Below are 72,089 nucleotides of genomic sequence, written 5' to 3'. Positions count from 1 at the left end.
AATTGCCCATAGTGTTCAGCGATGTGAAGATTAGATGGGTTGTAGGGGATGGGTCTGGGTGGGATGCTCTGAGGGCCCATGTGGTCTGTTCTGCTGATGGGCCTGTTTCCACACCATAGGGATTCTGTGAATTAAGCAACAAAATAATTTGTCGTATTCCTCGGATGAACTGGATTTTTAAATCTTTACTTTGGCACGTACAAGCCCTGCTCTAACACAAATGCAAATACTATTGATTCTAGAGATCTGAAATAAAAGCAAAAATGCTGTATGTTTCTAACATTTTCTGTTTCCTTCAGTTTTGACCTTGCATTGATTGACATGTCACGTACAGCAGCCAAGTCACAGAGTGTAGCAACTTGCAAATACAACCAAAACAGTTTTCTAAATACCACCAGCTGAGAGAGCCGGTAAGAATGTCTCTGGTGACAATTTATTAAGGAAGTAAAGTGGCAGGCTTTTTAAATTTGGAGCTGGTAGTGATGAGCCTACAGGAACCTAGTAGTATGAAGGAAAAGATTTGGCCAGCAGTACAGTGGGAAGGAAATGTCTGGCAGATATGTAGTTGGGTCTGGAGAAATATTTCTAGATAGTAATGTCTTGAGGCCTATTGAAGTTTTGGGTTGTAACAGGCCTTAGAATGCAATAGGCCTCATATAAACAGGCAAATTATTAGGTGTGGGGTCACCCCCACCCCAACTCCTGTCCTCTCCAGGAAAGCTGGTTATATGTAACAGGTTGTCTATGTATTTTAATTTATCAAAGGAATAATGATTGCAGAAAAATGAGTTAGCTATAGTTTCTAATGTTGAGATTTGAATGGGTCATGCAGTTGTATTGCTAGCAGACAGAAAACTAAGGAAATGTTTGAGGCGAAGTGCAAGATTGCCACCTAGTGAATGTATATTACAGGGGATATATTGTAACATTAAGAATACTGACAAATGCTGACAACTTATAAATTTTGATCTAAAAAAAAACTCAAAAGTAGCGGATGTATACTGGACCATACCATGTGCACACAATAGCCCAGAACAATGTGTCAGAAGCACCAAAGGCTGAATTACACATTTCTTTCATCATGCCCAAATTGTGTTGAGTGTTATTAAAGGTTTTTAACCAGTTATCTCACAGTATTTTATCAAACATGCCGCATTACTTACACAGAACACCCCGTGGCATCTGGCACTTCCAATTCTAGCTCCATCTTACCACATACATTCTTAGATTGACTTGCCACTCAGTGGTCATTCACGCAAAGACTGGCATCCCTTGTGGTCTTGTGCCACCTTTGAGTGAATTTTGAAGACACCTAGACCAGTCCAAATTGCAAAACCGCACCTTCAACAGCACTACAGTGAGTGCTACGACAGCACTGGAAGAGGCATGGATAGCATTTAAATCAGAGGATTGCGTCATATTGTCATGATCATAGTTGGTGTTCCTTGTATCTCAGTAACCAGCTTTGAGGCTTCAAGACCCTCAAATGCATCAAGGGCATGAGAGTGGTCGAGAACATATGAGTCGTAGGAGCTGTCAGGTTAGCAGAAACAATCTTCCAGGAACGAGTAACATTCATAACAGATGATTTGAAAATTAATTGAATTGAACTCCTTTGTGTTGATGAATTCCAAAGCGTTATGATACAGGTCCCTCAATGCTATGTTGATGGCATCCTGCAACTTAACTATTATCATTGTGCAGTAGTGTGCACTACTAGTTGAAATAACTTGCAAAATAAAATAAGTTACAAAATAAAAAAGAAACACTGTCCAGCCGGGTACTTCTGGCCCTTTCTTCGCCGTAAACACCAAATGATGTACATTCTTAAATGCCAACATTCATAAATAAAGCAATATTTAAAATGAAATATAATTTAAAACATAGTACTACGAATTAATTAAAGTTACTACAAATAAATATTACAAGCAAAATCATCCCCTGGTCTTATTACCAATTATCATCTAATGGCAGAAGCTATTCAGTTCCAACTGAAATACTTGCATGAACCAAAGTCTGCAATTAGGTTGAATCCATAACTTTAGTCCAAATTCAGAAAGGCAGGCACCAGTAAAAGCCAGAGCTTTGAATGTAAGAACTTTAAACTTTAAGACTTTAAAGGTGGAACTGAGGAACTGGGAGCAGAAGCATGAGGAAAAGTTCTTGAGAGCAGACAAAACATACAGGAAGTCTGAAGGATACAACATTAAGGCCAAATTAAACTTTAAACAAATATACTGTCCCTATTTCTGATTGTATTTAAAATTAAACAACTTTTATTGGATAAGCATATGAACGTACATGGAATAGTGTAGGTTAGATGGGCTTGAGATCAGTATGGCAGGTCGGCACAACATCGAGGGCCGAAGGGCCTGTACTGTGCTGTAACATTCTATGTTCTATGTTCTATAAACAAGGCTGCCCTGTAACTGGCACTTAATGACCTTACCTGCGGAGGGGTAGATGGACTACCTTAGATCTTACTTTGTCAAAATGCTTGCAAATCAGGGATAGGCAAGAAGGTTCTACAAGAAACGTAACTGGCCAATTACCTGAAAATCAGTTTTCCTGGAACACTAAAAATGTGCCCAGTATTGCTGGGTTTTTTTTAAAACAAAGCTGCTTCTTATAAATTAGACATATTGTGATATCAACAAGTGATTCTCATTCTTTGGCAGACCAAAATATGTCAAAGCTCTATTGCAAAAATTAATATCCAGAAAAACTTTGCTCCTTTAGTAACAGTCTTGCCTCTTCTTGAGTTAGAAAGCTAAGGTCCGAGCAGCACACAAATATCTGATGCAAGCTGATATTTCAATTCAGTACTGAGGGAGCACTGCATTTGCCACAGTTGTGGTAGCCTATCAAATTGGATAATAGACTAGTTGAAAGATCCTGTGAAAGCCTTATTACTCTACTCAAAAAGTCAGGAGCGTGTAACAAGCATTTCTCTTTGAAGCAACACAATCAAAAATAGATTATTGAGAAATGTGTCCTATTTTAATAAACAAGAAAATAAAATAAAGAGAAAATACAAAATCCACAATCAATGAATTAGATTGCTTCCTTGCAGTCCAGCCACATCCCATTGTTAATGTTGGTGGGCAACTAAGTAACTAACTGGAGGAAGCTCCACAAACAATCCAATCCTCAATTATGAGGGAGCCCAGAACATCAGTGTAAAAGATAAGGCTGAACTATTTGCAACCATCTTCAAACAGAAGTATCCAGTGGATAATTCATCTCAGCCTCCTTTTGAGATATCCAGCAACACAGATTCTATTAATTTTACATGAGATCGAAAAAAAATGGCTGCCGTCCCTGGATATTGCAAAAGCTACAGGCACTGATAACATTCTAAAATGGCATCAGAGACTTGTAATCCAGAACTTGAAACACCCCTAGTCAAGCTATTCCAGTACAGCTACAACACTAATAATGTGGAAATTGCCCTCTGCAGGAAAATCAGAATAAAGCAAACTTGGAAATTACTATCCTACCAATCTACTCTCAGTCATTAATAAAGTAACAAAAGGAATTTTTAATTGAGCTATCAAGCAGCTCTTGCTCAGCAATAAGATAAGTTTGGGTTCCAGTGGGTTACCCAGCTCCTGACCTTGTTACAGAGTTGGTCCAGACATGGTTAAAATAGAAGAACTCTAGAGTGATTGAAGCGTGACTGTCCTTATGTGAAAATTGCATTTGACTGAGTATGAATTCAAGAAACCCTGGAAAATACAGACTGAATGGGGATTGGGGGTGTGGCAAACTCTCTGCTAATTGGAGCTATACCTGTCTGAAAGGAAAATGTCATTTATCTTAGTTCCACAACATCACTGCAGGTGTTCCTCAAGATAGTTTTTCAGACTTGACTATCTTCATGACCTCAGAAGGGGGGATTTTTGCTAATGATTGCACAATGCTCCACACTATTCCCGACTTCTCAGATACTGACACAATCCATGTTAATAGGCAGCAAGAGCTAGACATGATCAAGGCTTGGGCTGACAAGTGACAAGAAACATTTATGGCCAATCACTGACCATCTCCAACAAAATAATCCACCCATCACCTTTTGACATTCCAAGGGATTTCTGTTGCTCAATTCCACACTATCAACATCCCGGGAGTTACTTTTGTCCAGGAGCTGAACTAGATCAGCCGTTTTAAAATAATGTTCCATGAAAAGGTCAGGGACTGGAATTTTTGCAGCAACTCAACTCCTGAGTATGTCTGTGATCCTCAAAGCACAAAGTCAGGAGTGTGACAGATTACTCACCACTTACCTAAATGGGTTAGACAGGTGTAGCTTTAACAACATGCAAGAAACTTGATGCTATCAAGGACAAAGCAGTCAGCTTGATTGGTAACCAATTCACCACCTTCAACATTCAGTCTCTTCACTACCAACACAAGAGTGGCAGCAATGTGTATTGTGTGCAAATTGCACTGCAGCAACTCATCAAGACTCTTTTGTTAGTACTTTTAAAGCCTTTACCACCTAGAAAGATGGGGTAGATGATGCATTGGAACATCCCAAGCAAGTTCCCCTCTAAGTCTCATACTATTCTTACTTGAAACTATATCCTTCACTGTTGCTGGTATAAAATGCTAAAATTCACTACACTAACCCTAACCCTAACCCTACTGGCACCTTAGATTTACCTGCAGAAAGTGACTCACCACCAACCTCTCAAGTATGATTATGGATTGGCAACAAATATTTCCCTTGCCAGCAACACCCGCACACTGTGAATGCAGAAACATAGGAAGCAGAAAGGAAAGTAAAAAAGAAAAATGCCTAAACAAGTATTACATGATCAGGTGACATGTGATCAGAAAATAACTGGATGAAACTCTCCTGGAATGCCTTAGTACACAGTTGACATTCTTAGTAGGTGGCATGAACTTGTAGCATCTGACCTATTAGCTGAGTTATTTGTGAGACAGCCTAATATGTTCCAAATCAGCAATTAAATAGAGATTAAGAGATGTAGAAAAACAGCACATACTAGAAATAACACATGGTTGCATCTGTGGGAACAGAAACTGCTGAGGATTTCAGTCCAACATGACTCTTCTTCAAAACTGAAGCCAATAGATATGCGATGGGTTTTATGCTATTGAAAGGGCAAAGAGGAAGAATGACAAGAAGAATGATCCATTATAAGGGTGAGAGAGATTACTTGACAAATAGGTCATAGAACAAAGCACAGATCGAGTGGTTAAGGAAGTAAGACAACTGGCTGGGACGTTTGGTCAACATGCTGAATACATTGACATTGTCCATGAAACATTTGCCAATCTGCTGATACTACCCATTTCTTCTGGGATATTCTGATCTCTGCGGAAGCTGAAATGTGCAGCGCATGTTGTAGAGTTGGGAGAAGGAGAGGGCATGCCCAACTTTTATGGCAGGAACCGTATTGCTCAGGTACATTTTAATAAATGAGCATAATAAATGTTAAGAAGGCATATAGTGTTTTAGCTTTTATTAATAGACGGATCGAGTTCCGGAACCAAGAGGTTATGCTGCAGCTGTACAAAACTCTGGTGCGGCCGCACTTGGAGTATTGCGTACAGTTCTGGTCACCGCATTATAAGAAGGATGTGGAAGCTTTGGAAAGGGTGCAGAGGAGATTTACTAGGATGTTACCTGGTATGGAGGGAAGGTCTTATGAGGAAAGGCTGAGGGACTTGAGGCTGTTTTCATTAGAGAGAAGAAGGTTGAGAGGTGACTTAATTGAGACATATAAAATAATCAGAGGGTTAGATAGGGTGGATAGGGAGAGCCTTTTTCCTAGGATGGTGACGGCGAGCACGAGGGGGCATAGCTTTAAATTGAGGGGTGAAAGATATAGGATAGATGTCAGAGGTGGTTTCTTTACTCAGAGAGTAGTAAGGGAATGGAACGCTTTGCATGCAACGGTAGTAGATTCGCCAACTTTAGGTACATTTAAGTTGTCATTGGATAAGCAGATGGACGTACATGGAATAGTGTAGGTTAGATGGGCTTCAGATTGGTATGACAGGTTGGCACTACATCGAGGGCCGAAGGGCCTGTACTGTGCTGTAATGTTCTATGTTCTATGTGTTAATGAGGGGCTGAGTGAATTGGTGAGTGGGTATGGTGAGTAGATGGGTCAAGTGGGTCAGTACAGGATGAATAGGTGGGTGAGTGGACGGGATGATCAGGTGGGTTAAGGTAATTGTGTGCCAAATGTATATTGGATTTGTTTGTTGGAGAGGGTCTAGTTGTTTTTCAGGGTGGTAGGTGGGTGGGGGATTGTCTAATCTAGGGAATGGAGTCAGTCATGTTGTTAGGTCAGGGTTCAATAGGATGGGTTAGGAGGCTACAAAAACAGAAGGTGCTGGAAAAGCTCAACAGGTCTGGCAGCATCTTTGAAGAAAAATATTAGCGTTAACGTTTTGGGTCTGGTGACCCTTTTCCAAAAGACCCTTCTATATTTTTATTTTAATTACCTAATTGAAAGATAAAGTGCTGTTCCTTAATTTTGCTTTGGGCTTCATTGGAAAATTGCAACAAACATTAGATGAAATGCAAGCTTGATGGCAAGATGATGAATTGAAATGGCAAACAACTGGAAGCTTGGAATCGTGCTTGTGAACTGCATCGAGATGTTCTGCAAATGGGCACCCAGTGTGCATTGTGTATAGGAGACTACATTGTGTGCAGCCAATACAATAGAGCAGATTTATTTTAAACAAAGTAAATTGCTGTTTCACCGATAAGATATGTTTGGAGTCTTGGATGCTGAAGAAAACATAATAAACTGTTCATACATGGGAAAACATCAAAGGTCTAGCTTTGGGATCTATATTCCCAACCTACGTGTGGAACTAATCATGCACTGGAGATGAGACATAGTGAGAGTATGGACTCCATTGGTGCAGAGAGGTGCAGTGTTAAGATCTTCACTGCTATCACAACTCTGAGGCCCTAGCACCACTGTAGTTCTACTTCTGAGGATTCCAGAGGGAGAGTTGGTGAACTGCAGGGTTAGCAAGAGGGATATTCAAGAAGAAGAAGAAGCATGAAAAGGGTGAGTCTGGAAGAAGTTATGAGATGGAAGATTAGTGGCAAGAGAGTAGATTAGAGAACACAAGATGGTCAAAACTGGAGTATCAGCAAGAGGAAGGGCCTACAGTGACTAAGATTTTCAGAGAAAATGTGGTAATGAGCAGGTTCAATAGGCAAAATTACTGGTGGGCAGGATCAGCATAAAATTGATTGTAAGTAGGAAGTTACCACGTATTTTACCACATATTTTCAAATTTTAGTTGGAAAAGCTTTTCATTTACCAAACTGGCATGGATAGAGAATTGGATCATAGGCAGGAAATAATGCGTGGAGATAAGGGTTTTTTTTCAGGTTAGTAACCCATGGCCAGTGGGATTCCATAGGGATCGATGATGGGACTGCACTATTTACTATGTATTGATGGCTGGAGGAAGGAAATGAATGAACCGCAGCCAAATTTGTGGATGACACAAAAATAGCTGGAAAGGCTGGTTGTGAGAGGGATACAAACAGTTTACAGAGAAATATTGGTAGGTTAAGTAAATAGGCAAAAATTTGGCATATAGAGTATAATGTGGGAAAATGTGAAGTTCACTTTGGAAGGGAGAACAAAAGAACAAAACATTATTTAAATTGAGAAAAACTGCAGAAAGCTACAACACAAAGGGTCCTGAAGGTACATGAAACACAGAAAGCTAGCACACAGGTGCAACAGGCAATCAGGAAGAATAATGGAATCAACAACAGAAATTGCTAGATAATTTGTGCAGGTCTTGCAGCAACTGTGGAGAGAAAGCAGAGTTAATGTTTTGGGTCTGGTGACACTTCTTCAGGATAATGGAATGTTGGCCCGGATTTCAAGGGCATTGGAGTCTAAATGTAGGGAAATCTTACTGCAACTGTATAAGGTACTGGTGAGACTACATCCTAGAGTACTGTGAACAGTTTAGTGTCCTTATTTCAGGAAAGATATCATTTCATTGGAGGCTGTTCATAGAATGTTCCCTAGGATGATCTCTGGTATGGTGAGGTGGTCTTATGAACAAAGGCTAAACGATTGGAGACTCTACTCACTGGGGTTTAGAAGAAAAACAAGAGATCTCATTAAAACATATCGAACTCTTAAGAGGCTTAACAGGGTAAATGCTGAGAGGATATTCTCCTCAGGGAAGAGTCTAGGACCAGATAGCATAATTTCAAGATAAAGAGACACCATTTTAAGGTTGAGATAAGGAGGGATTTCTTCTATCAGAGGTTTAAGCGTCTTTGGAATTCCTTGCTACAGAGAGTTGTGGTGACAGAGTCCTTGTGAATATTGAAGGTTGAGATAGAACAATGAATGAAGAGCAGTACAGCACAGGAACAGGACCTTCTGCCTGCCAAGACTGAACTGACACATGATGTCTTTCTAAACTAGAAATCTTTTACTTCTATTTTGTTCATATCTCTCTATTCTGTGCCTATTCATATATCTGTCAAGAAGCCTCTCAAAAGCGGCTATTTTATTAGCCTCTACCACCTCTTCTTGCAGCACATTCCAGACATTTGCATTCCTCTCCTTTAATCTTTCCTCCTTTTAACTTTTCCCTTAGTAATTGACATTTCTACCTTGAGAAAAACACCTCAAATATCCATTGTATCAATGCAGCTCATAATTTTGTAAGCTTCTATTACATTGCCCCTCAACCATTTACGTTGAACTGAAAACAACCCACCTTTGTCAAAGATAACAACGTATAGAGCTGGATGAACACAACGGGTGAGACAGCATCAGAGGAGCAGGAAAACTGATGTTTCAGATCTGGACCCTTCTGAAGAAGAGTCAGTTGAAACGTTAGCTTTCCTACTCCTCTGATGCTGCCTGGCCTGCTGTGTTCATCCAGGTCTACACATTGTTATCCCAGATTCTCCAGGTTCAGCAGTTCTTACTACCTCTGAGCCACCTTTGTCAAAGCTCTCCAAACTAAGAACCAACCTGATAAACCATTTCTGTATCCTCCCCAAAGCTTCAACATCCTTTTGTAATGTGGCAACCAGACTGTACACAATTTTCCAAATGTGGCTGAATTAAAATTATAAACCATAAGACACAGGAGCAGAAATTAGGGAATTCAGCCCATTGCGTCTGCTCTGCCATTTAATTATGCTGATAAGTTCCTCAACCCCATTCTCCCACTTTCTCCCCGTAACCCTTGATCCCCTTGGCAATCAAGAACCTATCTATCTCTGTCTTAAATGTACTCAATGACCTGGCTTCCACAGCCCTCTGTGGCAATGAATTGCATAGATTTACTACTCTCTTGCTCAAAATGTTTCTCCTTATCTCCATTTTAAAACATCTTCCCTTTACTCAAAGGTTGTGGCCTTGGGTCCTCTTCTCACCTGCCAATGGAAACATCTTCCCAACATTCACTCTGTCCAGGCTGTTCTGTGTTCTATAAGTTTCAATTAGATGCCTGCTCATTCTTTAAAATTCCTCCGAGTATAGTCCCAGAGTCCTCAAACGTTGCTCATATGTTAAGCTTTTCATTCCTGGGAACATTCTCATCGACATCCTCTGAACCCGCTCCAGGGCCAGTACATCTTTCTTGAGATTTGGGGCCCAAAACTGCTCACAATACTCTAAACATGGCCTGACCAGAGCCGAATAGAGCCTCAGAAGTACATCACTGCTTTTATATTCATTTCCTCTCAAAATAAATGCCAACGTTGCATTTGCCGGCATAACTGTTGACTCAACCTGCAAATTTATCTTGAGAGAATCCGGGACTAGAACTCCCAAGTCTCCTTGCACTTCAGACTTCTGAATTTTCTCCCCATTTAGAAAGTAGTCAATGCTTTTACTCTTCTTACTAAAGTTCATGACCTCACACTTTCTCACATTGTACTCCATCTGCCACTTCTTTGTCCACTCACCTAACCTGCCCAAATCCTTCTGCAGCCTCCCCACATCCTCTATACTACCTGTCCCTCCACCTATCTTTGTATCATCTGCAAATTTAGCCAGAACGCCCTCAGTTCCTTCATCTAGATCAATAATGTATGAAGTGTAAAGTTGTGGTCCCAATACTGACAATTGCAGAACACCACTTGTCACCAGTGACATCCTGAGAAAGATCTTTTGAACCTCACTCTCTACTAGACAGCTAATCTACTATCCATGCTCGTATCTTGCCTCTTATTCAGCAGTCTCCTATGCGGCACTGTGTCAAAGGCCTTTTTGAAATCCAGGTAGATAACATCCATTGGCTCTCCTTGGTCTAATCTGCTCATTTCTTCCTCAAAAAATTCTAACAGATTTGTCAGGTATGACCAATTCTTGATGAAGTCATGCTGACTTTTCCCTATTTTACCATGCAATCCCAAGTATTCAGAAATCCTTCACAATGGACTCTAAAATCTTACCCAGTTCTATCCAACTACAACATGATTTGCCAACATTTATATTCTACGCCCTGACTGATTAAGGCAAGCATGCCACATGCCTTTTTGAACACTTTATCCATTTTGTGTTGCCATTTTCAGGAAACTGCCTTGATCCAGCTGTATCTTTTGTTACTCAGGTTTCTGCCAAATATTTCCCTCCTGCGTTAGATCTTCCAAAATACATGACTTCACATTTGTGTGGATTAAACTCCATCTACAATTTATTTGCCCAAGTCTCTACTCTGTTCATATCTTGCTGTATCCTCATGCAATTCTCCTCACTATCTGCAGCTTCTCCAATCTTTGTGTTGTCCACAGACTTACTATTCAGGCCATCTACATTCTTCTCCAATCATTTATTACTAACAACAAGGGTCCCAGCACTGACCTCTGCAGAACACCACTGGTCACACATCTCCTGGCAGAAAAACACCCTTCTACCACTTGTCTCTGTTTTCTATAACTAACGGGCAGCATGGTGGCTCAGTGGTTAGCACTGCTGCCTCACAGCACCAGAGGCCCGCATTTGATTCTACCCTGTGCGACTGTCTGTGTGGAGTTTGTGCATTCTCCCTGTGTCTGTATTGGTTTCCTCCCACAGTCCAAAGATGTGCAGGTTAGGTGGATTGGCCATGCTCAATTGCCCATAGTGTTCAGGGATGAGTAGATCAGGTGGGTTATGGGGGATGGTACTAGGTGGGATGTTCTGAGAGTCAATGTGGACTTGTTGGGCTGAAGGGCTTGTTTCTGCACTGTAGGGATTCTAAAGAACTCCAGATATATGACATCTACAGGACCTCTATTACCCAAATTAATTGTACGGAGTGGCATGGTGGCTCAATGGTTAGCACATTTCCTTCCCTAAAGGATTTTAGTGAAGCAAACAAACAGTCACTTATAGTAACTCATACATGATCACCATGAAATTAATTCAGGCTTTCTTGAGCTTTCTCAGGGGACACGGTGGCTCAGTGTTTAGCACTGCTGCGTCACAGTGCCAGGGATTGGGTTCAATTTCATCCTCGAGTGACTGTCTGTCTGGAATTTGCACATTCTCCCTGTGTCTGCGTGGGTTTCCTCCAGGTGCTCTGGTTTTCTCACACAGTCCAAAGATGTGCAGGGTAGGTGGATTGGCCGTGCTAAATTGCCCACAGTGCCCAGGGATGTTTGGGTTAGACATGGGAAATGTAGGCATCGGGGAATGGGTCTGATTGGAATACTCTTCGGAGGCATAGTGTAGACTTGTTGGGCCGAATGGCCTGTTTCCACACCGTAGGGATTCTATGGATCTAAGTCAGTCTGTATCCAACTTACCAATTCACCATGGATTCCACGTGGCTTCATCTTTTGTTTCAGCCTATCATGAGTGATCTTGTCAAAGGAAAGAACACTGTTGTTCTGCCAAAACCCGGGAATGATCCAGGATCCTATAGATAGATTGATTCTCGAACAGTAGGGAAGCCAAGGGTTTGTGGGAAAATGCAGGAAAGTGGATGTGAACAATGTCAGATCAGCTATGATATAAATGAATGACAGAACAGGTTTGACGGACCAGGCGGCCTACTCATGTTCCTATTTCTTATGATCGTATGGTTTTAATATAGGAATTCAGCTATGTAAAACATTTCAACTTGCTGAATAAAATGTTCAAATTTTTTTCTGATGAAGTCCTTCAGAACCTTCCTATACATTTTCTTAATGGGTGAACGTGATACACCAAATGTTTTTCCATTTAAAGCCATGATTTTCAGCAATGCAAACACAATCTTAAGCAAGGATGTATTGTAGATATATTGTACATATATTGAAAGAAGAGTGTGTCATCAACTATTTGAGACAAAATGTGTTAACACACTAACGTGCATTCTAGCTTACCATAATCATGTAAACCTCCACCCTGTGGTTCTGAAAGGGGCATCCATCTTGAAGCCAGTTTTAATTAAGCTACATTTTAGGCCTGACATTTGCTTTAGGAGCTCTTAGGATGGTTTCTGGAGTGGAGCTCAGATATGGTGTTGGAAAGCTGTTAAAAAAGACTGCAGCTATTGACAGAGGGACTCTAAAATGTTCAAAAATATGAAAGCCACTGCGAAAAACTGAAAAAGTGTAAACAAGCAAATGACAGTTGAAACTAGTAATACCCAATGGCTGCAATTTTTCCCATCTCAGCACTAGTCAATACCAATGGTGATATCAAAATGCACTGTCAACTTTTCCAGAAGCAATGGCAAAAATTCAAAATACTGAGAGATCTACTTAATAAGCACAAGCAACTAAGACAAGCTACTCTTTTATCACTGCTGTTTCAAAGTGCATTAAACGATAAATCTCTCTGAAGAACTGAAAAAAAGCAGAAATTATTTGAAAATTTGAGGCCATGCTTTGAGGCACAAATGAGCATAACTTATGAATAGTATACATTCAGTACTATGGTCCCAAGTGAAAAAAGAGTCTATTGATCAATATGTGATGGCATTAACAAAGTTTTCAGTGTCCTGAGACTTTTCTATCCTGAAACTAAAAGATGACCTAAATAAATACTATCAGGATTGAGAGAGGTCCCACAGCAAGCAGGTCAGAGTTACCAAGGTTTACAGCACAGAAAAAGCACCTTCAGCCCATTGAGACTACACTGGACAAAAACAAGCATCTAACCACCCCATTTTTCATCACTTCACCTACAGCCTGTGTGCGCTTGGTATCCACAAACCTCTTAAATGTTACAAGAGTTTCTGTCTTTATCACTATTAAAGGCAGTGAGTTCCAGATTCCCATCACTTTATCCACCTGTGCTTATTGCTTACAGGACCAGTGTTCATTCACAAGATCCCTCTAATTGTCAGTGCTTCCCAGTGTCCTGATACTATTTATCATGTATTCCCCTGTCTTGCCTGAGTGCATTGCCTCACCTCTATCCAAACTGAATTCCATTTGCCACTGATCAGACCATCTGACGAGCATACCTGTATCTTCCTGTTGTGTAAGGCTATCACCCTGACTGCTTACCACCTTACCAATTTTGTATGATCTGCAAATTTCTTAAACAACCATATGACATGCAAGTCTAAATCATTTATAGAAACAACAAACAGCAAACCCCACTGGACACAGGTTTCCAGTCATAAAGGCACCACTTTTTGTTTCCTATCATTCAGGTAACTGTGGATCCAATTTGTCAAATTTCCTTGAATTTTATGGGCTGTTACCTTTGCCAGTGGTCTCCCATGTGGGACCTTATCAAAAATCTTTCTGAAATCAGAGTCAAATAACATGTCAAAACCATTGCCCTCAACGGCACACTTGGTTACCTCTTTGAAAAATTTAACCGAGTTGGTCAGATATGCCCTTACCTTAACTAAATCATGCTGACTATTCCTGACTAATCCTGCCACTTCAAGTGCAGATTAATTCTGTCCCTCAGAATTTCTTCCAATAGTTTCCCCACCACTGAGGTTTGACTGACTGGACAAAGAGGAATTGAAAATTATTGCCAGTCCCCATGCTATTTCTTCCTTTGTTTCACTCAGCAGCGTGGGATACATAATTTAGGATTTTTCATAATTTTACTCCATTATCTTTTCACTCTCCCTCTTCTCTGTCCTTTGCCGTTTTACACTCTCTGCTCTTCCAGGGTTTCAGTTGCTTTTAGCCTTCAGTATCTGGCATAAGTCTCCCTTTATCTCTCAGTTACGTTTTCTATAACCCTCGATATCCAAGGTTTGCTGGTCTAAGTATGGCAGGGAAAACTTAATAGTCTAACAGAGAGAAGCTTTTTTTCTTAAGCAGGATGTAGTTAATTACATGCTAGCAACTATGTACAAGTTATTTTAATATGAAAAATCATTGATGCACAGACCTTGAGGAACTCCCAAAAAGTAGGCCTTACTCATTAAAATCCTCAGCTGTTCCTCCTCCACTTGTGTATGACATCATAAAACTGAGTATGCTTAATGCTTTCCTCAGCAGTAACCCTTTCATATCTTTACACCCCCATACAACAGGTGTATTGTTGAAGTACTCATTCATTAAATGGAGAATATTAGCATGCATACGCCTTGCAGACAGGTCTACTCTTTGTGAGAGGGCATCCTGCTGATGTTCTTTCTTCTTCACATCACATTAAATAAATCACATTAAAGTGACAAGAATAGAACTCATTATAAAATGTGCATGTGATGACAGGGTGTCAGCAGGATAGATACAGCAAAAAGCAATCTTTAAGGCAAAAACAAATCAAAAACCAATATCCTCCGTATGAACAATACAAGACACACTGACTCTTAAAACCAATCTTGGTAAATTTCATTATTACGCACGTTCACCATTAGATGGGGGTAACAACGTGTGGAGCTGGTTGAACACAGCAGGCCAAGCAGCATCTTAGGAGCAGAGATAATGGGAACTGCAGATGCTGGAGATTCCAAGATAATAAAATGTGAGGCTGGATGAACACAGCAGGCCAAGCAGCATCTCAGGAGCACAAAAGCTGACGTTTCGGGCCTAGACCCTTCATCAGAGAGGGGGATGGGGGGAGGGAACTGGAATAAATAGGGAGAGAGGGGGAGGCGGACCGAAGATGGAGAGCAAAGAAGATAGGTGGAGAGGGTGTAGGTGGGGAGGTAGGGAGGGGATAGGTCAGTCCAGGGAAGACGGACAGGTCAAGGAGGTGGGATGAGGTTAGTAGGTAGCTGGGGGTGCGGCTGGGGGTGGGAGGAAGGGATGGGTGAGAGGAAGAACCGGTTAGGGAGGCAGAGACAGGTTGGACTGGTTTTGGGATGCAGTGGGTGGGGGGGAAGAGCTGGGCTGGTTGTGTGGTGCAGTGGGGGGAGGGGATGAACTGGGCTGGTTTAGGGATGCAGTGGGGGAAGGGGAGATTTAGAAACTGGTGAAGTCCACATTGATACCATATGGCTGCAGGGTTCCCAGGCGGAATATGAGTTGCTGTTCCTGCAACCTTCGGGTGGCATCATTGTGGCAGTGCAGGAGGCCCATGATGGACATGTCATCAAGAGAATGGGAGGGGGAGTGGAAATGGTTTGCGACTGGGAGGTGCAGTTGTTTGTTGCGAACTGAGCGGAGGTGTTCTGCAAAGCGGTCCCCAAGCCTCCGCTTGGTTTCCCCAATGTAGAGAAAGCCGCACCGGGTACAGTGGATGCAGTATACCACATTGGCAGATGTGCAGGTGAACCTCCAAGATAATAAAATGTGAGGCTGGATGAACACAGCAGGCCAAGCAGCATCTTAGGAGCACAAAGGCTGACGTTTCAGGCCTAGACCCTTCATCAGAAAAGGGGGATGGGGAGAGGATTCTGAAATAAATAGGGAGAGAGGGGAAGGCGGACCGAAGATGGATAGAGGAGAAGATAGGTGGAGAGGAGAGTATAGGTGGGGAAGTAGAGAGCGAATAGGTCAATCCAGGGAGGACGGACATGTCAAAGGGGGCGGGTTGAAGTTAGTAGGTAAGAAATGGAGGTGCGGCTTGAGGTGGGAGGAGGGGATAGGTGAGAGGAAGAATTCCTCCACCTCCAAAATCCCCACCATGACCCTGCACCTCCTCCACAATCTACCCGTCGCCATTGGCCATGATGCCACTGCCGGTGAACCCACCAATGACATCACATCCACCACCACTGGGCACACCACTTTTGGGATCACAAACACGACCGCTGCCATGGCCACCGCCTCCACCTCTACTACTAACACCAGAAACATCACCGTCACCGCTGCTGCCCACCCCACTCCACCCACCGCCGACGCCAATGCAACTCTGCTCACCACTGATGGAACTCCGCCCACCTTCAACAGAACCCCACCCACAACCAATGTCGATGGAACCCCGCCCACATCCAACACAACCCCGCCCACCGCCAACACTGACATCGCTCCGCCCACAGCCTCCACAGCCAGCAACCCCAGACAACCACACTGAGCCCTGCCAAATTTTCACCATTCCCCCCAGACTTGCCCCTGACGGAAGACAAACGGTCAGTCTTCAGCAAGGGGCTCACCTTTGTCCCCCTCCACCACACATCAACAAATACCCGTCACGTCTGGACATCGAGCAGTTTTTCCGCCGACTCTGCCTCCACTTACTTCTCCAAATGTGAGCCTAACCCTCCCTCCACTGACCCCTTCACCCACCTCCAACACAAGTCCTCCTCCTGGACACCACCCCCAGGCCCTCTACCCTCCCTTGACCTCTTTATCTACAACTACCGTCGAGATATCAATTGCCTCAACTTCTCCACCCCTCTCACCCACTCCAACCTCTCCCCTGCAGAACGTGCAGCCCTCCACTCCCTCCGCTCCAATCCCAACCTCACCATCAAACCCACAGACAAGGGAGGCACAGTTGTAGTATGGCGCACTGACCTTTACATTGCTGAGGCCAGGCACCAACTCTCCGACACCTCCTCCTACCACCCCCTGGATCATGATCTCACCCCCGAGCACCAAACCATCACCTCCCAAAACATTCACAACCTCATGACCTCAGGTGACCTCCCATCCTCAGCCTCCAACCTCATTGTTCCCCAACACCACACCGCCCGCTTCTATCTCTTTCCCAAAATCCACAAACATGCCTGCTCTGGTCGACCCATTGTCTCCGACTGCTCCTGCCCCACCAAACTCATCTACACCCATTTGGACTCTATTTTCTCCCCCTTGGTCCAGGAACTCCCTACCTACGTCTGCTACACCACCCACACCCTCCACCTCCTCCAGACGTCCAAATCCTTGGTCCCCAACACCTCATTTTCACCATGGATGTCCAGTCTCTATACACCTGCATTCCCCATGCAGATGGCCTAAAGGACTTGTGCTTCTTCCTATCCCGCAGACCCAACCAGTCCCCCTCCACCGACAACCTCATCTGCCTAGCCGAACTCGTCGTCACCCTTAACAACTTCTCTTCGGATTCCTCCCACTTCCTACAGACAAAGGAGGTGGCCATGGGTACCCACATGGGCCCAAGCTATGCCTGCCTCTTTGTAGGTTACGTGGAACAGTCCCGTTTCCGCACCTACAGTGGCCCTAACGCCACCTCTTCCTCCGTTACATTGATGACTGTATCGGCGCTGCCTCATGCTCCCAAGAGGGGCTTGAACAGTTCATCCATTTCACCAACAACTTCCACTCCAACCTTAAGTTCACCTGGACCATCTCCGACACATCCCTCACCTTCCTGGACCTCTCTGTCTCCATCTCAGGCAACCATCTAGAGATCGATGTCCATTTCAAGCCCACAGCTACCTAGAATATACCACCTCCCACCCACCTTCCTGCACAAATTCCATCCCCTTTTCCCAATTCCCTCGCCTTCGCTGCATCTGCTCCCAGGATGATGCATTCACCTCCTGTACATCCCAGAAGTCCTCATTTTTCAGAACCGCAACATCCCTGCACCCCCCCCCGCAGTGGTCAAGAACGCCCTCAACCGTGTCTCCCGCATTTCCCGCAACTCATCCATCACACCCTGCCCCTGAAATAACCGCCAAAAGAGAATCCCCCTAGTCCTCACATACCACCCCACCAACCTCCGAATACAACACATCATCCTCCGACACTTCTGCCATCTACAATCCAACTCCACCACTGAAGACATTTTTCCATCCCCACCCTTGCCTGCCTTCCAGAGAGACCACTCTCTCCGCAACTCCCTTGTCCGTTCCACACTCCCCTCCAACCCCACCACAGTGAAGGGATGATCTATTCTCTGATTAAATGAGGCAGAGAGATAATTACAAAATATTAAAAATAAGGTGGTACCAGAGACAAACTAAATGACTAGAGTTAAATAACAGGTCTAAGATTTGCATGCCAAAGCTCTCCATTCACAACATTAGTATGACCTTTTGATGTCTCCGCACCTTGATCTCTCTGGCTACAAATTCTGTGCCTGTGTGCTTCTCTCTCACTTTACCTGACAAAGGAGCAATGCTCTGAAAGCTTGTGATTTCAAATAAACCTGTTGGACTATAGCCTGGTGTCGTCTGACTGACAAAAATTATCCAAATGAAATCATAGAGATTCCTGAAAGATTCCCTTCTATCCCTTCCTCATTGTGGCTGAAAACCTAGCAGGGTCTGTTTTTAACAGGAAAAAGCCCAATTTAAACAGAAAGACCTGTCTAGAAAGGTGTAACTTTAACATTAATTGAAAAAAATGATCCAGAAAAAATTAGATTCCTGCAGTCCAGAATGGATCATGTTCATATTCAACGTCTACAAATTATTTATTGGTAAAGAAAGCAGTTAGAGACTGTGAGAGAAACTGTCAGCAAGCCATGCAAATATGAAAGGGTTCTTCAGCCTAAGCCTAGACGATCAGGTGTTAATCTTGTGAAAACACAGGTTGGCTTGAAGCTAAACATAGGAACAGGCTTGAACAACTCAGAACTCAATAAGAATTGGCACAATACAACTATATCAGTAAGATCGTTGAACTAGAAGTCCAGCTTTTAGCCATTGAACGGTGCGTTCAACATGAAGGCTTAAAATAAGATGTTTGTTGAAGATTTGTAAAACTCTTGTATTTAGACAACCAAATATTACACTAGTGACACATCAGTAAGGTATTCAGATGGACAAAAATGGTCCTTTGTAATGGAAATGTTTAGAACTCCAAGACTGCAGTGAATGAATAGCTGTAGAAAATTCTGTTATAGTTAATGAATGATGTTGAGTCATTTAAAAAATAATACTGGAGAGGGAGAACAAGAATCTTTGGTTGCATATTAATTGAAGAGATTATCTGCAGGTGGCTGTCCTTTCGTATACCTCTGCAGATCAGAGTGCCAAATAAAAGCTTCTTTTTAGTCCTGCTTTGTCAATTTATTCTACTCTCTGTGATGGTAGAGTTTGTGTTTCTCGTTGAATTCCCAAGATGTTCTTGTTTGCTTCAGTGATCTCATGCTGCAGTAAGTGCAAAGTAATAACACAACCTAGAGAAAGAGAAATTCCTGCCCTGCTGGTGGACAAGTTTTCATCTCCCTTTGTACAGCCTAAACTTCAGAACACCCTTTATTATCACTGATTTTAACTGCTAGTACATTCAAGTTGTTGTGCCCATACACCAACCACAATCAAAAGCTGTAATTTCACTCCATCTATGATTGGTTCCTAAAGCACAAGCAACCTGTGAGGTATGGTGGGGAATTGAGTGTGGGATAAGTGAAATAAAAATGTTGCCTGTCCATGGTGCAATGTTGTTAGTAGAAAGGAGAATCAGGAAAGGAGATCTTTGGGGAAGATATATAAATGGAATTGTAACTATACTGTGAGTTGAGCTACTGCACATGTGCAAAAGGAGTTGAGTCACAGTGATGTCAGATCATGTGGGACTGGACACTGGGTCTGTCGGGCTCCAAGTGAGGTGTCATCTCTTACCATCTGTTGCACAAAGTTCAATGAACCACTGTCGCTGTTCAGTTACAAGCATATAGATCTCACATTATTACATAGCATACAAAGGGCAATTGCTAATTCCTGAAAACACTGACACTCAGCAAGGCAGCCATTTTGCAGCAAACAACAGAATATATCTTTTCATTTGAGCAAGAGAGAGTCATAAATGGGTGTTAATTTTATCCATGCCTGGTCCTAATCACTCCAACATCTCCCCAGTTCATGAGAAATTATTTTAGGTTGTATGTGGAAATTTTACTTTTAAGATCCAAAAGACCTCATTTGAAGAATGTATTTCAGCCCAAAGCAACAGTTTGTCTTGCTTTTCAGCATCTTTTAAAATCTATCTTGAAGGGATCTTTACAAAAAAATCAGGACCATTAAAATTCAATAAGAGACAACAAAAGGTGAATACTGAACTTGAATTTCTTCTTCAATATTTAATTCCATTCTTATTATAGAATCTCTACAATGTGGAAACAGGCCCTTTGGCTCAACAAATCCACACTGACCCTTGGCTATCCCACCCAGGCCCATTCCTTTATAACCCACCTGATCTACAGTTGCCTGAGGGTAGAATGGAACCTGGGCTCCTGGTGCTTTGAGGCAGCAGTGCTACCCACTGAACCGGCATGCTGCCAAAATTATTATGCATTTTTAAAATTTCTCATTACTTACATTCTACAATTTCTACAGGCCATAAGCATGAAAAAGATGAAAACTGATCTTTCACTTTTGAGGTGGACCAGTGACCCAATTTTAAATCAGTTATTTTGATAATTGAAAACACCACATTAAATGCTTGATTTTGAACTTTATAAATGCGTGCATTGTTAACCATAGATTGTGAATAACCCCTGATTGCCATGTCTAATAGACATCAAACAGGTGTGATATTGGAATTTAATAGGCAGGAGATTTGAATCTAATGCCTGGGATGGGAGATTACAGTGAATTTGAATTTAATAGGCAGGTTATTTAAATACAATAGGCATGATATTGAGTTTAATGGCCATGAGTAAGACATAAGAATAGAAGTATGTCATTCAGCCCATTGGGTCTCCCCTGCCATTCACTGGATTCATGACTGATCTGATAACCCTCAATTCCACATTCCTGCGCTTCCCCCTATAATACCCTTGATTCCCTTACTGATTAAAAATCTGTCTATCCCAGCCTTGAATATACTTGACTACTTAGCTCAACAACCGTTTAAGATAAAAGATTCCAGAGGTTCACTACCCTCTGAGAAAAGAAAGTCCTCCTCACCTCATTTAAATGTGTGATCCCTTATTTTGACAATGTGTTCTCGGACACTAGGCTCCGTCAACTATCTCTTATTCTTCTATATTTCTATGAGGACAAACCCAATCTACTCAACCTGTGCCCATAAGATGGTCCCTCCGTACCTGTTGTCAGCCCAGTGAAATTTCTCTGGACTGCTTCCCAATACTAGTATATTTTCCTTAGATATGCAGTTCAAAATTATTCACAATATTCTAGCTGAGGTCTGGCTAATGCCTTGTACGTTTTAGCAAAACTTTACTACTTTCATATTTCATTCCCTTTGAAACAATGACTTTCCCTGTATCTGCTGACCCGTCTTTTGTGATTCACGGACAAAGATGCCCAAATCCCTTCGCTCCGTTGCTTTCTGCAGTCTTTCTCTATTTTATTAATACACTATTATGCACCAGATATTTTTAACTTTAGAGGTGAGATATTTAAACCTAACATACATAATATTTCTGAAGAAGGGTCTAGGTCTGAAACGTCAGCCTTCCTGCTCCTCTGATGTCGCTTGGTTTGCTGTATTCATCCGGCTCTCCACCTTGTTATCTCAATATTTCAGCCTGTTAGCTGGGATATTTGTATCTGAGAGATGGAATAATTGAGTGTAGCGGATGAGATAGTGGCATTAAATAGGTGGGATGTTAGAATCTAATGGGTGAGAGATTTAAAGCTAATGTTCCAGAATTTGAATCCTAGCAGTGGGACATATAAATCGAATGGCTGGAATTTGAATCTAACGGATGGGGTATTTCGATCTAATATGCGGGACTTTTGTACTTAAGAGATAGGACATTTAAACCTAAGGGCTAGAATATTTAAATTCAACGCAGGATACTTAAACCCAACAAATGGATTATTTGAATCGAACGCGTGAGACGTTTGAATAAAAATAGGATATTCAAATCTAATAACTCGGGATATTTGATTCTAATGGGTGGAACATGAAATCTAACACACAGATATTTGGATCTAATGGGTGGGACATTTGAACGTAACGGACGGGATATTGATATTTAACGGGACGGTCAGCTGAATGTAACGAACTGCTATTTTAACCTCTTTGATGAAGGGTCTAGGCCCGAAACGTCAGCTTTTGTGCTCCTGAGATGCTGCTTGGCCTGCTGTGTTCATCCAGCCTCACATTTTATTATCTTGGAATTCTCCAGCATCTGCAGTTCCCATTATCTCTGATGCTATTTTAACCTAACGGTTTTTCGTTTCATTAGGGAGTTCCTGCCATTCAATTTCCACGCATGCACCTCCGGAGTGGGTGGTGCGCAGGCGTGGCTTCGACCAATTTGTTAGTACTGTGTCTCAGGCGGAGTTGGTGTCGTTGCGTGATGGGTAATCTTTAATAGTATTCGTTGTCGGTGGAGGTAAACGAAATATGAAAAGTACTTTCAAATGTCTGAAAATAAAGCTGCTGCGGCGGGTACGCGGGGAAACGTTAGTGGAGAGAAAATAGGCAGCCGAATGGCTGTGATCGGAGAGAGGAGGATGAGAGCCGCTGCGGAAACCCCCTCCCCCATCTCCGATCAGCTCCAAGGGTGCGGGAAAACCTCTCCCTTTCTTACGGCTTCACTTCAAATGCGTGACCAGGGATATTAGTCCCCGATACAAACAATATCCTTCCGTCTGTAGTTCAACTCTTTGTGTAATCAGTCCCACTGCTTTATTTATCCTTCCACCAGAAGTGTTTGAAAAGTGCTACTCACTTACCCCCGCCCCCACCAAGATCACACCATCTCCACCCGTAACCACTCTCCCCATATATGTACCATAACAGCCAAAATGTCTGGGAATGATCATTCTTCGGGTGTTGGGCCGGCTCCTATCTAGCATTTTCAGGTACGTTTTCTGTCCCTAATCTAACAAGCGAGAAGTAAAGGGATAACTGACTATTGGGAAATGGGGAGAGTTGATTTTAAAAAGTGGTTGTTTTGATGTAGTATTTATTGCTCTCTTTTGAGCACATTTCAACCTAGTGTTGGAAAGTGGGACTAGAGTACATTTTACCACCATACAAGACACAGTGGTCTGAAGGGCCTCATGTATGTTGTATGAGTGTAGGTTTGAAACATTATCTAAATATTTGTCTTAGTTGCAGTTATATGAATGAGAGTTACAGAACATTTAAATTTAAATTGTTAACTAGGCTTGTGAAATTGAAGGATTTCTGATACAAACAAAATGACTTGTACCATATGACATTAGGAAGACTCAGCAGGTCAGGCAACATCTGAAGGAGAAAACAGAATTAACATTTCAGGTCTGGTGACCCTTTCTCAGAACTGATGGTGGCTGGGAAAATGTCAGTTTATATGCAGAAAATAGGGAGGTGGGTGGGGTAGGGAGTAAATGTTAGGATACAGCCCAAAGAGAGAGAGAGAGAGAGAGAGAGAGAAACATTTGGACAGACAAAGGAGTTGTTATTGATCAGGCCGGGAGGGTGAATAGTTGTTGTTAGCCTGCCACTACACACCCCTTGTTATTCACTGTGGCAACAAGGCCTGGTGTGTAGGGTGGGAGTGGTGGGACATGAGTGTTTAGGCCCTAAAATTATTTAACTCAATATTGAGTCTGGTGGCCTATAGGGTCCCCAATGGAAAAGGAGGTGCTGTTCCTCCAGGTTGCGTTGGGCTTCACTGGAACACTGTAGCAAGTCGGAGACAGATGTTGGCCAGGGGGCAAGGTGGTGCATTGAAATGGCTCCCTGGCCAACATCTGTCTCCGGCTCGCTACAGTGTTCCAGTGAAGCCCAATGCAACCTGGAGGAACAACACCTCATTTCCTGCTTGGGGATCTTACAGCCCTCTGGACTCCCTATTGAGTTCAATACTTCTGGGGCCTAAACTCTCCTCCTGTCCCAGCTTCCCACGCCACACGCCAGGCCTTGTCACTGCATAGCCTGCCACTATACACCCGCTGTGTTAGTCACTAACAGTCCCCATTTAAAAACTACTCCCCCCTCCCAGCCAGATTGTTAGCAACTCCTTTGTCCAAGTGTCCTTCTCTGTTTGGGCTCTATCCTATCGTTTATTCCCTACCCCACTCACTTCCCTTTTTTATCTGCATATAAACAGATGTTTTCCCAGCCACGATCAGCCCAGAGGAAGGGTCACCAGACTCAATGTTAACTCTTTCTTTTCCATCACAGATGCTGCTAGACCTGCTGAGGTTTTCCAGCAACTCTGTTTTTGTTCTTGATTTACAGCATCTGCAGTTCTTTTGGTTTTTATGTTGGGAAGACTGTTGTTTTCTGTTTCTGTATGAAATTCCATAGTTACTAACTTCATCCCTCTCCCTGGAAACTGAGATAAACCAGGCAGTTTCCAATCTGGGTGTCCTTTTCTGGTGTAGGATGTGCCTGGCATATTTCCCCCACTGAACCGTAACCATCGAGCCAGGGGATTTGCCCTGATTCAATGGAGAGTGAGGGAGGGCATGCCAGGAGCAGCTGCAGGCATAATCTGAAAATGATGTATCAACCTGGTGAAGCCACCAAACAGGACTACTTGCTGCTTTCGCTGTTTGGCATACAAGTGATAGGTAGAGCTAAATGATCCCGCAGTGGATCAGATCCAAGCTGTGCAGCCCTGCCACATCCAGTCGTGAATGGTGGATGGGAACTAAATAACTCACTAGAAGTGGAAGCTCCACAAATATCCTCATCCTCAATGATGGAAGAGCCCAGCATGTCAGTGCAAAAGATAATGTTGAAGCATTTGCAGCAATCTTCAGCCATAAGTGTTGAGTGGATGATCCATCTTGGCCTCCTCCACTGGTCCCCAGTATTACAGATACCAGTCTTCAACCAATTGGATTCATTCCTCCATATCAAGAAATGGTTGGAGACACTGTCTACTGCAAAGGCTACAGGCCCTGACTACTTTCTGGCAATAGGACTGAAGGCTTGTGCTCCAGAACTTGCTGCTCCCCAAGCCAAGATGTTCCAGTACAGTTACAACATTGATATCTACTCGACAGTGTGAAAAATTTTGCCCAAGTATATGCTATATACAAAAAGCAGGACAGATCCAACCCGGGCCAATTACTGCCCCAACAACCTGCAATCATCAGTAAAATGATGGAAGCTGTCATCAACAGCCCTATTAAGCTGCTCCTGCTCAACAATAACCTGCTCGGTGATGCCCAATTTGGGTTCCGCTAGAGCCACTTGACCCCTGACCTCATTACAGCTTTGGTGCAAACATGGATAAAAGAGCAGAATTCCAGAAGTGAGATTGACAGCCCTTGATAACAGGGCTGCATTCAACAGTGTGTGGAATCAAAGAGCCCTAGCAAACCTGGAATCAGTGGGTATGGGGGGCAAACTTTTTGGTAGTTGGAGTCATACCTGACGACAAAAAGGACGATGGTCGTGGTTGTGGGGGGGTCAATCGTCTCAGCTCCAGAACGTTTCTGCAGGAGTTCCTCAGGGTCATGTCCTAGGCCCAACCATCTTCAGCTACTTCATCATTGACCTTCCCTCCACCATAAGGTCAGAAGTAGTGATGTGCAATCATGATCAGAGAAACATGGTCAACACCATTCGTGACTCCTCGTACTGAAGGAGTCAATGCTCAAATGCAGTGAGATCTGGATAATATCCAGGCTTGGCCTGACAAGTAGAAAGTGACATTGGTACCACCAAAATGCCAGGCTATGATTCTCCAGTATGAGACAATCTAACCAACATCCCTTGACATTCAGTGGTATTACCATCGTTGAATCTCAGACTATCAACATATGATCAAAAGACATAGAGAAATTAGGCCATTCAGCCCATTGAGTCTATTCCATCGCTCAACATGGCTAATAGGCTTCTCAGCCCATTCACCTGATTTTATTTATTGATTGACACATTCATGCATTAATTCATTCTTTCCATAATCCTCTCCCTTTTGAGAAACAAGAACCTATCTATCTCTGTCTTAAATATACTCAATGGTCTCACCTCAGTAACCTTCTATGGCTGTGAATTCCATAGATTCACCACTCGGTTGAAGAAGTTTCTCCTCATCGCCGTTCACCCTAAAAGGTCATCCCTTTAGTAGAAGGCTGTGCCCTCTGGGTCCTAATCTCCTACCAATGGAAACCTTTTCCCAATATCCACTCTGTCCAGGCTGTTCTGTGTTCTATAAGTTTCAATTAGATCTCTTTTTTTTCCCCTCAACCCACCCACCACCCATCCTCTTAAATTCCATCGAGTAGAGGTCTGCAGACCTCAAACATTAATCGTATGTTAAGCTTTTCATTCTGAACCCAGTTCAGGGCGAGTACATCTTTGGTCAGGCCATATTCAGTATTTTCTGCATTTCTGGGCCCTATATCTTAACAGAGTCTTATAGAGCCTCAGACATACATCCCTGCTTTTATATTCTTGATCTTACAAAAGTAAATGCCAGCATTGCAATTTGCCTTCCTGACTATTTACTCAACCTGCAAGTTTACCTTGAGAGAATCCTGGACTAGAATTCCCAAGGCTCTGCACTTCAGACTTCTGAATTTTCTCCCCACTTAGAAAATAGTCCATGCTTTTATTCTTCTTAGCAAAGTGCATGACCTCACACTTTCTCACATTGTAATCCATCTGCCACTTCTTTGCCCACTGCCCTAACTTGACTAAATCCATCTGCAGCCTTCTCGCATCCTCCAAACTACCCTGTCCCTCCACCTGTCTTTGTATCATTTGCAAATGTAGCCAGAATGCCCACAGCTCCTTCATCTCGATCTTTTATATATAAAAGTGTAAAGTTGTAGTCCCAGCACTGACCCTTGCGGAACACGACTTGTCACTGACTGCCATCCAGAGTAGGATCCTTTTATCCCCACTCTCTGCTTTCTGCCAGGTAGCTAAGCTTCTATCCATGCTAGTACTTTGCTTCGAGCACCATGGACCCCTGTGTTGCTTAGAGGCCTCCTGTGCGGCACCTTGTCAAGATACTCACCGTCCTGGCTTGGAAATATATTGCTGTTCCTTCACTGTTGCCGTGTCAAAATCCTGAAATTCCGTCCCTACTAGTATTCTCGGTCAACTTACAGCTGATGGACTGCAGCAGTTCCAAAAGGCCGCTCACCGCCACCTTCTCAAGGGCAGATAGGGATGAGCAAGAGATGTTGGCCAGCTAGTGACGTTCACATCCCACAGATGAAAAGGAGAAAAAACATGCTTCTGAGGTCTTTTCCACACCCTTATTAAGACCACCCATTTACACATTCATAGCAGCATCTAATCTAGCACGCTATATAAGCTGCTGTCAGTGTTGAAGTATAGAAAATCGGAAGTGGAAGTTAAGTCCATATGAGCATGCACTGCACTGCTATTCGGTGTGGTAATGGATGATTGTCCAACTTGAGGCCCTGTTCCCATTTTCTCTCCATACCCTTTGATTCTTTTAACCTTAAGAACTATGTTTATATCTAATGAACTGCTCAATGTATATTTGTTTCTCTAGGCATACTCCTGGCTTGCCCTTCACCTTCAGCCCTTTGAAAACCTGGTCACCCTTAAGTCTGTTTTCTATCTCTTGACTGACCCCAAACACTCCTGTGCTCACTGACCTATGTTGGGTCTCAGTGAAATAATGTATTGATGTTAAAATTCACATCTTTGTTTTTTTTCTAACAAAAGCAAAATTCATACCTTTCGTCACCTCTGGATCCTAATTCTGGAATATTTGACTTCAGAATATTCCTGATTTTAATGGCTTCAGCAATGGTGACTATGCATCCACTCACCTTGATGTGAAGCTCTGGGATTTCATCCATAAACCCATTCTCCTCCTGTCAGACCTCTACACCTAGTGCTTTAACAGGGCTTTTGTCTTATCTCATTGCACCTGATGTGACTTGCTGTCTGTTTTTCTTTTACTGTGCTTGTGAAACACCTCCAGCTATTTAATTACTTTAAAGATGCTATACAAGTAACTGTCAGGATATCGTGAATTGCCCTCAAAGTGCAATCACTTGTGGTTTTGGGTTCAATTAATTGAAAAATTCTGTCCATCATGGACTCTTCACTTTCTCTGAATTTAACATTTTGGATTAAAATCAAACTTGGTTTAAAATTAATTTTTAAAAAAACCTCCTCCTTACTTATCATCCTACCTTCTGGACCTAGATTTTTTTAAAGAATTTATTGAATGGAAACAAGTTATTTGATTGAACTGTTCCATGTAAACCTCTTCCTACCTTCCCCTGCTCAAACCACTGTATGTAACAATACCCTTTCACAGATGGATGCCAGCTTCAAAAACAAAACCTTGACTAAAATATAATCCTCCAAGGTTGTAATCTGATGATTGGTTGACTTGATCAGTCTGTCAGATGATTTCAAGCTTGACTGTGGAAGAAACTATCCCCATTAGATGTGGAGTCTAGGATGAGGGGTTTAGTTAGAATGCTAGAGCAAGCATTATCTTAGTTGAAATTGTGAAACGTTTCATGTGAAGTGTTAAAGTTTTCAATTTATTTATAAAATGGCAATAAAACCCTAGACCACTTGTTACTTTTAAGAACTAGCTGAAGATAATAAGGTATGTTTGGGGCAAAAATGGATTTGTGAAGTTAGCCATATAGCAGTCACATTCTCATTGAATAGAAGTAAAGTATCGAGGGGTTAAATAACTTCTATGTGCCATTGTGCACTGAGGGAAAAGAATAGCATCTTAAACTTCTAGGAGGGTGGAAATGTTCTGAAGTTTTCCATTTTCCTGTAATCCTAACGAACAGGGTGGAGGGTTGGTTGGCTCATCAAGCTGGTTTGTACACAGATGTTTTTGTTACCATGCTGGGTAGCATCAGTGCAGCCTCCGATGAAGCATCGGTGTGTTTTTCCATTTGGTTTTTAAACTCTAGAGTCCATTGAGCTGAATTCTTCTCTTCTGGTTTTCCTTCGGAATGGAAGGTAGTAGCAAAAGCAGGTCATCGATCAAATAGTATTTAGGTAATGAATGTGTATACACAATATTAATGGAGTAAAGTTCTAAGTGGGGGTGGGGAGGGGGGGGAAAGACGGAGAAGCGTTAAGAACCAAATAGTAAAGTTATTTGACTTCACAGCAAAACCACCTCCCCTTATTCTTTCAAATGTCAGCTGATGACTCAAATGGAGCAGTTCAGTGGTCTGCGTAGACTTGGAAGTGTAACATCTTATTGCGCACTCGATAGTGTCAGTCATTGGCTTCTGTATTTAGTAAAATTTTAAATTTTTGGATGATTTTTCTCAGGATGCATAAACACCAAGTTGTAACAACTAAGTGCTTTTCACAATATATTTTTAAAATTTTCCATCTAAAGCAAGATTTCTGAACTGAGGCTGGGCCATTTCGATTTTTGTGGTTTGTGAAAAGGATTCTGTGAACATTACGTAACCTTCCATGTTTATCCTTCTAAAAGATTTATGTTCTTGCTGATGTATACACTGTTATTTCAGAGTTTGTCTGTCTTTCATGAAAAGGTTAATGATGGAATGAATCTGTACAGGTAGATAGGCTAGATTAGTCAGTGAGTGAAAGATATATTACTTCAGAACTGAGAAGAAAATGGTTTAAAGAAATCATAGTGTTGTTCCCTATTCAAAAGTATTCTGTACAGGTATCACATTTCTGCCGTGAAAGTTTGGGTCATTAACTTCACAATTCTATCTGTGCAACGTCGGGGCAAGTAAGTGGTTAAATTAACGGGGAAGATCAATACAAAAGAGCTAGCAATTATGAATCATACATGAATATAAGATGTGGGTGCTGTTCACCATTGTAACATTTGTATAATTTGTACAGAGCATCGCTGGTGAGACATCACGCACTCACAGGCCAATATTCTTGCAGGTGGTTTTTACTTGCACTGTTGGGTTGACTTTAATTTAGTTTGGCAGGGTAGGAAGCCTAAGGGGAGGCTGAAACCTATGGCAGCTAGAATGGCTGAAGGCTTGAGGAAAAAGAGAACCAAGTAGTGCTACACTGCTCGGCTACTTGTTGCTTCTTATTGACTAAGATGAGTGGAATCCAGGTATTGACAAAAATAATGTTTTTAAATGAAGGTTCTTCTGGTTGAGGTATTAGGGTTCAAAAAGGTATAAAAACTAGCATAACACCGCCTTACCTGAATGTTCATGGCATTTCAAACAAAGCAAATGAGTTAATGGTACAAATGATTGCGAATGGATATGACTTAGTGGTCATTATAGGGTCGAGGTTGTAGGGTGATTATGACTTGGAGTTAAACATTTAACTCCATCAGACTAGTTGTAAGGACAGACAGATAGGAAAGGGAGGTGGTGTGGCTCTGATATTTAAGGATGACTTCAGGGCAGGAGTGAAATGATGTTGGTTCTATGGAGAAAAAGGTTGATTCAGTGTGGATAGAAATTAGGGAAAATGTCACTGGGTGTAGTCTATATGCTACTAAATAATAACATTGGTGGGGTGGGCAATAAATAAAAAAAAAACTACGTGTCAAAATGGTACAGCAATTAACATGTAGGATTTTGATGTACATTTTGGTCAAGCCATGTTGGCCATGGCAGCCTTTTTGGAGGAGTTCATAGCTTGTATTTGTGATGCTGTTCGAGAACACTAAGTAATGGAACCTGCAAGGGTGCAAGCTATCCTATCTGGTCCTGTGTAATGAGACAAGAATAATTATGATCTCCTAGTTGGGGATCTTCTCAGAAGCGATCATAGTATGGTTGAAAAGGTAAAACTGTCTTGTACTTAAAAAAAAAACTGTAATGGGACGTGGAAGGATTTGGAGCAAACACTATATAATGAGACAGTTAAGGAACAGTGGAGGGCTGATTTACCATGATCTGCCTGTACCGCTTGTAAATACCATACTTTGTTGTGTACTAATCAATTAGGGACAGTCAACTTGGTTTTGTGTGTGGGGAAACCATCTGTCTTGATTGAGGTTTATGTTTGAAGAAGTAACAAAGAACATTGAAGACAGAGCGGTAGATATGGTTTATTGGGGGGTGGGCGCGGGGAGCAGAACAACTGCGGATGCTGCAAATCGGTAACAAAAACAGAAGTTTCTGGAAGCTCAGCTGGTCTGGCAGCATCGGTGAAAAAAACAAATCAGTTATTGTTTCGGGCCCAGTGATTCTTCCTCAGAACTCTGACCCTTCTAAGGAAGGGTCACCGGACCTGAAACATTAACTCTGATTTTTTTTTCCCTTCACCAATGCTGCCAGACCTGCTGAGCTTCCAGAAACTTCTATGATGTATATGGACTTCAGTAAGGCATTTGAAAAGATTCCTCATGGTAGGATGGTTAGATCACATAGAATACAGGGGAGAACTAGCCATTGGATGCAGAATTGGCGTGAAGGGAGACAGGTTGCTTTTCAGACTGGAAGCCTGTGACTAGAGTTGTGCCGCAAGGTTCAGTGCTATGTCTACTGCTTTAAGTCACTTCTTATATAAATGATTTGGATGTGAACGTAAGTCGTATGGTGAGTAAGTTTGTAGATGACACCAAAATTGGTGTAGTGGACAGCCAAGGAAGTTACCTCAGTAAGGAGACTTTAATCAGATGGGCCAGTGGCCTGTGGAGCGGCAGGTGGAGTTTAATTTAGATAAATGTGAGGTGCTGCAAATCATGGCAGGACTTGTACACTTTAATGGTAAGGACCTGGGGAATACTGCTGAATAGAGACCTTGAAGTGCATGTTCACAGTTTGTTGAAAGTAGAGTCACAGGTAGACTGGACCGTGAAGATGATGTTTGGTATACTTGTCTTTATTGGTCAGTATATTGAGAATGGAGGTTGGGGATTTGTGTTGTGGCTGTACAAATGTTAGTTAGACGACTTTTGGAATACTGCATTCAATTCTGAACCCCCTGCTATGGAAAGGATGTTGTGAAACCTAAAAGGGTTCAGAAAAAGTTTACAAGGATGGTGCCAGGGCTGGAGGGTTTGAGCTAATAGGGAGAGGCTAAATAGGCTGGGGCTGTTTATCCCCACAGCAAAGGAGGCGAACTGTGGATGTTTTTAAAATCATGACGAGCATGGATAGGATGAATAGCCAAAGTCTTTTCCTTAGGGTGGGGGCTCGAAAGCTATAAGGCATACCTCTAAGTTAAGAGGGGAAAAATTTAAAAGGGACTTGGTCAATGTTTTTCATGCAGAGGGTGCTGCATATATGGAATAAGTTGTCAAAAGAAGTGGTGGAGACAGATGCAGATACAACATGTAAAAGACATTTGGGCAAATGAATAGAAGGGTTTAGTGAGGTATCGGGCAAATGCTGGCACATAGGATGAGATTTATTTAGGTTATCTAGTCTGGATGGATGAGTTAACTTAACAATTTGTTTCCATACTGTATAGCTTTGTGACATTCAAAGTGATTTCCAGTGTTCAGCAAATGTGGAAAAGGGATAATCAGCCAAGGATAACTAAGGAAATAAAGGAGGGTGTCAAATTGAAAACTAATACTTACAAAATGGCAAAGATTCGAGGGGAAACTAGAGATTTGGGAAATAGTTAAAGGATTAACGAAAAGCCACGGGGATAAAAGCTATAAAGAAAGTTTTAAAATAGATTGAATAAAGTAACGCAGAATATAAAAACAGCAAACATTTCTGCAAATTAAACAGAGTGGCTAACATGAACATTGGTCCTTAGGATGAGGAGAAGGGGGCTTCAACGATGGGAAATGAAGAAATGGCTGGGGCATTGAAGGTATTTTGTTGATCTTCTCATTGGCATTTTGTTTGTGTCTTCCATTAATTGACAAGGAAGCTATGGCAGGTGATGACCTAGAGACAACCATTATCACTGAAGAGGTAGTATTGGGCAAGCTAATGGGGCTGAAGATAGGTAAGTCCCTTGGTCCTGATGGAATGTATTCCAGGGTACTAAGAGATGACTGGGAAATACCAAATGCGCTTGTGGTAATTTACCAAAAGTTGCTGGAGTCTGGGGCAGTTCTGGTAGATTGGAAAACGTCAAACGTGATTTTAATGCTTTAAAAAAGGATAGACAAAAGGTGGGTGACTATAATTCATCCAACAATGCAACAATTTATAATTTACCATACTGAGTCAATCTCTGATGCTGCAGTGTCAGCTTTGATTTTTGTGCTGAAGTCCGGAAGTGGGTATTGAACCTGGGACCTTCTGTTTAGGAGGTGACACTGCCTTGTTATTTTAATCATCCCTAACTTAATTGTTTGATATTGTCCACCTGATCAGTCTCCTTGGTAAATACTGAAACATTGTAATTAACATTATCCATTTTTGGTATCACCCTGTGATTTTTATCCAGTCTGTTTCCTGAATCACACTATTTCCGTTCTGCCTTTTCTCAGGGTCTGTAGAATATTTTGCAGCTTTTAGTTTTACAAAACCTTCCCTTCTTAATTGTTTATTTGACCTTTCTCCTAATCTGCTGTCATGCTTTTCCTTGCTGTCCATGTGGTATTGTATGGCATTTCTTTTTTTTTCTTATAGCCAATATTTTTGTCTTCAATTCATCCATGGGTTGTTTATTCAGCAGATTATTTCTTTTATGAACTTTGAACACTCAGTTGTTTCAAAACCTGTTTTAAACTGTTGTTACCATTTATCCATTGTCTTTTCAAAAGTTCTATTCCCAGCCTATCGAAGTCTACTTCTGGTTTTTACAACACCAGTACTTAATATGCTTCTTTTCTTTCTCCATTATCTTAAAGCATGTGTATATTATGCCTTCTTGTTTCCCAGCTTTTTCTTCTGTTTTCTGCTCTGGACCTTGTATGAGGAATGAGCCATTAGAAGAAATTCCCTTTTCTGGCTGTTTAAATACAGGGTTAGAAAGAATTCTTCACTAAATTGTTGCTGCTGTTTCCTTTTTCTTTTGATGTTGACACTATTATGGTGCAGTTAACTCTTCCTTTCATAGGAGCTGCTGTTAGTTAATTTTAACCATGCTTTTAAATTTATAATATAACAATATTTATTGCCTGATCGTTCACATCTATTCTTGTTTTGTTTATACCTGGCCCTGTTTCATTTCTAGTGGGCTCAGTGGTTAGCATTGCTGTCTCACAGCGCCAGGGACTTGGATTCAGTTCCACCCTCTGATGACTGTCCGTGGAGTGTGCACGTTCTCCCTGTGTCTGCGTGGGTTTTCTCCAGGTACTCCGGTTCCCTCCTGCAGTCCAAAGATGTGCAGGTTAGGTAGGTTGGCCATGCTAAATTGCCCATAGTGTTCAGGGATGTGTAGCTTAGGTGGGTTATAGGGGGATGGGTCTGGGTGGGATGTTCTAAGGGTCGGTGTGGACTTGGAGGGCTGAAGGGCCTGTTTCCACACTGTAAGGATACTGTGTTAATAATCTATGATCTGGTTACGCCTTAAATCTGTAGTACTTGACTTTCTCGCAGAAACTATTGCTGCATGTGTTCAATCTTCTGGAATCTTATTCTGTTCTGCATGAAACAATGACCAAAAAATAGTTCTGCTCCTTTATTTGAGTGTTTCTAGTGAGAGTAGCCCAAGTGAAAATGGAGATGGGAGGAACTGGAGGATCGACGTGTAGCTTAGGGAGTGGTGCAGGTGGTAAGGCTTCAGATCTTTGGAACTCTGGACCCAGTTCCAGGCAGGAAGCACCTATTTAAGAGAAGCAGGCTCTATCCAACAGAACTGCAACCAGTGCCTTTATTAGGAAATGGTTTTTTGGTTGCTGACAATTCAAAATGTTTAACATCAGTATGTAGAGAAAAGAATAGAGTTGTTGAGATTTGTAGCACAGAAGAAGGCTCTTCAGTCCATTTTCTCTTCACCAGTTTGAAAGCAACCACCGAAATCTAGCAATTGACCCAAATACTTTGGCATTGCAAGTACACATTTATAAAAACAAAGGGTTCATTCTTCTTACTACCCTTTAGACAGTGAGTTCCAAATTCTCACCACCCTGAGTGGAAAGGTTTTCTTCATATCTTCTCTAAAGCTTCTGCCCTTACTGTAAATGCATGCCTCTTGGTTATTACACCCTCATAATTTTATGCCTCTTAATCATATCCTCTCTTGATCACTTCTCTTAAAAACAACCTCAGTTTATCTAATTTCATGTCATAACTGCAACTATCCAGTCTAAGCAACATCCTGGTAAATCACCTTCATACCATCTCCAGTGCGCTCTCATTCCTTCTGAAATGTGGATTCCAGAACTATGCACAGTACTGTAGCTGTGATCTAACCTACACTTCCAGCATAACCTCCCTGCTTTTAAATTCTCTGCTATCTTAACTACTTTATTCACCTGCCCTGATCCCGAAAGGAATGGCGACACATGCCAAGGTCCCTCTGCTTCCCAAAGTTCTACCATTCACCTTTGCCTTGCTTGTCCTGTCCAAGTGCATCACTTGATATTTACCTCTATTGAATTCCATTTGCTACTATTCAACTCATCTGACACCTCCAATTTTTTGATACTTTATGTTGGAGTAGAGCGGAAAGGAATTTCTGAAGTATACTCAGGATTTAGAGTAATGGAGTCAGATGTACATCATAAAAACAGACCCTTCAGTCAAAGTCATTCATGCCAACCAGATACCCTAAATAAATCTAGTCCCATGTGCGAGCATTTGGCCCACATCCCTCTTAAACCGTTCCTATTCTTATACCCATCCAGACGCCTTTTAAATGTTGAAATTGTACCAGCCGCCTCCACTTCCTCTGGTAGCTTATTCCCCACACACCACCCTCTGTGTGAAAAGAGTTGTCCTTTAGGTCCCTTTTTAAATCTTTACCCCTTAACTTAAACCTATACTCTCCTAAATTTGGACATTTAATAATAGAGTAGGGCAAAGAATAGTTTAAACTAGGAGGGGCTAGTTTTGGTCGGTTGAGGGATCCAGTTAGGATTAAGTGAAACCAAAGACTAACTGGAAAAATGATAATAGGTCCCTGTGTTCTTACAACAGGTAAAGTTAGGATAAACAAAGTCAGGTCTCCTTTGAAAATTGAAGATGGATGTGTTCACTTGAATTTATAGTGAAAATATTTTATTTGCCATCCTGGGGAAATGTCTGAATTTTTGCCCTCCTTCTATGGTTGTGTCTTCTGGGGGTGAGGAGACCAAAATTGCAGCACTCCAGGTGCAGCCTAGACAAACTTCTCCATAAGTGCAGCAAGACTTCACTGTGACTGTACCCCCAGCCTTGTGACAAATGCTAATAGCTTGCTACAGCTGAATGTTGGCCGTCAGTGACCTATTAATGTTCACTAAACCTGCTGAGATTCTGAAACTGCTTTATATGTTCCTGCTTGGCTTTGTTCCTCTGTAAATTTGGAAAAATTATGTCTAGTCCTCCCATTCAAATCACTGGTATATGCTGTGAACAGCTGGACATCAAGTACTGATCCCTCTGGTACTTCACAAGTCACAGACTCCCAATGTGAGAATGAGCTGTTCATTTCTACTCTCAGCAAGGGTCTGAATACCACTCTTGCAACAGACTTTGACTCAAACCTTTCTACAGCCTGAAAAATAGCTACCGTTATGGTTTCCTGATCATCAACCTATTTTCTTTCTACACTGAATAAGACAGGGACTGTTGCGATTGGGGGTTGCTGTCTGGCTGGTAGCTATGAATCCCTAGTTGCCCTCAAAGATGGACGAATTGTTGTCTCAAACCGCTGCAGTCTCTTTGCTGCAGGTAGACCCGTAATGTAGTTAAGGAGGGACTTACAGGATTTTGACCCAGCAACAGTGAAGGGATGGGAATATATTTCCAAGTCAGGATAGTGAATGGCCTGGAGGGCCACTTGGGCCGTGGTGTTCCCCTGTATGTGCTGCCACCTTCCTTCTAGACAGAAGTGGTTGTGGGTTTGGAAGGTACTGCTTTATAGAAAGCACACATTGTTTAAGCTTGGATGGAGGATGTAGATGTGCTAACCGAGCAGGCTGCTTTGTCCTCAATGGTGTCAAGTTCTTGAGTGTTGAAGCTGCACCCATCCAGGCAAGTGGGGAGTATTTGATCCCATGCCTGACTTGTGCCTTGTAGATAGAGGACTGGGTTTGGCGAGTCAGGAGAATTACTTGCTATGGTATTCTTAGCCTCTGAACTGATTTTGTAACCACTGTATTTATACGGAAAGCCCATTTGGGTCTCTGGTCAACGATAACATAGAACATAGAACATAGAACAGTACAGCACAGAACAGGCCCTTCAGCCCACAATGTTGTGCCGACCATTGATCCTCATGTATGCACCCTCAAATTTCTGTGACCATATACATGTCCAGCAGTCTCTTAAATGACCCCAATGACCTTGCTTCCACAACTGCTGCTGGCAACGCATTCCATGCTCTCACTACTCTCTGCGTAAAGAACCTGCCTCTGACATCCCCTCTATACTTTCCACCAACCAGCTTAAAACTATGACCCCTCGTGCTAGCCATTTCTGCCCTGGGAAATAGTCTCTGGCTATCAACTCTATCTATGCCTCTCATTATCTTGTATACCTCAATTAGGTCCCCTCTCCTCCTCCTCCTTTTCTCCAATGAAAAGAGACCGAGCTCAGTCAACCTCTCTTCATAAGATAAGCCCTCCAGTCCAGGCAGCATCCTGGTAAACCACCTCTGAACCCTCTCCAAAGCATCCACATCTTTCCTATAATAGGGCGCCCAGAACTGGACGCAGTATTCCAAGTGCGGTCTAACCAAAGTTTTATAGAGCTGCAACAAGATCTCACGACTCTTAAACTCAATCCCCCTGTTAATGAAAGCCAAAACACCATATGCTTTCTTAACAACCCTGTCCACTTGGGTGGCCATTTTAAGGGATCTATGTATCTGCACACCAAGATCCCTCTGTTCCTCCACGCTGCCAAGAATCCTATCCTTAATCCTGTACTCAGCTTTCAAATTCGACCTTCCAAAATGCATCACCTCGCATTTATCCAGGTTGAACTCCATCTGCCACCTCTCAGCCCATCTCTGCATCCTGTCAATGTCCCGCTGCAGCCTACAACAGCCCTCTACACTGTCAGCGACACCTCCGACCTTTGTGTCGTCTGCAAACTTGCTGACCCATCCTTCAATTCCCTCGTCCAAGTCATTAATAAAAATTACAAACAGTAGAGGCCCAAGGACAGAGCCCTGTGGAACTCCACTCACCACTGACTTCCAGGCAGAATATTTTCCTTCTACTACCACTCGCTGTCTTCTGTTGGCCAGCCAATTCTGTATCCAAGCAGCTAAGTTCCCCTGTATCCCATTCCTCCTGACCTTCTGAATGAGCCTACCATGGGGAACCTTATCAAATGCCTTACTGAAGTCCATATACACCACATCCACAGCTCGACCCTCATCAACTTTTCTAGTCACATCCTCAAAAAACTCGATAAGGTTTGTAAGGCATGACCTACCCCTCACAAAGCCGTGTTGACTGTATTTGATCAAGCCATGCTCTTCCAGATGGTCATAAATCTTATCCCTCAGAATCCTTTCTAACACGTTGCAGACGACAGACGTGAGACTTACTGGTCTATAATTGCCGGGGATTTCCCTATTTCCTTTCTTGAAGAGAGGAATTACATTTGCCTCTCTCCAGTCCTCAGGTACGACTCCAGTGGAGAGCGAGGATGCAAAGATCTTCGCAAGTGGCGAAGCAATTGCATTTCTCGCTTCCCAAAGCAGCCGAGGACAAATCTGGTCCGGGCCTGGCGACTTGTCAATCTTAATGTTTGACAAAATTTTCAGCACATAAACCTCCAGAATGTTGATATTGAGGCATTCAGTGATGTGACACCATTGAATGCCAAAGAGCAGTGTCCAGATTCTGTTAGTCATGCAACATGGAAACAGACCGTTTGTCCCAGCCAGTCCATGTTGAATGTAATTCCAAAGTAAACTAGTCCCTCCTGCTATCTGCTGGCCCCTATCCCTCAACTTTTCCTATTCGTGTACTCATCTAAGTATTTTGTAAATGTGACTGCCCACTTCTTCTTCAGGAGGTTCATTCCACTTGCAACCCACCGTCTGTTTTTAAAAAAAACACAACAAAAGTTACCCTGTGTGTTTTTTTAGAAGTCTCTCCTCTCACTTTTAAAAATATGCTGCTAGTCTTGAAATCCCCCATCTTATGGAAACGATGCCTTCCACTAACCCTAGCTGTACCCTTCGTGATTTTATAGACCACTATAAGGCCACCTAGCAACCTGCTACGCTCCAGTGGAAAAAGTGTCAGCCTATCCAGCCTTTCTTTATAACTCAAACTTCCCATGCCCAACAACATCTCGGTAAATCTCTTCTAAACCCTAAACTCTTCTAAGCCTAATAATATCTTCCTTATAACTGGACGATCCTAACTAGACACATACTCCCAGAAGAAGCCTCACCAATGTGCCACAAAACTTCAACATGACTTCCTAACTTCGAGGACTGAGGAATGAAGGCAAGTGTACTAAATACCTAGCAAACGTGACGTAAACTTCAAAGAATTATGTTCCTGAACTCGCGTCCCTCTGTTCTAAAACACTACTGAAGGCCCAACAATTACTTGTATAAGTCCTGTTTAGATTAGATTAGATTGCCTACAGTGTGGAAACAGGCCCTTCGGCCCAACAAGTGTACATTGCCCTTTGCAGCATCCCACCTAGACCCATCCCCCTATAACCCACACACCCCTGAACACAGGCAATTTTGCATGGCTGATCCACCTAGCGTGCACATCTTTGGATTGTGGGAGGAAACTGGAGCACCCGGAAGAAACCCATGCAGACATGGGGAGGACGTGCAAACTCCGCGTGCAGTCGCCTGAGGGTGGACTCGAACCTGGGTCCCTGGCCCTGTGAGGCTGCAGTGCTAACCACTGAGCCACCGTGCCGCCTGTTTGTTGTACCAAAATGCATACCTTGCAATTATCCAAATTAACACCATATGCTATTTTTCAGCCCATTGATCTCCTTGACCCCGTTTGTACACTGATCTTAAGCCTCTGACTTGTCTTTTTTTTACCTGCGAAGAGTATTCCAGTCAATGTTTGAAAGTTCTTGTCTCATACCATTTAAAAATTGCCTTATCCAGCTTAAAAACGTTCACAGAAGGCTTATTCTTTTCCAAAGCCATTTTGAAACTATTAGAAATAGTATTAGAAATAATATTAGAAATAGAAATATGATCGCTAGATGCAGTGCATTCCCCTTCTTTTACTTCAGTCACCTATCCAGAGTCTTGTTGCCCAGACACACTAAAGAGGCTCAAGCAGATTGTTTTGCTGATTTGTCCAGACTACCTAAGAATGAAACTTGAAGGAACTAACAACCTCCGATTTTACGGCGTCCTGAAGGTACACCACCCGGAAGGACCCCACAGACCCATAGTCTACTTTCCAGGCACGCTTTTTAGCCAAGGAGCTACAAAGGACACTAAAGCACCTTGTCAGCAAATCACCCCATTCAATCGACTCAGCCCAAGAGTTCCTCCGTTCCATCAAGGACGTAGGAATAGAAGACAATGAGACAGTGGTATCGTTTGAGGTTACGACTCTATTTGCATCGATAGACATACCACTAGCGAGAGAAACACTGGCAACACTGCCGAAACAAGAACAATATCCTGCTGATGCCATTTCCAGCAACTGGGCCTGTGCCTGTTAACAGTGAAGTGGGCGGTGAGGTAAATATATGAACAGGTCCCGTCGGATTACCTATCTCCGGACTAATGCGGTAATGCAGACGCTTGAAAGTTATGGCCCTTCTGCTAATCCAACCAAGACTATGGATATACTACATGGATGACACCTTTTGTCATTATTAAGGTGACCAAACTAGAGGAGACACACAAGCTAATAAACAAGAACCTTACCGGGATCAGATTCACCAGGGAAGAGAAGAACAAACAGCTCCCATTCCTGGATATCGTTGTAAAATGCAGGACCAGTGGGGAATTGCTAACATAAGTACACAGGAAAACCACACATACTGACCAAGTACTGAATTTCAACTGCAACAGCCCTAATGCACACAAACAAAATTGTATGAGTACATTATTTAAACAGGTAACAACACACTGCAGTAGCACGACTATGCCAAAAAGAAGAGTACCTTTTTCAAGTATTCAAAGAAAAGGGATACCCAAAAAACTAGGTTAGATGCCTATTACACAAACAACACTGGAGTGATGGTGGCTCAGTGGTTAGCACTGCTGCCTCACAGCGCCAGGGACCTGGGTTCAATTCCACCCTCAGGCGACTATGCTAACTCCACGCAGGCACTGATCCCGTATCTGCATGGGTTTCCTCCGGATGTTCAGGTTTCCTCCCACAGTCCAAAGATGTGCAAGTCAGGTGGATTGGCTATGGTAAATTGCCCAATGTGTTCAGGGATGTGTGGGTTATAGGGAGATGTCAGGGTGGGATGCTTTGAGATTCGGTGTGGACTTGTTGGGCCGAAGGGCCTGTTTCCACACTGTAGGGCTCTGTGGTTCTCTGGTACACGCCCCAACACACTCATTGTACTGCCTTACATCAAGAACACATTTGAGCTGCCCACAAGATTCCTACAACCACGAAGTCAGAGTAGCACACAAACCCATTTCAACCCGACAGCAACTGCTCACCTGAACTAAAGACCCATTAACACTTTGGACAGGACCAAGGTTTCCTGCAGAGACCGTGACAAACATTACGTTGGACAAACAGGAATTAAGTTAACCTCAAGTGTACACTAACATTAACTAGTAATAAAAAGACATGACCAGTACTCCTCTCCAGTACTCCTGGATATGGAAAACCACCAATTCGACGGGAACAACACCACGATCCTGGGACAGTCAAAGCAGAGACCAGCGTGGGAATTCCTAGAAGCCTGGTTCTCTACTAAGAAAGCTATCAATAAACAGCTGGATCCCATAGATATACTTTTTATTGCTAAGGGAAACCGGAAGTGAGGTAATCCGGCTTAATGGACTCCATAGTTTTAAATAACAGGCAGGAAAACACCACAGTGCTTCAATGGAGGCTGGACTGATGATACTATCCAGCTGGTTAACCAGCTAAACCAGTTCAGCGAGCCAACCGACTATAACACCCATATCCCGAGCTACAAATCTACTCTTAACCTTAGACGTAACATGCTGGTAAATGCAGCATATTGGAATAAGATTGTACACATGACTGAACGTTATCTGGTGCTATGAGAGAACAAGAACATTGTAGAAGGCATCGACGGCACTACTTCAGGCTAATTTGAAGTTGCCAAAAAGTACTGAGCACACTTGAAGCAGCAGTGGAAAGAACGCAAGTTTGTACATTGTGTATTAGCCACTGTTGATTTTACATTTTGGGCTTTGCAAGTGTTTGCAATGTCCCTTTACTGTTTTGAAAAAAAAATTGCACTTGAAAATTTGTCAATTCTGTATGGTTTTATTTCCTAATTTTATAGCAGCAGCAGCAGCAGCAGCAGCAGCAAACGTAATGTTTGGTGCCATGAATGTTTGCAGTCCAGGATTATGACCCCAGGACCTTGCACTTCTATAATGTGGCATTATACTGACGTGCTTTCATATACTAGAATCTATGTTTAGTCTTAAAAAATACAGTGGGGAGGCAAAATAAATGTTTACCATTAAAAAAGCTAAGCATGTTTTTAGTGTGAAGTAAGTGGAATGTTTGTCTAACACATAATGATCCCATGGATGCAGTTAGATGCAGGAAGAAGAGTGAAACTGACAATCGTAAGTAGCTTCCATACAAACATCTTCATATATTTTATTTCGAATAATAGTGTGTTTCTGATCTTGCATACACAAAGCATGCAATGATGTATCTGAGGAAAAATTGAATATTGCTTACGTCCCTGGTGAATGTTTTAGATGCAGCATGCTTAATTTCTCATAACTTTTGCTAGCGTAATCTACTGACTCATGGTGCTTTCTTCAATTTTATAATTAGATTGTAATACAACTAAGTACTAGATGATAACATTCTGAAAATATTAAATTGGGCAACTGTAACAAGTTAATTTTGTAGATTCAGGGAGATTTGTAGAATATCTCTTATGGTAGATACATTGTGAAGCACTTTTTGTTTCAAACCAATTGCGAAGTTTGCCTGTGCCTTCTCCTCCCTTTGGCCCTTTAGCACCAGCACTGACATATTGTGCATTTTAGATTCCTTCATCTTTTGTTAAGTATTAACTCTAATGATACCTCAATGCCTTTTAATTGAGGATCAGCTCTTTTAAGCACAGCTTAGCTTCCTGTAGCGGTTAGATGTTTCCAATTTGTTTTAGAAATTGATAGACTGTGTTTATTAATGGCATACACAGCCTGGTGGATCACTCTGAAAGCCTCTGATCAGTAACTGCTTTCTCTTTTTATAATGTAGACTGATTTTGGCTCTTTTTTCGAAATGAGCCTGAGTATTAACCAAATATAATCTTCTCTCTTGCTAAGTTTGACTTTTCTGTTTAATTTTAGTCTGAATGTCCTCCTAGCAGATAATTCATAAGCAGGATTTCAGTATAATGTTAAGTAATCTGTAGTGCAATACCTTGTGTTAAGTTTGGTGAAAAGATGATTTATTTGTCAATTATTGTTTATCCATTAATGAAACACTTTAAAATAGCTTAAAATTATCTGGACAACTGAGTTTAAATCATTACAGTTGGGTTGCTTAAATTTTGTTTACTGATACAACTGGTATTTGGCCCTTTCTTTCTGTTTGCATGCCCGTATACTTTAATAAGTTTAAATTCTTTTCGATTTGGTTGGTTTGCAAAATTTTCCTCTGTCCACAAACAGTGGAAGTTTCCCTTACCAAAAACATAGTTATATGCAAAGACAGATCTCGAGGGTGATTAGATTACTTTACCTCAGATTATGTAACCCTTTGAATTTATTCAAAATTACCAAAAAATGGCCTCTGTTTACTGGTCAGGAAGTGTTTCCTTTCAGAAATTAACAGCGAAGCTGATTAAGCCAACTAAATTAGCTGTGTAAATCCACCAATTCAAAAGCAGTATTTACCAGTAAAGAATAAAAACTATTTAGAGCCACAGCAACAGTTCCTCATTAGCCTTTACCATTTTAATGAATCATGTCATTTTAAAGCCTGGTGCTTTTAATTCAAGGTGCAAATAGATGCAGCCTACAAGTCAGGGAAATATTAAATGATTCCTCTTTATACTATAAATATATCTGGAAAACAGCAGTATTACTGCAGCAAGAATAACAGTGAGGTCAGCAATACTCCCTTTTTTTATGTATGTCAGACAGCAACTTTAAGTTTGGACATATGAATTTTGACCTGCTCTTTGTCGAGTCTTTTATACCTTTTCTTTTTAAAAAGAAAGTGTTCAGAGATTTTACGTGACAAGTACAAGTATAGGTATGGTGTCACACCAATTCAATTGAAAATGCCTAAGCATGGCAGCAATGGTCAGCTTTTGAAGTTGGAGATGAAGAATTTCTTCATTCGCGGTGTATCATTGGAATTTGTACCACAGTGAGCTGTGGAGGCTCAGTCAATGAGTATATTCAAGCCTGAAATTGGTAGATGTCTACATAGTAAAAGCATTGTGGGGCAGTGAAGTGAAATTATATTGACGTAAGTGTTATGATCTCATTGGTTGATAGGTAAGTCTCAAAGGGACGAAGGATCTGTCCCTGCTCCTAATTCTTATAGTTTTACAGAAGTGAGACAGTTGTATTTTTTTAATTTTGAATTGTGTAATGTTGATCATTACTAAATAAACTCTCTGGCTGTAAAAGCTTTTAGTTTAATAAACATGGAGTTTTATTCCTTCAGAACTTAATTACCTTTGGAGATTCTTTTGCTATTTTTTCATTTTCAGACTCTTTTTGTTTTATTTTAATCCCTTTTTTTATATATAAAATCTCTAATTCATTTCAAAACTAAATCATACTTCCATAGCTACTGTATTACAACGAGTTCTGGTCATTACACTTTATTAAGGATGTGGATGGAGGTCCTCAAATGGTTTACCAGAATGTTCCAAATATGTTACCAGGATGCATTGGAGAAACTGGTGATGTTCGCTGTGGGGCAGAGTAGTTTTAGGGAAGAGATAGCAGGAACTGCTGATGCTGGAAAATCTGAGATAACATGGTGTGAAGCTGGATGAACACAGCAGGCCAAGTGGCATCAGGAGGAGCAGGAAAGCTTGATGTTTCGGGTCGGGACTCTTCAGAAATTTTAGGGAAGTCCTGATTCGAGGTGTACAAGTTTATTGCAGGCTTAGGTAAAAGAGACAAAGAAAAGCTGTTCACATTAACTGATGGTGCATGGACTAGGGAATACCAATGTAAGGTTTTTTTTGGCAAAAGTTATGGGGGAATTGTAGAAGTAATGTTTTAATGCAGAAAGCAGTTAATGACCTGTGACAAGCAGCCTATAGAGCAGGCAATGAATTAGTTCAAAGGAAATTGAATGAACCCTGAAAATATAACTTGAGGAACTGTGGAAATAGAGCTGGGGAATGGAATTGACTGCATTGCTGTACAAAACATCACGACTTAATTGTCTTCCCCTGCACTCTATTAAATTTGAATCTGTAATGACATGTTTAACACTTTTTTGATTTTGCATTACTAATCATAATGGCCCTTATTTCCACAGTAAATTTTTTAGGTACAAATTCCATTTGTGCATGAACATAGAACAGCACAGCACAGGCCCTTCGACCCACGATGTTGTGCTGTGGAATAATCCTAATCCAAAAATAAAATAACCTAACCTACATTCCCCTCAATTCACTGCTGTCCATGTGCATGTCCAGCAGTCGCTTAAATGTCACTAATGACTCGGCTTCCATGACTACCACTGGCAAAGTATTCCATGCGATCACAACTCTCTGGGTGAAGAACATCCCTCTGATGTCTCCTCTATACCTTCCTCCTAACACCTTAAAACTATGACCCCTCGTGGCAGTCAGTCCTGCCCTGGGGAAAAGTCTCTGGCTATCATCTCGTAGGCATGCCTCTCTCATTACCTTGTACACCTCGATCAGGTCACCTCTCTTCCTCCTTCTCTCCAGAGAGAAAAGTCTGAGCTCAGTCAACCTCTCCTCCTCTCCTCGTCAGACAACCCCTCCAGTCCAGGCAACATCCTGGTAAACCTGCTTTGCACCCTCTCCAAAGCCTCCACATCTATGTTGTCTGACCTATTATCCAACTAAGATCAAACTACCCTGCGTACCCTACATTTTACTGTCCTCCATATGCCTATCCAAGAGTTACTTATATGTCCCTAATGGATCTGATCCACTACCACTGCCGGCAGTGGATTCCACATGCCCATCACTGTGTGTAAAGAACTTCCTGACATCTTCGCTATGCCTTCTTCCAGCCGCCTTAAAATTATACCCCCTCGTCATAGTTATTTCTGCCCTGGGGGAAGAAGTCTCTGACTATCCACTCTATCTATGCATCTCATCATCTTTTACACCCCTATCTAGTCACCTCTCATCCTTCTTTGATGCAGTAAAAAAAAAGCCCTACCTCCCTCAACTTTTTTCCTCATAAGACCTACCTTCCAGTCTAGGCAGCATCCTGGTAAATCTCCTCTGCACCATCCCTAAATCTTCCACATCCTTCCTATAATGAGGCAACCAGAAATGAACACACTATTCCAAGTGTGGCCTAACCACGGTTTCATAGAGCTGTAGCATAACCTCACAGCTCTTAAACTCAACTCACCTGCCAATGAAGGCCAATGCACCATATGCTTTCTTTACAACCCTATCAACTTGGGTAGCAACTATGAGGGATCTATGGACGTGGATCCCAAGATCCCTCTGTTTCTCCACACTGCCGAGGATCCTGCTATTAACCTTATATTCTACATTCAAATTTGACCTTCCAAAATGAATCACATTATGCTTTATTTTGCAATGAACTTATAAAATAGGGATCATGGAATAGTAAAGCACTGAAGAAAGCCTTGGGTTTATGTCAAGTCTTTTCAGTAACTAAAAATCAGTGTCACACTTCACTCTGCATTCTTGGTGTATTCATCAAATTTCCATTTCAGTGCACCCATTGACCCTGTATTGCTATAAAGCCCATTGGAGAATTGTAAAGAAAAATAATGGCATTTAAGAAATGATTTCTGAAGAAGAAATCAGTAACAAAATGCAATGTTTGAAACGTTACCACTGCACCACTTGTCTGTGTTTCAAAGTTAGTGCGCCTGCCCCTTGACTGGAAATCTAGGTTGAAGTCCCGCCTGCTCCAGAAGAGTGCTAATAATGTTTCTGAACAGGTCGGTGTTTTTTTCCTATAAAAATGAATCTGAGCCAATATACAATTAAATGATGTTTAAAACAACACGATTACTTCAGAAATTTATCACTACAACAAGCAACATTTTAGAGAACAATGTGTTTTGTTGCATTTGCATCCTTCCCTGCAAATACATGTCGCCACCTGGTTTGTGTTTTGTTCTGCAATTCATGTTTTGTGTTGGTTTCTAGGATGTAACAACATTCACTTTATTTGACCTTGGCCCTTAAGTAGGATTTGGATAGCTGTATTTCATTTTGTCATAAAATCATAGATTTTGTAGAATCCCTACAGTGTGGAAACAGGCCTTTTGGCCCAAAATGTCCACACCCAACCCTCGGAGCATCCCGCCCAGACCCATTCCCCATTACACCTCTGAACTTGATGGAGTAATTTAGCATGGCCAATCACCTAAACTGTAGATCTTTGCACTGTCTGAGGAAACCCATTCAGGCAAGAGGAGAATGTCCAAACTCCACACAGATGGTCGCCCGAGAGTGGAATTGAACCTGGGTCCCTAGTGTTCTGAGGCAGCAGTGCTAACCATTGAGCAACCATGCCACCCAAACAATGACTGGAACAGCACATTCACGCAGAGACACTTGACTTGATTGTGATGCACATTTACCAGAGACCCATTTTATCCATACTTAAAGCCGAAGCAACAAGATTAAATTCTCAATCTCTGCCTTATCCCTGTCTTTGACTTCCTGTCCTGTTTTAGTGTATTATGTAACATTGCACCTTTTATAACTGAGGCGTATCTGTTTCAGGATGCTTGGCTTTTTGTATCCTATATGTCTTTATATTACATCCAGGTCAAGGATCCACATGTCTTATGGACTAGTGTTTCTTTTCCGTGAAAGTTACAATTGAACAGTCTATTGTTGAGATTAACTTCTTTTTAAAACAAAAACACCCTTTCAAATAGACTTTTTAAAAACAAAATATCCCAATTCTTTAGGCATTTATGATTAAATTGCCTCACTTTCTGGGTCACAATCATTTTTATTCAGCAGTACATTCAAAATCCTAATTGTTCTTTATGTAAAGTGTGGTTTTCCTTAAGTCATACTGGCACAGAGTCTGGCCAAAGGCCTGTTTTGCCCATAAAGACTGAGCTGTTCAGTTAGGCCATAACTTGTCACTTCTTTTCCCTGAAGCCCATCTCGCCTTATGTTCTTTCTCTATCATCAGCATAATGTGCCTTTTTTTTTGGTATCCACTTATGTCATCAGAAGTCATTTCCTCTTTATTTTTGCATGATTTTAAGTAACTGTCAAATTTCCTCCCATCACTTGACCAGGTTAAGAGCCTTAGTTTATCCAGTTCCTCCCACACATCAGTAATCCCTCAGCCTTCATGTCTAAAGTGTGGTGGGCTGAAGTTTTGCAGCACTTCCTGTTTTTTTTAATTGTAGGGATTTACAACCTGCTTTGTTATCATGTGCTGCTATCTTCAAAGATTTATGTCTCTTATATCCACTTTAAAATTGTTCTATTTAATTTGTTGCTGCTTCTCATTTCATTCAACAAGAACCCATCATTTTCAAATTCAGTTAAATTTCATTTGTCATTGCATCTTTTGGTGTATTCCTCATTTGCTGCATTTCCAAGTTCATGTCATTTCCAAACGCGGTAGTTTTGCCCTCTTTCTACAGAATGGCAAATTTGTTAAAGCCATTTAAACTTGCCAAACACTGTTCAACTTGAAAATATAAAGTTTCCTCAGAATGGAGGTGAGTAAACCCTTGGTTGTACTGACATGATGTTTCAGTAAATTTGTGTTCTTGAGGGATCTGGAACCGTAATATGTCAGAACTCATGATACTAAATATCATACACTTAACATGAATACCAAATTTCATTTTTGTACATGTTTACTTAGGGTGGGGCTAGCCAGGCCTGAGAACACTGCTTGGTGGGTGGGGGGCGGGGGGGGAGCACAGCGGTGTAGATGATTCTTCTTGGCCATGACCTTTGCAAAGTATGGGGAGGGCTTCTTTTGAGATGTAGATTGAAAATTTTCTGCTTAGCTGATTGAACATTTTTTATTTGGGGATGGAATGGTCTGTTCTGCAGATGGTTAAGGTGCCTTAATAACATTAGGGAAATGTAGACAATTACTGGTAGATGTAGAAGGAAGGGATGCTGTCTATTCGCTTTGAATTGAAGTATACTGCACAATGTTTTGTTTTCATTGGAGAGTCATGTAATTGTTTTGTATTTATCAATCTTGAGTAATTGTGAAAGAGTTGTAGATGTCAAGGTTTTCTCAGTGTCTCCCAGTGGGAGAAACCCGTGTGTCCATTTGCCTCAAAAGGAACGAGGAATTTATTAACATGCCAATTTCGAAGAGACTCGGAAACCACAATTAACCTTCAGTTAACCTTGGAATTTACAGCTTTACAGCATGAAGATTTTGTTTTTAAATGAGTAGGATAAATTGAGCACAGCCCCATTTAGCAGCCGAACACTTTACCTGTGGCAGTGTATATGTCATTGTTATCAGATATGTTCTCTTACAGCAATTGCACAAGATGTACTGTTAAAATTAATAGGAATCTTGGTAAAATCTCTTAATGTCAGCTAATGAATGATATTTGCTATAGAACTGGTCATCCCTGTTCTTTGGTGGTCAGATTGGAAGTACCAACTCTGATTTAATGTATTCCTGGGATTTGATAATATGACATTCAATTCCACGATGCTTAATAACATGACATTTAATCGCTCGATGTTATTCCACTGTTTTGCAAATGTTATTTACTTCAGTTGTGTGTCTAATTACCACCAATCACTGAATGTAATATTTGACATTTTGGCTTTGTTTCCTACATTACAGAAGTGCCTCCATTTCAAAACAGAAAACACTCCCTAGACTATGAAATCCTTTGAGACATGTAGTATTTTTGAATGGTGATATGTAAATGAAGCTTTTTTATGTTTATGACAAGATGAATAGCCCATATTTAAATAAATAGGGAAATTTAAGGATAAATATTGATTTTTAAATGAAAGGTTTGTACAGAGTTAGCCATAAAAATGCCAAATTTCACTCTTTCCAAACAATAGTGTTAGCAACTTCTTAGTAAAATTTTTAACCAGTTTTGTTTATCAGTATGAACAAATGAATTAGGAGCAGAAGTAGGCCATTCAACCCCTTGAGCCAACTCCACTATTCAATAAAACCATGGCTGATCTGATTGTAACCTCAAATCTGCAGTCCAGCCTACCCTGATAATATTTCACCTCTGCTTAACGAAACTTGTTTTCCTCTGCCTTCTAAATATTCTGTGACTATGCTTCCACCACCTTTGTAGGGAAGAAACTTCCCAAAACTTAACCCTCTGAAGGGGGAAAAAAAATCCATCCCGTCTGTTTTAGATATGCAGCCAGTGGGTGATAAACAGAAACCCCTGGCTCCAGATTCTCCCATAAGAGGGAACATATTCTCCACACCAACTCTGTAAAGACCCTTCTGACATCCTGTATGTTTCAGTAGAGTTGCCTTTTACTCCTGTACTCCAGATAGGGTCTCACTGTGCCCTGTATAACTGAAAAGTATTCTGTTTCTGTCATGATGAAACAAAGTTCTGTTAGCTTACCTAATTGCTGTACCTGCAAACTAATTTGCAATTGGTACTGAAGGATGCCCAGATCCCCTTTGCATCTTTAGAACTCTACAGGTTTTCATCTCAATGATGTCCATTTTAGCAGGAATAAAAATTCAAGCAAATTCCATTTGCTCCGTCTTTGCTCACTCGCTTAACCTATCGATTTTTTTTTTATTGCCGTCTTTTGCCCTAGTCACATCTTTATTTTCTTATCTATTGTCATTGAATTGAATCAGTTTTTAGATTGAACATAATTTTAATACTGTATTGTAAAATTTACGTAGTAAATGTGATAACATTGTCAGTGTCTTTGCTTATGTAATACCAAATAAGAAGGCACTTGTGTTGGATGAGCAGGACAGCTGAAATGTGAACTGAGATAGTAAGAACTGTCAATGCCGGAGTCAGAGATAAGTGTGGAGCTGGAGGGACACAGCAGCATCAGAGGAGCAGGAGAGCAAATGCCTTGGGTTGGGACCCTTCTTCAGAAATGGACATTTCTGAAGAAGGGTCCCGTCCTGAGGCATTGGCTTTCCTGTTCCTCTGCTGCCTGGCCTGCTGTGTCCCTCCAGCTCCACGCTGTGAAAGGTGCTTTTGTTTCATTGTCTTGTGTTTTCTTACCACCTTAAACTACCCATGAGTATTTAATATAGATCGTCTCTTAGAGCCAGTTGCACTGAGGCTTCTCTGAAGTCTTTCACTATGCCTTTCATTTGCAATGGATGGCCCAAGGGACCATGTCGTCAAGGCCTTTATTGCCACATAACAATTGTCTTTTCAAGGCAATTATTGAGTTTTCTAGTTGATGTCATGGGAGTTAAAGACCACCCTTGTCAGCCACCTAATGTTAACTTCTTGAGCCTTTGAAGATATCTCGTGTTCTGAATCAACCGTGGCTGTATCATCTTACTGCTACGCTGTTCTCATTGCTGGAGAAATTACCCATAATGCTAAAATAAGTTGGGCTGTATCTGCACATGCACCAGTGATGGCAGCTCGCCATAATGGGGCATGCTTATGCACCACTGGCAATTTCAGGCTGGGAATGGTGGAGGCCTGGTGGGAGAGTCTCGGGCTGACAAAATAGAGCCAGTATTCCCTAGCAATGTCTGCACTGAGTCACCTCAGCTGCCAGGATAGTCCTGCCATCTCCAGCTGTTGCCATGATTGCCCACTTCTGGAGCAAGACTGTTCCCCCACTCAGCTGCTGCCCCTCTTCTCAGATTCTTCATCTTGTTTAGATGCCAAAATGGCTGTCACCGAGTGCATGCCAGTGATGTAAGCTGACAATGCCAGTGTATTCCTGTATATGTATGCTTGATGATGGCTTTCACAATAATGTGGCCTTTTATAATTCCTATCTGCCTTATTTCTGGTCTTGAACTAACTTTTTGATGGTTTCATTATTCAGGTTTAGTTTTAATGCTTTATGAACCCTGAGCTGTTCATAAGGAATGAGACTGCTTGCAGTCAATACCTTATTAAACATACAAATATATGAATTAGGAGCAGAAGAAGGCTATTTGACCCTTCAAGCCTGCTGTGCTGTTTGGTTAAAATCATGGCTGATATTGTGATTTGATTTGAATTCCATATTCCCGTCCTCCCTATAACCTTTTGATTCCTTTATGTAACAGGAGTCTTCTCTATTTCCGACTTCAAATAATTTAATGACCCTGCATTCACAATTCTTTCTATCTCCCTATTTCCCTAGCTTGTGCATCACTGACCCTCCTTCCCAACCTTCAGTTTGTATTCCTCCTTTCCTGTGATTTATATTTTTTTTCTGCCTTCAATCTTTTTTTTTCTCTTCATTCATGGGTTGCTGATTTCACTGGCAAGGCCAGTATTAACTTCCTTATGCCTTAGGAATGTAATGGTGAATGTTTTTAAATTACTGCTCTCTATACACTGTAGGTAATCCAGCAGCCCTACTTGTTAGGGAATTCCAGCATTTTGACCCAGTGCTGAAGGGTTGGCAGTGTCGTTCCAAGTCAGGATGATGGCTTGGAAATTTTGAGATCTGCCTGCTGACCTTGTTCTAGATGTTAAAGGTAGTTGGTTTGAAAGGTGCTGTTGAAGAAGCTTTAAGATGTTGCTCCATTGCTGGATGCATTGAAATTTTTTTGTGATACGGGTTGCAAATTACATAGGTTGCCTTCTCCAAAATGGTATTAAACTTCAGATTGTTACAATTGCAGTCATCCAGGCATGTTAAGAACATTTTATTGCATCCCTTATGAATTGTCAGTGTTGGCAAAGTTTCAGTGAGTTAAGAGATGAATCGCTCACTCACTTGAAACTATCCACTCTCTTGAAGTTATGGTATTTGTGGCTTGTTGTCATGGCACATAACGGTAGTGTGCTAGGAAATCGAGCCCTGCCATTTCCAGAGTTGTCCTCAAAGGTTAGAATGTTAGAGAAATATGTAAAATTTCCCAAGTTACTTGTCTTTTAGACCCAAGTTGACAGAAACACAGACAACAAGGTGTAGCGCTGGATGAACACAGCAGGCCAAGCAGCATCAGAGGAGCAGGAAGGCTGATGTTTCAGCACTACACCTTGTTATCTCAAATTCTCCAGCATCTGCAGTTCCTACTCTCTCTTGACAGAAACAGATTTAGTTTTCTACACTCAACAAGAATTGTTATTTGTTACACATAAATAGACCCCAACTACAGATAAATAATTATGAACTGTCCACAAATAACTTTGCTGTTTAAAATTATAATTGCATTTATAAACTCGCCGTTTTATTCAAAACATATACATGGATGGGAGGAGAGACAGTTCAGAGTTGCAATTATTCTCGTCCTAGTCAGACCAATTCTGCTGGGTTGATGTTCTCTGCTTCCAGTGGTTGGCAAGAGGAACGGGGTAGCTGCTTTTAGTTAGTGAAGGTTTTTGACATCAGTTCAAAAGTTGTAGCTTACTTCAACTGCTGAAGAAAAGAAACTGGTTTCTTCAGGCTTAAATTGGCTTCTGCTTCAGAGGACAGACGTCCTGAATTGGAAATAGATCTGGAGGTTTCTTACTACCTTGTTCACACCCCCAGGCTGTTGGTTCTCTCGCAGCTCAATCAGTTGTTGGCGGACAAAGTTCTTTGCCATGGTCTATGGACTAGTGACTAACTCATAATTACCTTCTTGTTGCCTTTGGCTGCAGCTCGATTACAAGCTGTACTTTAATTTGCTGCTTGAGTAAACTGGTCTGTAAGTGATACTTGCAATAAGTAATAGGTTGTTTGATTTCAAAATGTGCAACAATCATCCAGCAATTCTTGAGTTTAATTTTTTTTTCCTGTTCTTGCTTCAGTTAACCACATAATAACAAGTTCAAGAAAAGACTGTCTTTTATACTTGTCCAGTTAAGTTTTTCTAGCCAACGGTAAATCCTAGGATGATTTAAAATTAGAGGAAGGCGATTTGTTTCTAGCTGTTTGTCTATTTATGCCTCTCATTTTGTACTGATTTTATTTTTTTCTTTTTCTTGCTAGTCTTCCTGTTGTTTGTAATGCTCTGAAGATTTTGGATGTTTTTAAGCAGTGCTGATGGCTGAAAGCTATCATCCTGACCATGTAAAATACGCTGGTGTGTTTGGAATAATTTTTTTTGCAAGATATAACACCTGGATACTTCACATGTGGACTTTACACGTATATGGTTTCTCCTGAAGTAGCATTTGGGAGATCAAATCCCCAATTCTGATGACTCCTGCCTAATGTAGAGAGTTCTTTAAGCCTCTGCCTCCTGCTTTTGATTTTGTGCAAAAATGGATCATTTGCACGAGGTGATTTGAATTTTGTTCTTACTGGGTCGTGAGGAAAAAAAATGACCAAATAGGAATGTGCTTGTATTGCTGGATTGCACCAAATATTGGTACACTGAAGCAATATTGCCTCAACCTGGTTTCACAATGTTTTCAAGTTTTTGTGATGACCATTTATGTTCCTGAAGCGCAAAAGTGAAGCCGAAAGATACTAGACAGTACGTGACGCCGCATTGTTGATTACGAGCTTAAGGGCATGAGGTCTTTTATCAACTGGGCAACCATGACAGGCCAAACTGTGATCCTTAAATAAAAAGCGAGGAATTATCTCTCCAATACCACTCCTTACTCAGCCCAAAAGAGGCTTTTGCAGACTCATTTCTTTGTCCCATAATTTAGTGCAGGGAACAGGAAACGTACTCTTCCCTGGTAAGCTATGATATTCTGTTGAGTATAGAATTTGGAGAGTATAGCAGAATTGTATCTATTTGATGTAACGTGCCCTTTTTAAGGTTTCTTTTAAAGAAAGTATGTTCCTTCTCAAAACTCATAGTTAAAACTGCATCCAGTTTTGAAGCCTGCTTCCCATAGGGTAGAATAAGGTTCTGTACTGTTTTTCAGAAGAAGGAATATGTTTAAAATTAAAATTGACATCTAATTCGTTACTAATGCGACTGGCTCAGTTTTGTTTAACAATGTTACCTAAAGAGTACAACACATTAGCAGTAAATATACTTGGAATGTTTTTCTTTATATGTTGTGCTCTTTTGAATTTTTAGGAAAATTTTGACACCAGAGGGATTTGATTTCATCCTTCAGTTGGGAACATGTTGGATGGCTTGGGTAAGAATAATGTTCAGTTATCCTTCAGTTATTAGTTGAGAGAATGATTTGGCAGTTAAATTGATCCTTCTAAGTAATAATATGTGCCTTTACTCCCAAAACAGGTGCCGATACAATTTCTACAGCATTAAGTTTTGTTGATCAAGCAGAAGAATCTATTGAACTGAACTAAATGCAGTGTAATGTATAGATAAACTCCACCTTGTTATTTGGTGGTCTGCAGGAAAGGGTTTTCAAGAAACACAATCGTAATGTTACAACCGAGATGTGAAGAGTGTGGTGCCTTTTTCTAGTCAGTACATAATATACTGTTATCTGTGGAGCAAATATTTTGCCCAATCCTCCATTATGGTCAATCGTATGTTTTCCCTATGTTAAACTTAGAAAGTAAAGCTATCAACCTGGTTTCATGGTTCGCTATAAAAAGAAAATTTCAACAATGGAAATTCAAAAATTGGTTCAGATGCCTAATTTACCAGACACATCTAACATAATTGGATTGAATCCTTTATTTGTAGAGATTCACTTTTTTAAAAAAAAACTGCTAGGCAGTTGATCTTGGAGACTAAAAGGACAAAGGTGGAGTTGTTCGTATCTGCCATATGTCAGTCTGCTATTCAGCACATGTTGCTGAACACATGTAATTCCTGCTGGGGTCAATTGCAGATAGTGCAAGAAACATAGACAGACCCCTTTTGAGGCTTCTTGTGTAAGAGCTCCAGGTACCACAATGTGTATCTGCAATGTAGCTTTTTTGAGAAACAGTAGAGTTGTCCCAATTTAGATCTATCTTCAGCAGACTTATCACAAACTACTCCCTGTAATATCAAAAGCAGAATCTGGAACCTGAGAGTTGTAAGCCCAATTAGGTAGTCTCCAGTAAAAGAGGTGATTACCAAGAAAAGCCTTGCTTTTTTTTTTGAAGAAAGGTAAAAACTTCATTGTCTTTGCATTGCATTCCTCCTTCAAAGAGGTCAATGCTTTTATCACCAATCCATCACACTCAAATTGGCAAAAAAGATTAAATATGAAAGTGTTCATAACCACGTATAACATTCACATTAACTTAGGTTTAAGCAGTCAGGAATTGTAGAACATAGAACATTACAGCACTGTACAGGCCCTTCGGCCCTCGATGTTGTGCCGACCTGTCATACCTATCTCAAGCCCATCTAACCTACGCTATTCCATGTTCTTCTATAAGCTTGTCCAATGACGACTTAAATGTACTTTAAAGTTGGTGAATCTACTACCATTGAAGACAAAGTGTTCCATTCCCTTACTACTCTCTGAGTAAAGAAACTACCTCTGAGATCTGTCCTATATCTTTCACCCCTCAGTTTAAAGCAATGCCCCCTCATGCTCGGCGTCACCATCCTGGAAAAAGGCTCTCCCTATCCACCCTATCTAACTCTCCTGATTATCTTATATGTTTCAATTAAGTCACCTCTCAACCTTCTTCTCACTAATGAAAACAGCCTCAAGTCCCTCAGCCTTTCCTCGTAAGACCTTCCCTCCATACCAGGCAACATCCTAGTAAATCTCCTCTGTACCCTTTCCAAAGCTTACACATCCTTCTTATAATGCGGTGACCAGAACTGTACACAATACTCCAAGTGCGGCCGCACCAGAGTTTTGTACAGCTGCAGCATAACCTCTTGGTTCCGGAACTCGATCCCTCTATTAATAAAAGCTAAAACACTGTATGCCTTCTTAACAGCCCTGTAAACCTGGGTGGCAACTTTCAAGGATCTGTGTACATGGACACCGAGATCTCTCTGCTCATTTACACTACCAAGAATCTTATCATTAGCCCAGTACTTTGCATTCCGGTTACTTCTGCCAAAGTGCATCACCTCACACTTGTCCGCATTAAAGTCCATTTGCTATCTCTCAGCCCAGCTCTGCAGCTTATCTACTGTTTTGCCAGTTTTCAATTTTTTTCACCAGGTTGGGAAAGCCGAGCTTGAAATTGAAAATAAAATGTAGGAGAAGTAGATGGAATACTGTGCTGTCACTTTTTTTTTCTTGAATTTGAATCCGAGATAAACTGGCTGCAATGTAACAGGAGTAACAGAGTAACAGGAAATAGGAGCAAGAGTAGTATGTTCCACCCCTCTACCCTGCTCTGCCATTCAGTAAGATCACTGCTGCTTTGACACTCCTTGCATTCAGTTTGCTGTAAGTTTTCCCTAACCCTTGAAATCCCCTGCTGGTCAAAAATCTATGCCAGCCTTAATATACACAAGGACACTCACGCCACCCACCCAACTCGCCACCCACCCAACTCCCCTCCCTCAAAAAAAAAGCTTTCTGTTGCAAGGAGTTCCCAAAAACTCCTAGCCTTCAAAGAAGAAATTTCTCTTCCCCTCTGTCTTAAATTGGTGCCCCTTAACATTGGTGCTGTGCTTCTGGCCGTAGATCCTCCCATAAAGGGAAGCATCCTCCAGTATTTACCTCTTCAAACCTATTTAAAAATTCTAGGTTTCAATGAGATCAACTTCCTTTCTTTTAAACTCCCATTGAGTAGTGTTCTAACCTGTTTTGACCTTTGCTTATAAGAATAGAATAGAATATCCTTTTTTTTTGTCCCATGTACAGAAGTACAGTAAAAAAGCTTTACAATGGTTGCCTTTAATGGTGCCATCTTGAGTACAAGTATCTAGGTACAAGTCTTAGAGTAGGAAAAGATTAGCATGAAACAGTAGAAAAGGTCTAGAATGGTAAGTGACCAGAAGTACTTAGGGTTCCAATATGTAACTGCAGGCCCCAGCACACAAGGCTACGTTACCTCCGCATGCTGGCCTCCATCCAGGAATTGGCTGTGCTGCCATTCTGAGAATTAGCCATTGTCCTTGCCGTGGGACTTGGCCCAGGCTTGCTCTGCCCCTTCTGGAGTTCATCCTATTGAGCCTTCTCTGAATTATCTGCAATGAAAATCCGGTCTTATCCCAAATGAAAGTATCAGAACTTCTCTCAGTATTCCAGATGTGGTCTCACTTGCGTTTTGTACAGCACCTTCATTCATTCCAATTATAGAGACTAGGTCAAAGTGGGCACAGTAATACTACATTACCAACAGTAGGAAATTATATTAAGTACACAGCATTGATTGATTATTTTCAATTATCTCTACCTACTGCAGTAGAATGTAAAATATAAGTAGCTTTTTAATGTGTTTCAGTTGCCAGAAAATGGTAATGAGTGTTGTGTGGGGCAAGTTGACAAATAATTAGTGTCAACATATCCACAGCGCCAGTCACTACAGTGCTGATGTTCTGCTGTTTGACAGTAAACCCTTTTACAGAGCAATGGAAATGAGTTATGCTTTAAAAGGCAGAGGGCCTACCTAAGGTCCTAAATGAGTATTTTGCCTTGGTCTTCAGTAACTATTAGTATGCTACCAATGTAACTGCACAAGCAGTAGTACCAGTGTTGGAAAAGATACAAATAAGGCATGCACCCAAGTTGTTGGCGTGACTTAATGTAAAAAGGCTACCTAGTTTGAATTAAATGTATCCTAACTGAGGGAAAGAAAGTTGACATTGTGGAGCTCTGGTTACAGTGTTCCTGAATATGGTACCCCAGTGGATTGAAGTATTGGCAATGTTATTTCCCTGAAAAATAAGGGAGTGGAATGAACCGAGCCACTACAACACTAATGTTGACGAGGTAACTTTGAGAGACAATAATTCAAAGCAAAATGATTGGCACTTGGATTAAAAAAGTCAACAGATTCATTACCTGCAAGTTGTTTGATTTTAATTTGACTGAAAATAATGGAAAGCTGTTCTTGTGATAGGATTTTAAAAAGGTATTCATAGAATCTTAGAATCCCTGCAGTATTGAAACAGGCCCTTTGGCACAACAATCCCACCCAAACCCATCCCCCTATAACCCAACTAATCTACACATCCCTGAACACTATTGGCAATTTAACATGGCCAATCTACCCAACCTGTTTATCTTTGGACTTTTGGAGGAAACCGGAACACCCAGAGGAAAGCCATGCAGACACGGGGAGAATAAGACCAAAGGCATAGGAGCAGGTATTAGGCCATTCGGCCCATTGAGTCTGCTTTGCTATTTAATCATGGCTGAGAGGTTCCTCAGCCTCATTCTCCCGCTTTCTCCCTATAACCCTTGATAATCAAGAACCCATCTATCTCAGTCGTAAATGTACTCGACCACCTGGCCTCCACAGCAGAGAATTTCATGGATTCATCACTCTGGCTGAAGTTTCTCCTTATCTCTGTTCTAAAAGGACTTCCCTTTACTTCTAAGGCTGTGCCCTCTGGTCCTAGCCTCTACTACCAATGGAAGCCTTTTCCCAACCTCCACTCTGTTCAGGCCATTCAATATTTTGTAAGTTTCAATTAGATCCCTCCCCTCATCCTTCTAAAATCGAATGAGTATAGTCCCAGAGTTCTCAAATTTTAAGCTTTACATTCCTGGGACCATTCTCATGAACCTCATCTGAATCTGCTCCAGGCCCAGGAAGTCCTTCCTGAGATATGAGGTCCAAACCTGCACACAATTCTCCTAATGTGGCCTGACCAGAGCCTTCTAAAGCCTCAGGAGGACATCCCTGCTTTTATATTCAAGTTCTCGCAAAATAAATGCCAATATTGCAATTTGTCTTCCTGACTAGTGACTCAACCTGCAAGTTTACCATGAGAGAATCCTGGACTAGAACTCCTAAGTATCTTTACTCTTCAGATGTCTGAATTTTCTCCCCATTTAGAAAGTAGCCAGTGCTTTTATTCTTCTTACCAAAGTGCATGACCTCACATTTCCTCACGTTGTAATCCATCTGCCACTACTTTGCCCACTCTCTTAACCTGTCTGAATCCTTCTGCAGCCTCCCAACTCCTCAATACTACCTGTCCCTCCACCTATCTTTGTATTGTCTGCAAACCTAGCCAGAATGCCCACAGTTCCTTCATCTAGATCTTTTATATAAAAAAAAGTGTAAAGTTGTGGTCCCAACACTGACCCTTGTGGAACACCGCTTGTCACCAGCTGCCATCCTGAGAAGGAACCTTTTATCCTCACTGATAATGGGAACTGCAGATGCTGGAGAATCCAAGATAATGAAATGTGAGGGGTCTAGGCCCGAAACGTCAGCTTTTGTGCTCCTGAGATGCTGCTGGGCCTGCTGTGTTCATCCAGCCTCACATTTCATTATCTTTTATCCTCACTCTCTGCTTTTTGCCAGATAGCTAATCTTCTTTCCGTGCTAGCACCTTGCCTGTAACACAATGGGCCCTTATCTTACTCAGCAGCCTCCTGTGAGGCACCTTATCAAGAAAAGCCTTCTTGAAGTCCAGATAGATAACATCCATTGGCTGTCGGTGGTTTACCCTGCTGTTTCCTTCCACAAAGAATGCTAGCAGATTTGTCAGGCATGACCACTTGTTGATGAAACCGTGCTGACTTTGCCCTATTTTATCATACACTTCCAAATATTCAAAATCTCATCCTTTACAATGGACCCAAATCTTACCCATAACTGAGATTAGGCTAATTGGCCTGTAACTTTCCATCTTTTTTCTTCCTCCCTTTTTAAATGGTTGTCATGCTTAAAAGGTGCCTCCCTGACTCTAGCGATTCCTGAACGTGCAGGCATTAGTGGTGATCTGTCTCTTCAGCTATTTGTTTTAGAACTGTGGGGCGTAGTCCATCTGGTCCTGGTGATTTTTCAACCTTCAGGCCAATCGGTTTCACTAGCCCCTTTTCCTTGGTAATGGCCACTATACTCAGGTATGCCCCCGACTCTGTTGAATTTTTGGGAGATTACTCGTGTCTTCCACAGTGAAGATTGAAGTGGAATAATTATTCAGTTCCTCAGCCATTTCTTTGTCTCTCCACCGTCATTTTCCAGTGGTCCAATGCCCACTTTTGCGCCGCTGTCTTTTTTTTTGCCCTTTTTATGCATCAGAAGAAACTCTTACAGTCTTCATTTATATTACTGACTAGCTTACCCTCGAATTTAATCTTCTCCCTCCTTTTTTTTTGTTGCCCTCTGTTGGCCTTTGTAAATTTCCTAGTCCTCTGGTTTCCTGCTGCCTTTAGTCACATGATATGCTTTCTGTTTTGCTTTTATGCTACGCCTGACTGACTTAGTGCTGCTTTTTCCTGGAGATGAATTTTTGTTGCGTTTCCTGAATTACTCCCAGAAACTCCTGCCACTGTCTTTCCTGCTCAGCTCCTCTTCCAGTCAATTCTGCCCAGCTCCTCCCTTATATAGCTGAATGAAGGCGACTACAGAGGTAATACCGTTCCCTCTGATTCTGCCTTCTCCCTCTCAGATTGCAGAGTAAATTTCTTATAATCACTGCCTCCTAAGGGTTCCTTTACCTTAAGCTCCCATTATCAAGTCTGCCTCCTTGCACAGCACTAAATCCAGTATTGCCTGGTCCCTTGTGGACTCCTCCACGACCTGCTCTAAAGAGCTATCTCGTAGACATTCCACAAACTCTCTTTCTTGCAATCCACTACCAACCTGTTTTTTTTTTTGTCTACCTGCATATTGAAATCCCCCATGATCACTGTAACTTTGCCTTTCTTACACACCTTTTCTGTGTCCTGGTGTATCTTGCACCCCAGCTCCTGACTGCTATTTGGAAGCCTGTACCCAACTCCAATTATGGTTTTTTGATCCACTCGGTACCAGTGCCGCCCACTGTGTTGAATAAAGTATTACCGTAGCTGAATTGTTAACAAAGTTTAAGCCAGTTGGCTTGGAGTTGGTGACTGTGGATAGAAAATTATTTTAAAGACAGAAAGTAGTAGGGAGTATCTCCTTTTCCAATTAGAGGATGTTTCTCTAGGGTCTGGAAGTGTGATAAATGATCTGTAGTAATAGAATTCAGGAGGATTGAGACTGGTCAAATGGACAGACACAGTACAGATGAAATTAATACAGAGAAATGTGCGTGTATTTTAGTACACAATGAGTGCTAATGTGAACTACCTGGTATAATTTTGACAAGAACAGCAGCAAAGAGACCCACAAATACTTGTCCATTGATCTTTTGAAGGTGGCAAGAGTATGTGGTTAAAATGGTTGGGATTCTTATCTGTATCAAAGAACAAAGAAAATTACAGCACAAGAACAGGCCCTTCGGCCCTCCAAGCCTGTGCCGATCGAGGTCCTCTGTCTAACCTGTCATCTATTTTCTAAGGATCTGTGTCCATTTGCTCCCTGCCCATCCATGTACCTGTCCAAATATATCTTAAAAGACGCTAACGTGTCTGCATCTACCTCCTCCGCTGGCAATGTGCTCCGGGCACCCACCACCCTCTGTGTAAAGAACTTTCCACGCATAACTCCCTTAAACTTTCCTCCTCTCACTTTGAACTCATGACCCCTAGCAATTGAGTCCCCCACTCTGGGGGGGGAGAAAAGCTTCTTGCTATCCACTCTGTCTATACCCCTCAAGATTTTGTAGACCTCAATCAGGTCCCCCCTCAATCTCTGTCTTTCTAATGAAAATAATCCTAATCTATTCAACCTCTCTTCATAGCTAGCACCCTCCATACCAGGCAACATCCTCGTGAACCTCCTCTGCACCCTCTCCAAAGCATCCACATCCTTTTAGTATTGTGGCGACCAGAACTGTACACAGTACTCTAAATGTGGCCGAACCAAAGTCCTATACAACTGCAACGTGACCTACCAACTCTTGTACTCAATGCCCTGTCCAATGAAGGAAAGCATGCCATATGCCTCCTTGACCACCCTATTGACCTGCGTTGTCACCTTCAGGGAACAATGGACCTGAACACCCAGATCTTTCTGTTCATCAATTTTCGCTAGGACTTTTCCATTTACTGTATAGTTCGCCCTTAAATTTGATCTTCCAAAATACATCACCTCGCATTTGCCCGGATTGAACTCCATCAGAAGAATAGAACGCCAAACCATGGAGGTTCTAACAAAACTTAATGAAGAACTGATTAATCTGCAATGTTATGTTCAACTCTGGCAGACTTTGGGACATGGTAGGCCTTAGCAAGGCTTCAGGACAGAATTTACTGGTGGGATAGTACTAATTGAATTGGAACAGTACAGCTCAGGAACAGGCCCTTCAGCCCATGAGAACCTATTCTGTTATATGGAGAATTTGAAGTTGTGCTCCTTGGTGAAAAGTTTAAACAATGAAATTTTTGAGAAGTATCACACTGATACAGGTCTGACAATATTATAAGCAAAAACAAAGTTGGTGGAAAAGCTCAGCAGGTCAGGCAGCATCTGTGAAGGAAAAAGCAGAGTTAACCAGTTATGAGGAAGGGTCACCGTACCTGGAACGTTAACTCTGTGTTTTCCTTCACAGATTTGTTTTTGTTCCTGATTTACAGCATCCACAGTTCTTTTGGTTTTTATGACAATATTATGAATCTTTTTCAAGAATGTAAATGTATTTTTAAAAGCTACATTTTATAAGACAGTCTCAGTAGCTCCTGAGGAACACCGTGTATTTCGCATTTTTGGAATGCCTTATCCCTCAAGGTCTTTCTAATTTATGTTTTGGATAGACTAGGCCTTTTGACAGTTGGAGTAAAAGTGCAGATGTACATTCTCAAAAAAATAGGCGGGAGCAGAATTTAGACTGATATTTGAACAATGTCTTGACTTTACATGTGAATTCACATGCAGGTTTTGCTCCCTGTTAAAATATATATTAACAGAAATTCAACCTGACTGCCAGTCAGGGATCCTTCAGAGAGAGAGAGAGAGAGAGAGAGACTTGAAAACGAAACTATCACGGCAGTAGTCCATTAAGCAACCGAGTCATAGAGACCTACAACATTGAGATAAGCCCTTTGTCCCAAATGCATACGTGCCGACCAAAATATCCATGCACACTAACCCCTGCACTTGGCCAATATCCTTCTAAACCTTCTATCCATGTATTCATCCAAATGTTGTTAACATACCTGCCTCAACCACTTCTGCTGGCAGTTCATTCCATATGCATACCACCCTCTTGTTAAAAAGAGACGTTGCCCCTTAGGTTCCCATGTATTCTTTTCCCTCTTAGCTTAAACTGTTGCCATCTAGTTCTTGATTCCCCAACCCTGTGAAAAAGACTGCGTGCATTTACCCTATCCATGCCTCTGATGATCTCATACACTTGTAGAAGACCCTCAGCCTCCTACGCTGTAAAGAAAGAAAGAAGAGGCTCGTCCAACCTCTCGCTATAAACTCATACCCTCGAGCCCCTGCAAATTTCTTCTGCACTCTTTCCAGTTTAATAACATCGTTCATAGAGCAAGGTGACCAAAACTGAACACAGTACTCTAATTGCAGCCTCAACAATATCCTGTACAACTACAACATAACTTCACAACTTCTGTACTCCATGCCCTGATTGAAGACCAGTGTACCAAACACCATCTTCACTGCCTTGTCTACCAGTGACTCCACTTTCAAAGAACTCTGTACCTGTATTCCAAGGACCCTCTGTTCCAGTGCACTCCGTAAGGTTCTGCCTTTCACTATGAAACTCCTATTTTGTTTTTCCAAAATGCAATACCTTCCACTGATCTATATTAAACTCCATTTGCCATTTCTGTGTGTTTCCAGCTGATCAAGATCCTGCTGCGATTTCTGATAACCTTCCTCACTGCCCACAATACCACCTACTTTAGTGTCATCTACAAACTTACTTATCATGCCTTCTACGTTTTCATCTAAATCATTGATCTAGATAACAAACAGCAATGGGCCCAGCACCAACCCGTGAGGCACACCACTAGTCATAGGCCTCCAGTCCAGCAAGCATCCTTCCACTGTTATTCCCTGCTTCCTTCTATCAAGCAAATTATGTATCCAATTTGCTAGCTCTCCCTGGATTCCATGTGATCTAACCTTTGAGTGGCCTACCATGTGGAACCTTATCAAAAGCTTTACTAAAATCCACTACCCTGCCCTCATCAACCTTCCTGGTCACTTAATCAAAGAACTCTAACAAATTCATGATGCATAATCTCCCATGCACTCATTCTGACTATTCCTAGTTAAACTCTGTCTTTGTAAATACATGTATTTCTTTAGTTGAGAAGATTCAGAAGTGTTTTACTCACCACAAATGTTAAGCTTGCTGATCTGTAATTCCCAATTTTTTCTTTGCAGCCCTTCTTGAGTAAGGGCACAACATTTGCTACCCTCCAGTCTTCCAGGACATCACCATACCTGACAGTGATGCAGATATATCAGCCAAGGCCCCCCATAATTGTTCCTCTAGCCTCTTGCAGGGTTCTTGGATATATCTGATCAGGACCAGGAGGCTCATCCACTTGCATTCCAATGATATCAACATCACTTCTGTGATACGCACTGTCCCTAAGATATCGCCACTAACATCCCCAAGTTCCCAAATCTTCATGTGTATCTTCATGTGTCTCTCCATGGTTAAACACAGGAGAAATATTCATTGAGGACCTTGCCCATCTTCTGCAGTTCCACACATATATGTCCACTTTGGTCCAGGGTTCCCTACTCCTGCCAACCTGACCCTTCACCCTCTCAGGAACATTTAGACTTTGAACTCTGGCTATCACACTTTTAAAGGTCTCCCACTTGCTAGAGGTTCCTTTGCTTGCAAACAAACTACTGCAGTCAACCCCTGTAAGCTCCCGGCTAATTCAATCAAAATTTGCCTTGTGTCAATTTAAGACTTGAACCTGTGGACCAGTTTTGTCTTTCACCAGAACTATGGTCATTATCCAAAAGTGCTCCCCTGACTGCCACATCAGTCACTCATCCTACCCTATTTCCCAGGAGTATGTTGAGTTTTGCCCCTTCCTGAGTTGGACACTCTGTGTACTGCTTGAGGCAACTTTTCTGAACGCATTTAACAAATTCCACCCCATCTAAGCCCTTAACACTATGGCAGCCCCAGTCTATGTTAGGAAAATCAAAATCTGCCACTAAACTCTCTTTCTCCTGCAAGTCTCCACAATCTCCCTGCATATTTGTTCCTCTAATTCCTGTTGACAATTTGGGGACCTATATAGTACAACCCCAATAACTTCACCATGCCCTTTTTCTTAGCACCACCCACAAAGCCACACCGGACGATCACTCCGTTATTCCATCTCTGACCACTGTGATACTCCACTTAATAAAAATCCTCTGTCCCGCCTAAAGTGCCTGTACCCTGGCACAGTAAACTCCCAGTCCTGTCCCTCCCTTAGCCATTTTTCTGTAATGGCTAGAATGTCCAAGTCCCATGTACCTATCCACACCCCGAGTTCATCGGCCTTACTTATCAACCCTCTTGCATTGAAGTAGATGCAATTTAATCCAACAGGCATTCCTTGCTCCCTGTCCTGTTCCAGCATGACCTGTTTCTTCAACTTGCTATTTCTGATTACTGTATCTCCTTCCAGCTTCACAGTTGCCTCCCTACTCCCCCGCACACTACAGTATCTTGAAAAAGAACCTCTTAACCTGTTCCAGCTTCAAGTTCACCTCAGAATTCTGGTTCTGGGCAGATCAACTTCAAGAAACATCACCATGACTGAGCAACATTTGTATTTCAAGACCTCTCTAGCCAAGATATCTATTAACCGAACTCAGAAACATGAGGCCTGCAACAAAATGAAGCGCTGTTGAGGGAGAGTCAAGTCTGAGATGCTAGAGTTTTGTTTGTCTGTTTGGCAAGTGTGAGAAAGTTAACAAACCTCCTTTTATTTCAAGTATACAAAAGCTTCTTGTGTTATGAAGGGCAAATTGAAAAAAAGTCTAAAATTTGTCTGCTAGAATTGTTCATAGTCAAAACCTGTTTTAAAAGAAGTGAAACTTTTCAATGGCAGGAGAGCTGGTAACCATCGCACATAGATTTATGCTGACAGGCAAAACATACAGGTGCAATGTAAAGTAGCTTGCTGTTTTGTGTGCTGTATTTGTTGTCATCCCAAGTTCAGAAGTGATTGGAGAAAATTTAGTAGTAACATTGAAAAATGCATTGGTTAAATTCTTGAACGGAAATTATGTGGGAAGGTCAGGCAAGTGGGAACATTTGGATAGCTGTCCTTGAGGTAGCACAGGCATGATGGCACAATTGTCTCCTGTACTGTACCATTCTAGTTGATCATCTGAACCATTTATTTGATTTGTAGCATTTCATAAATGAATAAAAGTACCATATTTGCTGCTTAATACCAAATATTGGAGAACTCCACTCTTTTTGTAATGGTATTCATGTTTCCCCTTGTTGTCAGTGGTGATTTAATCAAGACAACTCATTTTTTATACCAACATTAATTTTCAATTATGTTAAAAAAACACTAATAAAACTCATTAAATGTTTGTTCAGTTTGAAGCATTGATGAAGCATTTGTTCTGTTTTGACTGTGTACCATGTTCCCGTGTATTGCATATACTTAGCATTGCATGCTATATATTACTATTATTTTGACATCGTCACTTGAACTAATTTTTTTCATTTGTAGATAACCAGCGAGCCTTGCTGGCTGTGGAACGGTTACAGGCAAAGCTACGGGAAAGAAGGGATGCGGTAAATGAAGAGAGGCTGAGCTTATTGAGATCTGTTCTACAGAGCCCACTCTTCAACCAAATCTTGAACTTGCGGAGCTCTGTTCAACATTTGAAAGATCAGGTAAAAGACAATGTTACATAAAGAAAGTGTTAAAAGTTGTTTACTTTGAGTACTGAGTGCATTATTGGTGTTTTGTCTCAACTGTCATTGATAATTCAAATCTAAAATATATGAAACTGAGATTATTAATTTAATGTATTGATTGCCTGCCTTGTATTTAATATTTCTTGCTGAAATGTGGCTCAAATAGGCATAAGCCAAATGAGCGTGTCTTTGAATAGTTAACAAAACAGTTCTAAGGGGCCAGAATGTATCAATTTCATTTGGTGACTATCTTGTAAAAGGATTCCATGATGAAGCTGAACAAAAACTACTTGAATTTAAAGAGAGCAGCTTGCGTTCATACAACTTCTGTCGGTCCAGGTAATTAGGCTGACAAAGTATGTTCGAAGTTGCAACTGCTGTTGTGATGCAGGAAACTTATTCATTGTTTTTAATGTAACAAATGTTCTGGTGAAGGGCAGACTTGAGAAAGAGTGAAGGAAAATTTAAAATCTAATGGTTTTGTTGAAAGAAGAATGGTGGAAGAGGGAGAAAGGCTTAAGCTTTTGATGAGTTAGAATTTCTGAAATAAAGAGCAGAAGCATTTGGGGAGAGAAAGAAGCGACAAAATTGTGGTTAACCACGGCGTATGGTTTCGTGGCATTGGAGGTGATATTTGACTAGTGATATCTCAACATGAGCACTTGAACTAATAACATCAGTTGACATAATGCATGATCCCAGAGTGCATAATTGCAGCTGTTTTGTAGCCACCCCTGCCTGGAGATCATCCTCTGTTATGGTATGCCATGCTTGTCTGCATTGCAAACATGTGAATTAAGAGTAGAAGTATGCTATTCGGCTGCTTGAGCCTGCTCTGTCACTCAGTAAGATCATGTCTGATCTGTTTTGTATTTTGATTTCCATTTTTCAACTAATCTCTGATATCTGTTGATTCATCTGGCTAATAAGAATCTGTCTCGCTCTAACTTAAAAGTATTCAGTGAGTGTCTACCTGCTTCCAATGATTTCTGAGTGGCAGAGAGTTCCAAAATCTCAACCCCTCAAATTTTCCTCATCTGGCCTGAATGCGAGATTCCTAATTTGAACAGTCTTCCCGACACTTTGCCTTGCTCACAAGAGGAAATATCATTTTTCCATTTACAGCTTGTCAATACCATTTAAGCCTCTTAAATACTTCTGCAGTCACTCTACATTCTTTGTAAATCATGAGGAAGCAAGCAGACCCTTCCTCAAAGATACTTGCTTATTCCAGTATCTGTATAGTGAACCTTCTCTGAACTGTGTCCAATGCACTTGCATCATCGTATAAAGGAGACTAAACTGTACACAGTATTACAGATATCCTGAATAACTGAACCTGAATCCTTATTTTTATACTGGACATTAAAACATCAAAACTGTGGATGCTGGAAAAGTAAACAACAGAGATTTCTGGAACAACTCAGCAAGTTTGTCAGCATCTGTGGAGTGAAAGTAAGCAGTTATTGTTTTGGGTCCACTGACCCTTCATCATCAGAACTATTTTGCAGCATAGGAAATGTTTGTATTTATGCTGAAGAAATGGTGGGGAAATAGTGGAGCAGTAAATGATAGGTGACAGTCAAATCAGAGAAGGGGAGAGAAATCTTTTCCAGGGTTTAATCTTGGGTTTAATTTTGGGGCCTGAGCCTCCTACGTCCTGACCTCAGCACCCCTCCCCCTAACCCAGATACCAGATTTTGCCATTGCTTGGGCAGCTATGGGTGGCATGATCGCTCATTCGTTAGCACTGCAGCCTCACAGTGCCAGGGACTCAAGTTTTATTCAGCCTTGGGTGACTGTGTGGAATTTGTACACTCCCTCCATGTCTACATGGGTTTCTACTGGGTGCTCTGGTTTCTTCCCACAGTCCAAGGATGTGCAGGCTAGGTGGGTTAGCTATGGATTTAAAACTAAAACACCTAATGGAGATAGGGTGTGGGGCAGAGTCTAGTTTGGATGCTCTTAAAGGGTCATTGCAGATTTGTTGGGTTGAATGGCTCCATTCTGCACTTAGGAATTCTATAATTTCTAACCCATTGTCAACCACTAATGGTCCCTATTAGCAATTGTTGATTCTCGCAGGCTGACCTTGACCCATTCCTTTATCTGCTGAACTGTTTGTTTCTGCGCCCTCTTGGCTCCATCTCCACCTATAGTCTACTTCTCACCCCTCCCATCCTGTGGGACTCTACCAATTATGTTCTTCCAATCAGACAAAGGCACGTTCATACGGACTGTTTGTTTTCTGCTAGCCAGCTAATCATCTTTCCATACTAATGTTACTCCCTTTTGTGAGCTCCTGTTTTGTCCAATTATCTTGTGGCACCTTGTCAAGTGCCATTTGGGAATCCTAATACAGTACAGTTTTTTTTTTGCTTTGCATTCGCACATGGGATGTGGGCACTACTGGCTGGCCAATATTGATTGCCCACCCCAGTTTTCTTTTGAGAAGATGGTGAGTTGTCATCTTGAAGTCTGCGATCCAAGTGTTGAGATTGGCCCACAATGCCCTTGGAAATTCCATTGTTTTGACTCCGCGACAGTGAAATAAGGGCAACATGTATCCAAGTCAGGATGGTGAGTGGCTTTGACGGGACCTTGCAGGTGGTGGGGTTCCCATTTATATCTGCTTTTGTCTTTCTGGTTCGAAAGGTGCTGTCTTAAGAGGAGCTTTTGGATTTCTGTAGCACATCTCTCGCTCTCTCTCTCTCTCTCTGTCACGCTCGCTCTCTCTCTCTCTGTCACATTCGCTCGCTCTCTCTCTCTCTCTCTCTCTCTCTCTCTCTCGCTCTCTCTCGCTCTCTCTCTCTCTCGCGCTCGCTCGCTCTCTCTCTCGTGCTTGCTGTCTCGCGCTCGCTCTCTCTCGCGCTCGCTCGCTCTTTCTCTCTCTCGCGCTCGCTCGCTCTTTCTCTCTCTCGCGCTCGCTCGCGCATTCTCTCTCTCGCGCTCGCTCGCGCATTCTCTCTCCCGCGCTCGCTCGCGCATTCTCTCTCCCGCGCTCGCTCGCGCATTCTCTCTCTCGCGCTCGCTCGCGCATTCTCTCTCTCGCGCTCGCTCGCGCATTCGCTCTCTCGCGCTCGCTCGCTCTTTCTCTCTCTCGCGCTCGCTCTCTCTCACGCGCTCGCTCTCTCTCACGCGCTCGCTCTCTCTCACGCGCTCGCGTGCTCTCTCGTGCTCGCTCTTTCTCGCGCTCTCTCTCTCTCGCGCTCTCTCTCTCGCGCTCTCTCTCGCGCTCTCTCTCTCGCGCTCTCTCTCTCGCGCTCTCTCTCTCGCGCTCTCTCGCGCTCTCTCTCTCTCTCGCGCTCTCTCTCTCTCTGCGCTCTCTCTCTCTCGCGCTCTCTCTCCCGCGCTCTCTCTCCCGCGCTCTCTCTCTCGCGCTCTCTCTCTCTCTCTCTCTCTTGTGGTCGCTCTATCTCGCTCTCGCTCTATCTCGCTCTCGCTCTATCTCGCTCTCTCGCTCTATCTCGCTCTCGCTCTATCTCGCTCTCTCTCTCTCGCGTGCTCTCTCTCGCGTGCTCTCTCTCTCGCGCGCTCTCTCTCTCGCGCTCTCTCTCTCTCTCTCGCCTCTCTCTCTCTCTCTCGCGCTCTCTCTCTCTCTCTCGCGCTCTCGTCTCTCTCTCTCGCGCTCTCTCTCTCACTCGCGCTCGCTCTCTCTCGCGCGCTCTCTCGATCTCTCTGTCGCGCGCTTCGGTCGCACGCTCTCTCGCTCGGCTCTCTCGCTCGCTCTCTCGCGCGCTCTCTTCGCGCGCTCTCTCGCGCGCTCTCTCGCTCGCTCTCTCTCGCGCGCGTCTCTCGCGGC

At 41.9% G+C, this 72,089-nt stretch overlaps 1 long non-coding RNA gene across 1 annotated transcript; it reads left to right on the top strand.

Annotated features, from left to right (window-relative positions):
- The first annotated feature begins 22,448 nt into the window (after nucleotides 1-22,448).
- On the top strand, nucleotides 22,449-68,262 carry LOC125451293 (uncharacterized). Its single transcript, XR_007247265.2, has 3 exons — nucleotides 22,449-22,544; nucleotides 55,568-55,631; nucleotides 68,097-68,262. It is a non-coding gene; the product is annotated as an uncharacterized LOC125451293 (long non-coding RNA).
- Nucleotides 68,263-72,089: the final 3,827 nt, after the last annotated feature.

The sequence above is a fragment of the Stegostoma tigrinum genome, chromosome 3 (genome assembly GCF_030684315.1).
Source record: "Stegostoma tigrinum isolate sSteTig4 chromosome 3, sSteTig4.hap1, whole genome shotgun sequence".
Taxonomy (NCBI): Eukaryota; Metazoa; Chordata; class Chondrichthyes; order Orectolobiformes; family Stegostomatidae; genus Stegostoma; species Stegostoma tigrinum.
The sequence above is the reverse complement of the archived record's forward strand: the minus strand, read 5'-3'. Positions and strand labels throughout refer to the sequence as shown.